Here is a 72089-nt window from a genome sequence, read left to right as displayed (position 1 = left end):
AAGGCAGAAGCTTTAACCCACTGAGCTACCCAGGTGCCCCTAGAGAAAACAGCTTTTTTTTTTTTTTTTTAAGATTTTATTTATTTATTTGAGAGAGAGACAGTGAGAGAGGACATGAGAGGTGAGAAGGTCAGAGGGAGAAGCAGACTCCCCATGGAGCTGGGAGCCTTTTTCTTTTTTTAAAGAGAGCAAATGAGCAAGCATGAGCAGGGGGGGTGTGAAAGGTAGAGGGAGAGGCGCAGAATCTCAAGTAGGCTCCATGCCCAGTGTGGAGCCTGATGTGGGATTCGATCTTATGACCCTGAGGTCATGATCTGAGCAGAAATCAAGAGTCAGACTCTTAACCAACTGAGTCACACAGACACCCCTCATGGTTTATTTCTGAATCTAAGTATGACCTGAGTGAAATTTCTCCAAATTAATAAGAAAATACAAAAACTACCATCACTCAAGAAAGTTTAAGTTGAGATTACTTCCAGTAAGAAACAAAATTGGGGGAAATTTTGATTATTATAATATAATGATTTTAATGAAATAAAAGCAAGAAAAAGTTTTGGAATAAATATCTAATTTTAAAATTACATATGTCATTATTGCTCATCCGGATGTCACCAGTCTGTCAACAGAATAACTAGACATGTGCAAAAAGAATTAAATTTAGTCCTCTTGGGTGTTTTTACCAATTGTAAGTCATATAAAAAAGAGTTGTACAGCTATGTTTCTATGTTATGCTTATGAAGGAATATTCTTCAGAGAAAGAATAATTTTACAGTGTTATCTTCATTTGTGCTTTTAAAAATATTTAGATATATGGTGTATAGGCCTCCTGGGTCTTGTGCCTTAGACCCCACAAATGTTAAGGTAAATGTTTGGGCAGGTAAAATGTGGCATGTAGTTAGACTTATATATCATGATATGGTTGATCTAAAAAAATAACACTGGGGGAGGGGCACCTGGGTGGCTCAGTGGGTTAAAACCTCTGCCTTTGGCTCAGGTCATGATCTCAGGGTCCTGGGATTGAGCCCCACGTTGGGTTCTCTGCTCAGTGGGGAGTCTGCTTCCTCCTCTCTCTCTCTGCCTGCCTCTCTGCTTACTTGTGATCTCTGTCAAATAAATAAATAACATTGCATCATTTTAATGGTTGCATAGTATTCCATTGCATGAATGGAAAATACCCTTATTCTAGCAGTCCCCTAAAACTAGACATTAAGATTATTTCCCCTTTCTTTTTTACTTGCTATCACACTTGAGACAGAGGCAAAACGCCCCTAATATCTGCATGTTAGTTTGGTACTATCATCTGGTGATGTTTTGGCATGGCTCGGCACTCACAGCTACACCTTGATGTTCTCCTGTTAACATAAAGAACACCGGGCACCTGGGTGGCTCAGTGGGTTAAGCTGCTGCCTTCGTCTCAGGTCATGATCTCAGGGTCCTGGGATGGAGGCTTGCATCAGGCTCTCTGCTCAGCAGGGAGCCTGCTTCCTCCTCTCTCTCTGCCTGCCTCTCTGCCTGCTTGTGATCTCTCTCTGTCAAATAAATAAATAAAATCTTAAAAAAAAAAACATAAAGAACACCAATATCAGACAAGGCTGCTCTGTGATTATGATGGACCCTGTTTGAACACAAGTAAAACACGTACAGTACATTGTCCAGAATCATGAAAATGACCAAACGTCTTCCTGCCCTGGAAAAATATGAGTTGCTTCTTTAGCATTCCAGCTTGAGCCTCATTTTAGCTTTATTCTTTTTCCTACATCAAAGTAAGGCTTAGGAGGATAACAAATCAGATAATTGTCTCTGTTTTCTGATATCTAATATTGTTCAGCACTGGGTATGCCCTTAATGATCTTCTGGCTGGAGAACATTGGTATAGTCATCCTAGGTTTCGAATTGTTGGCTATACTGTACCTGCTAAAAATATTCCCTGCTAAAGCAATAGGTATTCAAGTGGGATAACCCAAGAGAAATGTTAACCATCTATTTCTGTAAATTCTCTTTTACCCGTATTTCAATTCAAATTATCATTAAGCAATATGTTTGTAAAGTATTACCCTGGGTTTCCTCAGAAATACCTTTTCTCTCATTTAACATTTTATTTTGACTTTAAGAGTCACATTACGGGCGCCTGGGTGGCTCAGTGGGTTAAGCCGCTGCCTTCGGCTCAGGTCATGATCTCAGGGTCCTGGGATCGAGTCCCGCATCGGGCTCTCTGCTCAGTAGGGAGGCTGCTTCCCTCTCTCTCTCTCTACCTGCCACTCCATCTACTTGTGATCTCTCTCTGTCAAATGAATAAATAAAATCTTTAAAAAAAAAAAAAACAAAAAAACAAGAGTCACATTACAAAAAAAAAGAGTCACAAAAATCCATGGTCAAAGGTAGCACACCTTTATATTTTCTATAAAATTTTTGTAAAAATACATGTAATAGTTTCATAATAAAGTGCTAGGAAAAAAAGTTGATCTCTTTTTTTTGGTAGCTGTTCTCCAAAGAAAACTGTAATAAATCATGCTTCCTGATATTCAGACCCTTGTGTAGTAGGCCCTCCTACAAGGAATCTGGCTGGCCTGTGACTTGTTCTAAAAAAATAAAACAAGGCAAAAGTGACACTGTGTCAATTCTAGGCCTACTCTTTAAAAAGACTGGGAACTTCCACTTCTCATTTCTTGGAATGCTCAGTTTTGGGAACTCTGAGCTCATGTCAGAAGTCCACCTACCCTGCTAAAGAGGCAATATGAACAGACCTGTGGCCCAGAGGGAAGAGACTGAGGCCCAGAAACCAAATGGATAGAAAGGCCTTGCCCTTCCATCCCAGCTGAGCAATTCTCCCAGCTGTCCACCAGTGTGCCACAAGTGTGAGTGTCATCCAGGACCTCTCTAGGCCATTTGAGCTCCTAGCTATGGAACACCAAAACCATCCAGCTGATGAGCCCAGTTGGCCCATGGGATCATAAGTGGGCCATAACTAGCTGGTTGTCTTTTGTCTTCACTAAATTTTATTGTTTTTTTTTTTTTTTTAAATACAGTAATAGATAAACTCCCTTATGATCTGGTGAGAATGTTGCCATTTCTTCTTTTCCTTATCATGAGAACTGCATGACTTGTGATTTTCCTTTCTGCCTTCACTTCCAGGAAACTCAACCCTTTGGTACTCATTTTGAGTTTCTTACTTTTGTTAAATTTTGTTTTGTTTTTGTGTAATCATCCTCTCCTTAACCTCCATCATCTCAATTAGCCACTATCCCTCCCACTTCTGGGTTGACTGTTTCTCTCCTTTGGTTTTTTTTTTTTTCCCTAAGATTTTGTGTATTTATCTGACAGAGAGAGATCACAAGTAGGCAGAGAGGCAGGCAGAGAGAGAGAGGAGAAAGCAGACTCCCTGCCAAGCAGAGAGTCCCATGTGGTACTTGATCCCAGGACCCTAAGATCATGACCTGAGCCAAAGGCAGAGGCTCAACCCACTGAGCCACCCAGGCGCCCCGTTTCTCTCCTTTGTACTTTGTGGGTGATATGCATCCTTGCATTTAACTAAATATTGTTTCAAATCCTTTGTCAAAGAGGCAAGGAAAAAACTGGAGATAAATTTATATGGTGAGTATGGGGAGGTGAGAGCATTGTGGCTATGGGCATAAGCTTGGAGTTAAGATACAGGTGGCTTTCTTTTTTTTTTTTTTAAAGATTTTATTTATTTATTTGACAGATAGATCACAAGTAGGCAGAGAGGCAGGCAGAGAGAGGAAGGGAAGCAGGCTCCCTGCTGAGCAGAGAGCCTGATGCTGGGCTCGATCCCAGGACCCTGGGACCATGACCTGAGCCAAAAGCAGAGGCTTTAACCCACTGAGCCACCCAGGCGCCCCTAAGGGTGGCTTTCAATCTGGGCTTTTTATCTTACTAGCTGTCAGGTCGTGGGCATGTCATTTAACTTCTCTGAACCTCAATTTTCTCATCTGTTAAATAATAGTTTTAAAAAGTAAACTGAGGCAATGGATGTAAGGCACATCACAGTCAGTGCTTGATAAACAAGAAGTAGAGCAAATTCTTTAAGTAACCTAATTAGGACCTAAGAAGACATGACTTCCTAGAGCAACAGGCTAAATCTACTGATGTGATATTTGTAAGCATACATTAAGATGCTAATTTTGGAATTTCAACTATCCTTTTTATTATCTATGACCTAGGACAAGTTATTCAAACTTTTAAAGCCTTAGTTTCCTCATGGAATAAAATGCTAAAATAGCCCCTTCTTGTTCTCATTGTGAATGAGTCCCCCCAAAATGATTATAAACTATCCCGAATTCCAAAGTGATGGGTAATATCACCAGATCAGAAGTTGAAGAGGAGGTGGTTGAACATTGGTCTCCCAACTCTTAACTAACCACACCCCTATTCTGAGGGGAAGCCTGGAAATTAGAACAGCATACTTGGAGAGAACTATCGCTTTAGGTATCCTGGGAGGCCCTGACCCTGAAGTGGGGTCTCCTCATGCATTACATTTAGTGTCATGTGTCCTTATTCTCCTTTAATCTGGACAGTTCTTCAGTTATTTTTGTCCTTTATGACCTTGGCATTTTTAAGATTATAGGCCATTTATTTTGTAGATCAATCTCTCAATTTGAGTTTATTAGATGTTCCCTGTGATTGGATTGAAATTTTACATTTTTAGCAAGAATATTTCATAACTGACTCTGTGTTCTTCTTAACACTTTACATCAAGAAGCACATGGTGCTGGTTTGCTTCATTATTTATGTTAACTTTTTTCCCCTTCTTTTAAAATATGCTCCAGACCAAATGTGGGGCTTGAACTCACGACCCTGAGATCAAGAGTTGAATGCTCCACCGAGTAATTCAGCCAGTGGCCTCTCATGTTAACTTTGGTTGCTTCAATAATATGGTGTCTGCCACATTTCTCTACCATAAGGTTATAATTTTTCCATTTTAATGGATAACTATTTTGAAGGAAGATATATTGAGGCAGCATAAATTTCCTTTTTCTTCAAACTTCCACCAACTATGTTTAGTACCCATTGATGATTCTTGCTTGAATTAATTAGCTATGACAATTGTAGAATAAGAAGTTGGAAGTCAAGCTATTACATGGGACTGGACATTTTAATTATTGAACTAAGACTGTTTTAGAATCCTAGAAACAGACTTATTATTATTTGAGTGTCTAGAAAAGTTACTGGATTTGCCTTGGATTTCATCCCTTAAAGAACTGGTTTGAGTGGAAAGGAGAGAAAAGAAAGACATGTTTCTTTTCATTTATTATTAGTGAATCCCACCTGTTTGATGTATCAGCCATACTCATATCTCATAATAAGTTGTGAAGAAAGTAGGTGAGATAATGCAAGTCAAATGCTAAGCACCTCCTGGTATGCACACCCATTTGTATTTGGGACTTTTTATTATGACTCCCAGCAAGAAGTGGAGTCTATTTATTTACCTCTAATCTGAGCTGGCCTGTTTTTTATTTTGGCCAATGGAATCTGGCAGAACAACATTGTGGGAATTCTTAGCCTGGGTCTTAAGAGGCTACTCTCTTGTTGTCCTGACACTAGTGGTAAAGTAGTCTAGGGGACAAGAGACCATATAGAGAGACATGGAGCTGACAGCCAGGACAAACCCTAGACATGTGAGTAGGGCCATTTTAGACCACCCAGCAACAGTCAAGCTGCCGGATGATGCAAAGTGATTCCAGATAAGATCAGTAGAAGAGCCATACAATTGAGCTTAGCTCAAATTGTTGACCCTCAAAATTGCTGGACCTTGGAAAAGAGAAGGCACGGTGTGGGGAGTGTGGGTGCGGCAGGCCACAGATGGAATGCAGAGTGATTATGTTTGAGAGTATATCCTAAAGGATAGGATTTAGGCCAAGAGGTGTATGGCACAGGAAGTATGTATTTAAATATAAGAAGAAATTTAAGCAGAATTTCCCAGAGATCAACTTCCTTTGAAAGTTGTGAGTTTACTCTTACTGCAGGAATTAAATGAAAGAGCTGGGTGATCTTTAGGTATCAGGGATGCTGTAGAATTGATGGACTCAAGTCTTGTGTAATTCTCTTCCACCCTTACAGTTCTTGGATTCTGAGAAAACTTTGTGCATCGGTTTGGCCTGGCAGTTCTGAAAATACTTTTCCTTTAGTATTCACTATAGTAACAATTTTAACAGTTTTCTACAAGTTTACAGTAACAAAGATGATTCATTGCAAACATCTGTCAAAGCTATTCCTTTTTGTCCTTTCATTTTATAAAACTGCAGAGTTTAAGCTCCTATAGTCCTTTGTGTCCCTTAAAATCTTATAGATTCTAATAATTTCATAAATTCTAAGACACATTGTCCCCCCATGTTAACATCTGTGAAATCAGGGTGTATCTGCAATCACCATCAGTCAAGTGGCAGTTGTGACCTAGATGTAATTATCTGGGTAACTATAAATATGGCCATAGCTATCCAGCTGAGTTAAATGCATTATTGTACCACATATGTTGAATGTAATTGATGTTTAGAATGACTTAAAGAACAGACACGAGTAATTTGGTAGATAATCCCAGAGATCATTTGGCAGCGCTCTTCTTTTTTTTTTTTTTTTTAAGATTTTAATTTTTTAAAAGATTTATTTATTTATTTTGGGGGAGTGGTGTGGGAGGGGCAGAAGGAGAGGGAGACAGAGAATCTCAAGCACACTCCTAGTGGAGTCCAATATAGGGCTCCATCTCACGTCCCTGAGATCACTTCCTGAGCTGAAACAGAGAGTCAGATGCTTAACCAATAACACCACCCAGGTGTCCCAGAAGATTTTATTTTTTGGGGTAAATCTCTACACCCAATATTGGGCTTGACCTCATAGCCCTAAGATCAAGAGTAGCATGCTCTCCTATCTGAGCCAACCAGGCACCCCAGGAAACATTCTTTTAAGCAATGCTAATGGAGTGGAGAATGGAGATTGTGTAGAAAAAGTCTAACTTAGAGAAAAGCATTGTATCAGAATTTTATTAGAAGTGATTTTCTTTCATTATAATTCATAAAAAAATGACATATTTCACAACTGGTGGCATCAATTGCTACTGATAAAATACAATAGCTATTAGCTAACCAGTGTTAGTGCTTACTCTGTGTGGGCCAGGCATAGTAGGAAGGGTTTTACATGGATTATCTTAGTTTAGTCTTTAGTGGAACTCTACAACATAAGTATGTTTATTACCCACATTTTTACAGACAAGGAAATAGAGGCCCAGAAAAACTAATGTTCCCAGGGTTTTGCCCCTAGTAAGGGATGGAGGCAAGATTCAGATTTAGAGCAAGTGTTCTAGAGAAAGTGTTTTAAGCTCTGTATTGAACTGTTTCCATGAGCACTTTTGGGCCCATGGCATATGCTATTTTATTTCAAAAATCCTTTTTTTATATTTTTTGTCTCCCCACCTAGACCATAAGAATCATTAAGCCAAGAATTTTTTTTTTCCCTCAACACCCTGGCATTGTGCCCAGTTAAAGCTTATTTAATGTCCAGAGACAGAATAGAATTTTATATTCTGTGTTCTGACTTGGTCTTAGGTTATAGTCTTCCTTTGGGAGCTATGTTAGGGCTAATTTTGTTGCAAGAAACAGAAATTATGGTAGAATTTTTTCCTTTTTTGGTAGACCAGTATCCAAGGTCTTCCTGTATGGGGAATAGCTTATCAAGATGGAAGCTTTTGGGGAGACTGTGCTGTGATCCCCTCCTTGGTTGCTGCAGAAGGGAGTTCCTTTCACTCCCACACTTTGCAGCTGGAATACTGACACACCTTTATGTGTCATTCAATGACCCTTCATTATTTCCTACCTGGGGCTTTAAGTCTGGAGCAAATAGTGCATAGGTGAAGAGACTTTTAAGATTCATGCTATAGCAGTGTCACATAACAATGGTAGAAGTGTTTCAACTTTTCCTTGTTAAAAAACAGTCATTGCACTGCTGGACACTCCAGTGAAGCCTCAATTCCTATCCATCTTTTCACTTTGGTTCTAGAGTGTCTTATTGATTCATTGAGCCCTTGACATACTTCCTTTTTTTTCTTAAGATAATTAGAATCAAGGGTGCCTGGGTGGCTCAGTTGGTTAAGTGTCTGCCTTCAGCTCAGTTCATGATCCCAGAAAGTCTGCTGCCTCTTCTCCCTCTGCCTACAACTCCCCCTGCTTGTGTTCTCTCTCTCTGTCAAATAAATAAATAGAATCTTAAAAAAAAAAAAAAAAGAAGAAGAAGATAAGTAGAATCAGTTTCTGTTGCCTGCAATCAGGAAATACTACTGACCCTTCAGTCAAGATGACTTCAGACAAAGGCACATTTATTATTGTGATACAGAGGTATTTCATGGAACTCATTTCAGGTTGGCCTCCCTACATAAAGCAGCTACCATGCCCCTTGCCATTCTCCATCTTATCTTGATTTACTCTTCCTTCTAGCATTTATCATCTTCTTCTGACTTAGTATCCCTTTGTGTATTACTCTCACTGGACTGTCACTCCTGGAAAGCAGGGAGTGCTATTTCCCCAGGATGTGGCTCATTGCTGTGCTTAAATAAATGAATCCAAAGGTAGACACAGAATTGAGGTTCATAAGGGACTGGAATTGAAAACAGGAAACCCTTCAGGACTGGGACAAGGTTCTCTCCCAAGGATTAACCTTTAGGCCCATGTGTTTATCTCTACCTTTCTCTTATTTGCTTTTTTTTTTTTTTTTTTTAATAAATTTTATACCCAACGTTGGGCTTGAACTCATGACCCCAAGATCAAGAGTTTCATGTGGCATGCTCTACTGACTAAGCTAGCCAATCACCCCTCTTCCCATTTATTTTTTTGCTTCTCTTTAAGACTAATCTGAGGGAAGGGAGGAATAAAGAGAAACAAGATTCTTTAAACCAAAGGTTTCCAATCCTGGTGGCTCATTAGAATCATTGCAGGATCATTTTAAAAACAATGATTCCTGGGCCTCACTCAAGAGCTCCTGAATAAAAATTTCCATGAATGGGCTCTGGAATAGTTTTTTTTTTTTTAATACAATTTTTAAAAGCTTTTACTTATTCATGAGAGACAGAGGGAGAGAGGGAGAGAGAGAGAGAGAGAGCACTAGCAGGGGGAACTTCAGAGGGAGAAGGAGAAGCAGGATTCCTGCTGAGCAGGGTGCCTGTTGAAGGGCTTGATCCCAGGACCCTGAGATCATGACCTGAGCCAAAGGCAGACTGAGCCACACAGGCACCCCTGGAATAGTTTTAAAATCCATATTTAAGGAGCCAGTTACTAAATTATAGTTTGGTCTCTGAGAACCTCTGCCCTAAACAAATCAGTCTTTCCCCAAAATATTATATAGGGTTTATTTTAACAAGTGTTTATTGAGAACATCTAATATGAGCCAGGTACTGCTGTAGGTATTAGGAAACTATAGGAGAGAAAATTAAAGTCTCCAACATTATTATTATTACTTTTTAAGATTTTATTTATTTATTTGACAGAGAGAGACACAGCGAGAGAGGGAACACAAGCAGGAGGAGTGTGAGAAGGGGAAGGAGGCCTCCGCTGAGCAGGGAGCCCAATGCATGGCTCGATCCCAGAACCCTGGGATCATGACCTGAGAGCTGAAGGCAGATGCTTAAAGACTGAGACACTCAGGTGCCCCAAGTCTCCAACATTCTTATGGTTGATCCCATATATAAGAAAAGGGAGGGAAATGCTTTTAAATTTTATCCTATCACACAAGTATTCAGAAAGCAGACTACTATTATTATTGAAAGGCTAGAGTCTTGTGGGATGTCAAAAGATCTAATTTCTAATCTTGCCTCTGCCACCAACTGTCTGTTGGGCCAACTCCTTGGGCCAGTCATGCCTCTCCTCTGAGCCTTAACTTCCTCAATCAAAAAACTGAGATAATATCTCCTTTTTTTACTTCTCAAAGTGTTACAACAATTAGATGAGATAATGCAACAATGCTTTGAAACTTAGACAAATGTCAGCCACTATGTTTTCCCCCCACAGATGTTATTGTCTCTCTACGTTGTAAAGAACATTTTGATTATGAGTTCTCAACAGTCCTGGTAACAGAAGAATAGGGTTTCAAAGTTAACAATGTCTTTTCATGATTGAACTTTACTTATCTACCAGTTGGCCTAAGATAAGCACACCATAAACATTATTTTTTCTTGTATTTCTATACTACTTATCACTGGAATCATAAGATCGAGTAATATCTATATAACTCTTTAATTACTTTCCTTGTTGGGCTTGTCTTCCCAACCTCCTTGTAAAATCATTAATCGTGGGCCTGTTTCATGCTTGCCGCATGTTCCCCAAGGCACTAGGCACAAAGCTGGGTAGTTCGCGCTCCATAAATACTTGTTGATAGAGCGTTTGGATTGATAACTGTGAATATGTGTCCTGCTTGTTATCATCAGCCATAAGAGCAGGGGTGCAGGAAGTGAGGAAAGAGTATAGTTAATACCTGCCAGTTTTTCTCTTCATTCCCGCCCTCTCATTTTTTGTGGAATCTGAGAGCGATGGCTGACAGGAGGTGGGTGGGAATAGATGGATCCGACAGGGACTAAGAGTTTCAAGGCTGCATCTATCTGTTCTGCTAAAGGATTGATTTGAGCAGTGTGCAATGGGGAATGTATCGGAACGTGTGAATTTTATAGAACATGTTAAAGTGGAATGTATGACAGACAAAGCTCTTGGGATTGTACAAATTAAATACAATGAAACTGGATAATGCTTAGACCAAAATATTAACACAACTCTGCACTCTGTAACATCTTTTTTCTAAATTCACAATGTCATACATCCTGATTGACTAAATCTCTTAATCTACTTGAGAGGTAGAGGTACCTATACATTAAAATTTTAAAAAAACTTTTTAAATTTTAAGTTTTAATTTTAATTCCAGTAGGTAACACACAGTGTTAATATTCAACACCCTGTGTTCATCACAACAAGGGCACTCCTTAAATCCCCGTGACCTATTTCACCCATTCCCACCCTGACCTGATACCTATCTTATTTTATTTTATTTTATTTTATTTTATTTATTTGACAAACAGAGATCACAAGTAGGCAGAGAGGCAGGTAGAGAGAGAGAGGAAGGGAAGCAGGCTCCCCGCTGAGCAGAGAGCCTGACTACTTGAGGCTCGATCCCAGGACCCTGAGACCATGACCCGAGCCAAAGGCAGAGGCCTAACCCACTGAGCCACCCAGGCGCTCTACCTATCCATTTTTTAATGAATAGGTAAACTAAGACATAGCCAAAGAAAGTAATTTTTGGGATTTATCAAACACAGTTATTAAAAATTGAATCCTTTTTAGGTAATTTGGAATATTTGGAGGATTTAATTTCTAAACCTAGAGAATGTGGAAAAATGTATAATAAAGAGTTTTGAGTGCAATAAGCATTCATCATCTCATTTACATGGGTAATCATTCTGAATTTTTAAATAATAAAAAAGGGGCGCTTGGGTGGCTCAGTCGTTAAGCGTCTGCCTTCAGCTCGGGTCATGGTCCCAGCGTCCTGGGAACGAGCCCCACATCAGTCTGTTTGCTCCGAGGGAAGCCTGCTTCTCCCTTTTTTACTCCCCCTGCTTGTGTTCCCTCTCTCGCTGTGCCTGTCTCTCTGACAAATAAATAAATAAGATCTTAAAAAAAAAATAAACAAAATGTACATAATTCTGTGGCTAAGCAAATTAGCAAAAAAAGATATATATTTGCATCTTCTGTTTGGTTAAAATCTAACCCACTGAGTGTATGTGAGCATGATCTTGAGATGGCTAGGAAATACAGTGGTCATGATGATCTTGATAATTGCGTGTTCATTCTTTGCCTTTTTTTGCTACTTATATCTGAGAGTTTAAATGAATAAGATCTGCTTTCTATAATGTAGGCTACATTTCAGCTGGGTGAGGTATGATGAGCTCCGAGTATAAGGGGCAGAATAAGGGACATACCTATGTTGGCCCAAACTCTTTCTTATACTCTTTTTGTTTGTTCGTTTTATTAAGTTTTAATTCCAGTATAGTTAACATACAGTATTATGTTAGTTTCAGGTGCACATTAAGGTGATTCAACAATTCTATACATTACTCAGTGCTCATCATAAGTGTGCTATTTAATCCCCATCACCTATTTCACCCATCTCCCCACCCACCTCCCCTCTGGCAACCATCAGTTTGTTCTCTGTAGTTAAAAGTCTGTTTCTTGGTTTGTCTCTCTCTTTTTTTTCTTTTTTGTTTATTTTGTTTCTTAAATTTCACATATGAATGAAAACATATGGTATTTGTCCTTCTCTGAATGACTTATTTTGCTTAGCATTATACTCTCTGTCTCTATCCATGTGGTTGCAAATGGCAAGATTTCAATCTTTTTTATGGCTGAATAATATTCCAGGGTGTGTGTGTGTGTGTGTGTGTGTGTGTGTGTGTGTACCATATTTTCTTTAGCCAATTCACTATCAGTTAACACCTGGGCTGCTTCCATAATTTGGTTGTTGTAAATAATACAATAAACATGGGGAGGTGTGTATATCTTTTCAAATTAGTTTTTTTTTTTTTTAATTCTTTGGTAAATACCCAGTAGTGTGATTACTAGATCATGGGATAGTTCTATCTTTAACTTTCTAAGGAATCTCCATACTGTTTTTTAGAGTGGCTGTACCAGTTTGCATTCCGACCAAGAGTGCAAAAGGGTTCTTTTTTCTCCACATCCTCATGAGCACTTGTTTCTTGTGTTTTTGATTTTAGGCATCTGACAAGTGTAAGGGGTTATCTCATTTTTTTTTAAAAGATTTTATTTATTTATCAGAGAGAGAGGGAGGGAGAGAGCGAGCACAGGCAGACAGAATGGTAGGCAGAGGCAGAGGGAGAAGCAGGCTCCCTGCTGAGCAAGGAGCCCGATGTGGGACTCGATCCCAGGACGCTGGGATCATGACCTGAGCCGAAGGCAGCTGCTTAACCAACTGAGCCACCCAGGCGTCCCTCATTGAGGTTTTGATCTGCATTTCCCTGATGATGAGTGATGTTGAACATCTTTTCCTGTGTCTGTCAGCCATCTGTATGTCTTCTTTCTTATACTTTTTTTTTTTTTTTAAAGATTTTATTTATTTATTTGACATAGAGAGATCACAGTAGGCAGAGAGGCAGGCAGAGAGAGAGAGAGAGGAGGAAGCAGGCTCCCTGCTGAGCAGAGAGCCCGATGCGGGACTCGATCCCAGGACCCTGAGATCATGACCCGAGCCGAAGGCAGCGGCCCAACCCACTGAGCCACCCAGGCGCCCCATTCTTTCTTATACTTTTGATTAGGAGCTTTTTCTATAGTTAGCTGGCTCCTCTTACCTTCCCCAAACCCCAAAGAAGAAAGGCAGATCAGAAAGCTCTCTCTTCTGGCATGGAGACCCCCAGATAAAACCCTTTGGAACACTATGTGGAAAAATAGAACTGTCCATGAAGGGTCAGGCAAATCATAGAAACATCATTAGGTAGGAGGAACAAAGATTCCATTAACTTGAATGTGCCCCTCAAAGCCCAGTGGAAGGTGCTTCTAGTTTTTATTTTTTTTTTAAAGATTTTATTTATTTGAGAGAGAGACAGAGACAGAGTGAGAGAGCATGAGAGGGGAGGTCAGGGGGAGAAGCAGACTCCCCATGGAGCTGGGAGCCTGATGTGCGACTTGATCCCAGGACTCCGGGATCACAACCTGAGCTGAAGGCAGTCGCCCAACCAACCAAGCCCCCCAGGTTCCCCAGGTACTTCTAGTTTTAGGCCTTACCAACAGTGGTTTCTTTCAGGTAGGCTTTGTTCATTTCTTATCTTTCTCTCCTTTCTCCTATTGTCCCCATTTCAAACTCTCAGGCAAGAGAGACACCTATATATAGATTTCGTCCAGAGTTATTATGGCCTCAGCAAATCTGAGCAATATTTCAGGCCTGAGCAGTTATTGCTCTGTCTCATAAATAAGGTAGAAATAGGTCTTCCGATTCCAGTTCTTTCTCTCAGTTCAGCTTCTCACTATTCTCTTGTGCAACAACATGGTTAACCTCTGGAGAGGCTATTTTTCTGATTAGCATGATACATCTAGCCTTTTCTTTTAGGAATAGACTACCTTTTTCACTATTACACTGCGAACAAGGCACTTTCCCTATCTGAGACTTCAACTCTGAATAAATTTACTTGAGTAGCTGATTACAATCTTGTTTGTAGGTCTTACTTTGATAGGTGAATGTTAGGAGTTTGGCAATACATCTCACTCCGTCTAAGGAAATGGTTTCTAAGTGTAAAGTGCTATAAAGGATAATGATTATTATTATAATTTCTCAAACCTTCCAAATTAATTTTCTCTTTGTCCACCAAGATGTGGGATAGAATAGAGGTGATAAGAAATCTTGAAAATAGTACTGAATGATTCTTTTGGTCAAGGAAATCTCTATCAGAGTCAAACAGCATTTGTTAAATATAAGTGATGTTCAGAGATTTGTGTATGAGGTCAGCAAGAAGATTCATTCATTTACCATATATTTACTGAGTGCCTACTACCTGTGTCTGGTAACAGTGGACAATAATCTGTTTTTATTTATTATTATCATTCTAATCTAGGAGATTGATTTAACATACATAAATACTATGTAACAAGAAAGAGTCTCATAGACCAATAACCATCTCCTCACAAAATAAGTAAAAGTTCCTTAGTTTGGCATTTAAGGCCCTCTAAATTCTTGCTCTGTCCTATTGTTTTCTTTTCTTTCCCCATATATTTCCTGAGGAGTATTGTCCAGTAGAAATATAGTGCAAGCCACATACGTAATTTTCCTTTTTCTTATAGTCTTATTTGAAAAGTGAAAGATAACAAGTGAATTAGTTTGAATAATGTATTTTATTTAACTGCATCTATCCAAAATATTATCATGCTGACATATAACCAATATTTTAAAACTACTAGAGATATCTTACTTTTTTTGTACTAAATCTTCAGAATTTAGTGTGTATATTATACTTATAGCTCATTTAAATTCAGGCTAGCCACATTGCAAATTCTGAAAAGCCACATGTGTTTATGGGACAGCTGAGGTAATCTCTACCTAGTTTGTCCTGTTTAATGCCTATCATCTGTACTGTCTCTTTTCCTTTATGCCTGGCTACTGTGCAGACTTTTCCTATTTAGATAGCAGTGAAATGGAGAAAACTCTCCATATAGCAGATACATTCTGTTGTGGCTGCTTGTATATTTATCTTCTCCTCCTTATCCCCTACTATAAGGGACCATTGCATGATTTTACTTGCCTCCAGGTCTTTAATACTTTAACATGATCACAATGATAACAAACATTTCCTGAGGATTTGTCAGGTGCTAAGCACTGTGCAATCTGCATCACACACGTAAACTCATTTTCTCATTTTAATTCTCATAACATCCTTGTGAGGTACCTTTACTACTGCCATTTTGCACATGGGGGAACTGAACCAAGAAAGGTTATGGAACTTGCCCAGGATCAGATAGCCGTAGGGCCTAGAATTGAAAGAACGCAATCTGGCTCCAGATTTATGCTCTTTTATTTTTAAATTGGGAAACATAATACATATGTGGAAAATGCATAAAAATAAAAATGAGTATATAGTCTAACTAGTTATTGTAGAGCCCACAACAGTGTAACCACTACCTATATCAAGAAACAGAAGAATTGGGAGTGCCTGGGTGGCTCAGCTGGTTGTGTCCAACTCTTGATTTTGGCTCCGGTCATGGTCTCAGGGTTGTGAGATCAAGCCCTGTGTAGGGCTCTGCCCTAGGAGGGCATCCTGCTTAAGATTCTCTCTCTCCCTTGGCCCACTACCCTCCAGCTCTAAAATTATAAAAATAATAATAATAAAGAAAAGAAACAGAAGATTTGTAGAATTCTAACCCATTGCTTCTTCCCAGTTCAAACCGTCTCTGTGAAGTTCCTTCCATCTTAGAGGTATCCATTAACATATTTCCTTGTTCTTTTTACAGTTTTAACACCTAGTGTGCATTTTTTTTTTTAAGGCTTGTTTATTCATTTGAGAGAGAGAGAGTACAGACGTTGGGGAAGGGGCAGAGGGAGAGAAAAGGACTTCCTGCTGAATGTAGAGCCCAAAAGGAACCTGAGCTCATGAGTCCAGCCAAAACCAAGAGTCAGATGTTCAATTACTGAACCACTCAGGGGCCCCTTAAGTATGCATTCTTTAGTCATATTTTTGACTTTAGTCATATTTTTGAACTTCATAAAAATGTAATAATACAGTATATATTCTTTTATGAGTGGTTTCTTTTTCTTAGCAGTGTGTGTGTGTGTGTGTGTGTGTGTGTGTGTGTGTGTGTGTGTGTATTTATTTATTTATTTTTGAAAGATTTATTTTTAAATAATCTCTACATTCAATTTGGGGCTCAAACTTGCAACCCCAAGATCAAGAGTCACATGCTCTACCAATTGAGCCAGCCAGACATCCCCTAACATCATATATATATATATATATGATTTTATTTATTTATTTGACAGAGAGAGAATACAAGCAGGCAGAGCAGTAGGCAGGCAGAGGGAGAAGCAGGTTCCCCATGGAGTGGGGAGCCCAGTGCAGGGCTCCATCCCACAACTCTGTGATCATGACCTGAGCCAAAGGCAGCTGCTTAACTGACTGAGCCACCAAGCACCCTATATTTTTAAGATTCATATATATCAGGACACCTGGCTGGCTGAGTGGGTTAAAGCCTCTGCCTTTGGCTTAGGTCATGATCCCAGAGTACTGGGATTGAGCCCCGAATTGGCTCTCTGCTCAGCAGGGAGCCTGCTTTCTCCTCTCTCTCTCTCTGCCTGCCTCTCTGCCTACTTGTAATGGCTGTCAAATAAATAAATAAATAAATAAATAAATCTTTTAAAAAATTCATATATTTCATTGCATATAGTTTGATCATTTTTCTGTTGTATTATATTCTACTAATACAACTATGCCACAATATATTTATCTATTATGTTATTGATAGAGGACATTGGATCATTTATCATTTTTAGCTATAATAATAGTATGGCTATTAACATTCTTTGACATGCATTCCAGTGCCCAAGAGCATATTTCTTAAGAGTATATGCCTGGAAGTGACATGCTGGCTCACATATGGGCCTGTATTCAGCTTTAGTAGATATGATTTTTCCAAACTGGTCCATTAATTTACTCTCCCTACAGTGAAATGAAAATTTCCATTGCTGCACTCCTAGTCAACAGTTGTCATTTTCAATCTTTGTCATTTTGGCCATTCTGGTGAGTGGTGTAGTACTCTCTTAATGTGGTTTCAGTTTCCCTGTTTTCATAAAAAAGTTGACAAATTTTCACATCTTTACTGATTATTTGGATTTATTTAGTGATGTGCCTCTCCAAATCTTTTTGTTATGATTGTAGTTCTTTATATATTCTGGAAGGAAGACTTTTCTTGGTTATACATGCTATACATTTTTTTTTTCAGTTCTATAGAGCTATAATTGACATTTAGCTCTGTATAAGTTTAAGATGTAGGGCGCCTGGGTGGCTCAGTGGGTTAAGCCGCTGCCTTCGGCTCAGGTCATGATCTCAGGGTCCTGGGATCGAGTCCCGCATCGGGCTCTCTGCTCAGCAGGGAGCCTGCTTCCTCCTCTCTCTCTGCCTGCCTCTCTGCCTACTTGTGATCTCTCTCTGTCAAATAAATAAATAAAATCTTTAAAAAAAAATTAAAAAAAAAAGATGTATAGTAGAAGGCTGTAAGTTTATTAGACTCTGAGGCTTGCTTTTTAACACCTTAAAGGTGTCATGTGAGGAAACTGAATCTTAAGTATTACTGTAGTCAAATAGATCAATTTTTCTATTATAGTATTTTTTGAATTCGTTTAAAAAGTCTATACCCTGGGGCACCTGGGTGGCTCAGTGGGTTAAGGCTCTGTCTTCACCTTGGATCATGATCTCAGGGTCCTGGGTTCAAGCCCTGCTTCGGGCTCTCTGTTCAGCAGGGAGCCTGCTTCCCCATCTCTCTGCCTGCTGCTCTGCCTACTTGTAATCTCCTTCTCTCTGTCAAATAAATAAATTAAATCTTAAAAAAAAGTCTGTCCCTTACTCTTTTCCTTTTTTTTTTTTTTAAGATTTTATTTATTTATTTGACAGACAGAGATCACAAGTAGGCAGAGAGGCAGGCAGAGAGAGAGAGAGAGAGAGGAGGAAGCAGGCTCCCTGCTGAGCAGAGAGCCTGATGCGGGGCTTGATCCCAGGACCCTGGGATCATGACCTGAGCTGAAGGCAGAGGCTTTAACCCACTGAGCCACCCAGGCACCCCTCTTTTCCTTTTTTTAAAGTGAATTCTACCCCCAACATGGAGCTCAAACTCACAATCCTAAGATCAAGAGTCTCATGCTCTGCTGACTGAACCAGCTAGGCATTCCAAGTCTGTCCCTTACTCTCAAGGTAATGGATATATGCTTTTATTTTATTTTCTAAAAGCTTTATTGTTTTGCCATTCAAAATTATGTCTGTTATCCACCTGGGCTTGATTTTTGTGTGTGACGTGAAGGGCCCATTTTCATTTTTTTTCCCCCTTCTAAATGAGAATCTATTTGTCTTAACACCAATTATCGAAAACTTTTTTTTCGAAAACCATTTTTTAGGTATTGCTATGCATCACCACCATGACAATACCAACTCCCATGTATGGATGAAAGTTTCTGGGCTCTATATTCTGTTCCATTGGTGTATTTGTGTATAAGGCAGTAATACACTGCCTTAATTACTATGGCTTTATAATAAAACTTGCTATCTGGTAGCGCAAGTCTTCTTCTTCCTCCTCTTCTGTTCACTTTCTTCCTCATGAAGCTTGTCTTTGCTCTTCCATAAAATGTCTAACTGGCTTAAGTTTCACACACACACACACACACACACACACACGCACACACACCTATTGAGATTTTTTTTCTGGAATTGCATTGTATCTACAAATAAATCTGGGGAGACTTAGCATCATTCAGTATTGAAACTTCTATGAACATATTATCTTTTTTTAATTTTTAAAAAATATTTATTTGACACAGAGAGAGAGAGAGAGAGAGCACAAGTAGAGGGAACAGCAGACAGAGGGAGAGAGAGAATCTTCTCCCTGAGCAGGAAGCCCAATGCAGGGCTCAATTCCAGGACCATGGGATAATGACCTGATCTGAAGGCAACACTTAACTGACTGAGCCACCTAGGTGCCCCAAACATATCTCTGTTTAAGTCTTCAGGGCTTTTGTTTTTGGTTTTTTCTTTTTAAATTAAGTTCCATGACCAACATGGGGCTTGAACTCATGACTCTGAGATTAGTTGCATGCTCTAGCAACTAAGCCAGACAGGCACTTCTTCTTCAATGCATTTTGGGGGGGTAGGTGTAAGGGGGAGAGAGAATCTCAAGCAGACTCCATGCCCCATGGGGCTCAATCCCATGACCCAGAGATCACCACCGGAGCAGAAATCAAGAGTTGGATACTCAACTGAGGGAGACTCCAGTTACCCCCTTCAATGTTTTTTAAAAAATGTTTTCTTCATGTAGGCTTGCCCTTCTTTGATTTATTCCTAGGTTGTTATTTAATTTGAAGCTATTGTAAGTGGTATCTTAAAATATTAGTTATCTTTTCCTTTTTGGTGTATAGAAATATGTTTTTTTTTAATGCAACTTTTAAATTAATCCGTTTAACTCCTATTAATTGTAACAATTTACCTGTAGATTCTTTTGGATTTGCCACATAATAACATCCTCTGTGAAAAATAACAATTGGATTCTCCTTATTTTCGTAATTCCTTTTATTTTTCTTGCCTTATGCCAAGGACTAAGGGCATTCAGGGGCAATAACGTACATTCTTGTCTGCAGCACACTTTTAATCACTATTACGTCCTTTTGCCTCCAGGTCACAGTCTTGAAATTGTTAGTCGCCTGCTGGAGGGTCAGGAGTAAGACGCCTACGCTCTCCTTTCAGCTACTGCAGGGAGTTAAAAGACAGAGAGTCTACCTCCAGTAAACTAATTTTCCAATCCTGGAGATGCCGGCAGCTTCTTCTGGTTGCTACGCAACGGCGTCGCCCTGCCCCTGGAGTAGGATCAGCGGGGCCAGAAGCACGTGCCGCCTCTTCCGCATTCCCGGACTACATCCCCCATAATGCCGCGGACTGCGATCGGCTGGTCTCCGAAGTGGGGGAAGGGCTGGGACCGGCCGGGAGGCGGAGCGGAAGCGGACTGCGAGGGACGAGAAGAGTAGAATCCCCACGAGCTGGGAACCACCTCGTCGGTGATTCTCAATCTTGGCCTTTCTCCATCCCCACCTGGAGGCTGCTTCGCAAGCGCAGGACGCAACTGACGCCTGCTAATCGACTTTCGCTGCGCCGCCCCAGCTCGGGAGCCCGTTGGCGGCGGCGACGGTGACAAGAAGCCCACAGGCAAGGTAATGGGGAGGGGGCGAGAAGAAAGCGGGGGGTGGAGGCGCCTCCGCCCGCCCGCCCCGCTCCTCTCCGGTATTCCCCTCAGGCCCGGCGGCCGCCCTTCCTCCACCGTTTCCCGCTCGTGCCCCTCGCCCCACCCGGGCCGCTGCCCCCAGGTGTCCGCGGAAAACCGGCTCGGGAGCTGCCGGTAGCCCGCGGCCGAGGAGGCTCTTTGTCCCTGCCCCTCTGGGTCTGACAGCCGTGGCCCCGTGGGCCCCGGGCGGAGAACCGAGCGAGGTTTGGCTGCTTGATCCGAGCGGGGCGGGCTCGGTCCCGTGGCCACTGGCGCGGGGGAGCGACCGACCTGGTGCAGGGATGGAGGAGCGCCCGCGCGGCAGCCGCACTCACTTCTTTTTCTGCTTTTGACAGCTCAGCTCTGCTCTACTTTGAGGGAGAAAGTCAAATGCCTCTTTTTTACCCCCTGTTCAAACTCAGCTCCTGGGTGATTGGTAAGGATGAACTTAAACTGCTCTGTCGACTGTGACTTACACTCTCGAAAGCGGTACTAAGAGTGGCTCAGGCAGCCTGGGTTCCCATCCTGATCGAGGCACTGCTTGGCTTTATGACCTTGGTTAATTAAAGGTTCTAAGCCTGAGTTTTCTCATCAAATGGAGATAACAGCACGCATCTTTAAGTTGTTAGAATAAAAAAAATAATGTGCTTACAACGTCATTAATTCCTTTGATGAAAAAATCCTTTGAATATACTTTTATTAGTTATACTGAAGTGGCCTCTGGATTTACGAGTTTTGTGCTTTTCTTTGTTTAATGATTAGTAAAGTGTTCTTTACTTAATACCTCGTTCACCTTAAACCTAAGGAAGGAATTCCTTTAAAGTATGCTGTCTTCTTAATTTACATTGTTTGAAGATGGCTGAGAATGTTCTTAGGAAATTGATGACTCTGCTTTTCTGTGGATCAGCTCTGGAGATACAAGGACTTATTCACCGCCCCCCCCCCGCCCCCCCAGCTGTGTCCTTTGGGAGACTCTTTAGAGGAGCTTAAGTGTTTGTTTTGATAGAGTAAGCACCTAGGTGTTCCGCAGTCCTGACGTGGGGCTTCGCCATCTTTACCTTCTGTCAACTTTTTCCACCACTCTCTACACTTTCTTACTGGTTAGTAATTTTATTCATTTGGGATTTCTGTTTGCCAGTGGTAGTTTTGATCCAGAACAAGTTGAATGAATGCAATACAATTTATAAGGAGTGATTTGAAACATTTCACATTAGTTCCTCTATAGTTTTGGTTCTTGCACTGTTCTCTCCTGATATTTACTGACAATGGTGATGAGTTTTTCTTTAAGGAAATCCTTATGGTCTTTTGTTGATTTTTTTTTTTCATTGAAAATGCCTGTTCTGTACTACTTTGGGTTCAAACACTGTTGTGTAATATGTGAAGTAATACGTTCTGAGTAACGCTGGTTTTGAATGTACTGGGAGAAAAACCAGTAGGGCCTGATGAATTTTCTATGTTATGTCTTCAGTGACTGATGCATTAAAAAAAATTTAGGGGGGCGCTTGGGTGGCTCAGTGGGTTAAAGCCTCTGCCTTCAGCTCAGGTCATGATCTCAGGGTCCTGGGATCAAGCCCCACATCATGCTTTCTGCTCAGCAGGGAGCCTGCTTCCCCCTCTCTGCCTGCTTCTCTGCTACTTGTGATTTCTGTCAAATAAATAAATAAAATCTTAAAAAAAAAATTAGGAGGAATAGGAGAAAATCTGGCGAATGTATTTCATAAGGATACTAGCAAGGAAGTAAATAAGGGGAAAACTTATTTAAGCTGTAGGAGATGACCTATGCATATAAAGAATTTTAAAAATATGATTCTCATAAAAATATGTGACAAAAATACTCATTTTGAAAAAAAAAAATGTTTCTATATTGGTGTTTGTGCAGTACAGACGGAGAGTAATGGACTACGGAAATAGAAGACCTTGGTTTTTGTCCTAGCTCTGTCACTATCTATATAACCTTATGTTCCTTTGTGGTCCTCATTTTCCTCTTGCCTAACATAGTGAATTGGTCTGATTCCAAGGACTCTTCTAGCTCAGACTTTCAATGATAAAGGGTTTTAGATGTCCTTTTTTTAACATGTAACAATTGATACAAGCCCTTTTAGTAATTTATTTGTGTCTTGGGTTTTTTTTTTTTTTTTATTCCCCACCTCGAGGAAGGGGATGTACTTGTAGGAACTAGAAAGCTGCCACAAACAAGCATTCCTCTTTCGTGAACTGCACGTGTTTTTTTCTACATTTTTGACATGCTTATTTCTCTTTTTCTCTACTGCGGATCTCTTTTATTTTACTTATAGCCTGTGTTTACCTATTGTGCCTATTTCTTTGTAAATCTACTTTGTCAATCCCCTAATCCAAACTTCATTGTTTCTTTTTGTGAATTCTTTCCCTTTTTGTTCCTTTTCCCAACAACCTGGTGTTCTTAGGTCCTCTTTTTTTCCCAAGGCCTCAGGCAAAGGTGCCCAGTGCTAGTCTAGTTAGTTGTGAAGGGGGTTGTGGGCTCATTTGTCACAAAACATGTTTGGATGAGGCTTTGGGTAGGTGACTAAAATATGTGGTACAACATAATTTATTTTATTTTGCTTATTTTAAAAAATATTTATTTATTTATTTGACAGAGCGCAAACGCATGAATGAGCATGGGTGGGGGAGAGGGAGAAGCGGGTTCCCTGCTTAACAGGCAGCCCAACAATGGGCTCGATCCCAGGATCCTCGGATCTTGACTGAGTCAAGGCAGACGCTTAACTGACTGAGCCACCCAGGCGCCCCAGCCTAATATATTTTAGATTAAACTGTTACTGTGGCATAATGGTTGAGTAGTTTCCCTTTGTCCTAACATTTCTATTCTTAACCTTGAATTACTTTACCCATTTTTTTTTTAATCTTTTACTCTTCAGAGCTATTATCTTCTCTCTTTTCTCCCAAATATGCCATCTAAAAATGATCCGCTATCTTGAGACATGTGTCTGTATCTTAGCTGGAATTTTAGTGTAGCTTCTCTCAAAGCAGTTCACATTTAAAATTTTAGACCTAATTAGGAGTAGAAGGCTGTGTTTTCTGTTAATTTTTTTCCTACGTATTAGCCTTGGGCAATATTGCGTAGAAAAAGTATTCTAAGAATGGGCCTTTCCCCCTGAAATTACATTCCGAGGTCAAGTCTGTGGAGGACTTATTTCTGAGCCTTTTTTGAAGAGAACTGTCTGAACCTCTGTGCTCTGGTGAACATACTGTGTCTTTTTGTGAAGTATTTCTGCTTTTCTAATTGTAAATTCCTTGGGAGACTAATAGGCACTGATTCTTGTAGCACCTTTGGCTTAGTGAGAGCTTCTCTCCTTGCTAGTTGCTGCCATTGTTATTATAGTTAATTTAACTATAGTTCTAAAGCACAAAAAGCAGAGCACTGAATAAATGCAAAAATGGGATTTGAAGAGGAGATTTTTTTTTTGGTAGGATTACCATCTATTAATGTTTTTAATATTGTTATTGCAGTGTTTCCATAAACAATAAAAGCAAGTATTTCAAGACAGGCAGTGTGTGAAATAGTGTTTTTAAAATTTTGACTGCAACCCATAGTAAGAGAATTTTTTATGTCAAGACTTCATAGATACACACGTATGTGTGTGCATGTGTGTGTCTGTGTGAGAAAAAAATGTAGGTATCTCACTGAAAGAAAACTGACATAAAGCAAGATCTGTAGTGGTACCGTCTACTTTGATAGTTTCTATTTTATCTTGTATTTTTTTTTTTTAAGATTTTATTTATTCCTTTGACAGAGACAGATCAGAAGTAGGCAGAGAGGAAGGCAGAGAGAGGAGGAAGCAGGCTCCCTGCCGAGCAGAGAGCCCGATGCGGGACTCGATCCCAGGACCCTGAGATCATGACCTGAGCCGAAGGCAGAGGCTTTAACACACTGAGCCACCCAGGCACCCTATCTTGTATTTTTAAAAAGTGCCATTTGCAAACTGTTAAGTTGATTTTTGTTCCCCGCTTTTGAAAAACAGGGGAGTCCTGTGCTGAGAATTTGGATGCCTAATTTTCTCCCATTTGTTTGCTGATGGATAGTCATTAATCCTCTTTGTGCTTCACTTTCCTTTTCTTTATTTTTTTTTATTTTTTTTTTTTAAGATTTATTTATTTATTTGACAGACGGAGATCACAAGTAGGCAGAGAGGCAGAGAGAGAGAGAGGAGGAAGCAGGCTCCCTGCTGAGCAGAGAGCCCGATGCGGGGCTCGATCCCAGGACCCTGGGATCATGACCTGAGCCGAAAGCAGAGGCTTTAACCCACTGAGCCACCCAGGCGCCCCGCTTTCCTTTTCTTTAAAATGAGGGTGATGGGGTGTCTGGGTAGATCAGTTGTTAAATGTCTGCCTTCACCTTGGGTCATGATCCCAGCGTTCGGGGTTTGAGCCCCACATCAGGCTCCCTGCCAAGCGAGGAGCCTGCTTCTCCTTCTCCCTCTGCCTGCTGTTCCCCCTGGTTGTGCTCACTCTCTCTTAGTCAAATAAATAAATAAAGATCTTGGGGCACCTGGGTGGCTCAGTGGGTTAGGCCGCTGCCTTCGGCTCGGGTCATGATTTCAGGGTTCTGGGATCGAGTCCTGTCGCCCTCGGCCCGCAAGGACGACAATGAGCCTGGTATGGTGTTAATGCTTCATTTTCCTTTATTTAATCAACTTCCTTAGCTTATATACAGCAGGGTGACCAATAAGGGGTCAAGCAATGGGGAGAGCCAATGAGAGTCCTGTTACTATGCTGATTAAATTTGATACAGCCAATAACTATGTCCTCCTTTAGGCGGGCTTCACCAGAAAGTTCATTGTATACTTGAAGCGTACTTTGCTAGCAGTGAGCCAAGCACCTTCTTGTAATGGCGGGGACTTCCCCGGCTGGAGGCAGTCCCCGACAGAGTTCCGCATCAGGTTCTCTGCTCGGCAGGGAGCCTGCTTCCTCCTCTTTCTCTCTCTTACTGCCTCTATGCCTACTTGTGATCTCTCTCTGTCAAATAAATGGATAGAATCTTAAAAAAAAAAAAAGAATCTGGTTTAATAAATATCTTAAAAAAGAAAAAAAAAATGAGGGTGATCCTCTCTCTTGACTGTAGTAATAATGTTAACTAATATATTTGTCTTTAGGTCCCTGGCTAGGGAGAAACCACTGAAAAATTGCTTAAATATCTAGTTGTTTGCATGTTTGGTATTTGGGAAGAGGCATAAAAAAACTTTGAACAGATCTTTGGAGGTTATTGGAATGGGGACTTTAAGGCCTTTAATAAATGTGAAAACTAAGAAAAAAGTTTCCCCCCTTTTTTCTGTTTATACCTTTTTGTCCTTTAACAAGGAATCTTTTAGAGTTTGAAAATTTCTATTTAAAATGCTTAGTAACCAGCATCTGCATGGCTCAGTCCATTAAGCATCTGCCTCTTGATATCAGCTCAGGTATTTTTAAAAAAATTAACAGATAATATATTATTTGTTTCAGAGGTAGAGGTCTGTGATTCATCAGTTTTACACAATACACAGCCCTCACCACAACACGTAACCTCCCCAGTGTCCATCACGTAGCCACCCCATCTTCCCACGACCTTCCACTCCAGCAGCCCTCTGTTTCCCGAAATTAAGAAGTTATGGTTTTTCTCCCTCTCTGATTTCGTCTTGTTTCATTTCTTCCTCTCTTCCCCTCTGATCCTCTGCCTTGTTTCTCAGGTACTCATATCAGTGCGATCATATGATAATTGTCTTTCTCTGACTTATTTCGCTTAGCATAATACCCTCTAGTTCCATCCATATTATTGCAGTTAGCAAGATTTCATTTTTGATGGCTGCATAATATTCTATTGTATTTATATACCACATCTTTTTTTTTTTTAAGATTTTATTTATTTATTTGACAGGGAGTCATATAGCAAGAGAAGGAACACAAGCAGGGGGAATGGGAGAGGGAGAAACAGGCTTCCTGTTGAGCAGAGAGCCCAATGCGGGGCTTAACCCTAGGACCCATCATGACCTGAGCCCAAGGTAGACGCTTAATGACTGAACCACCCAGGCACCCTATACCACATTGTCTTTATCCATTCACCTGTCCATGGACATCTAGGCTCTCTCCACAGTTTGGCTTTTGGGGACATTGCTGCTATAAACACTGGGGTGCATGTGCCCCTTTGGATCACTATATTTGTATCTTTGGGGTAAATACCCAGTAGTGCAATTACTGGATTGTAGGGTATCAGCTCAGGTCTTGATCCCAGGGTTATGTGTTCAAGTCCAGTTTTGGGCTTCACTGTGGAACCTACTTAAAAAAAAAAAATTGCTTTATAGCAATTTTAAGTTAACATGTTGGCAAAATGTTACCTAGATTTTATTCCATACCCCATCTTTAACTACACTGCCCCCCTCATGTTAGAAAATGCTAATAGGAATGTATTTACTTATTTGTCTGTGCAAAGTCACTATACCAGATTATTACTCTTCCTGTATGTTACCGAAAAGTAGAACTACCATTTTTCTAGAAAAGGGAAAACAAAAATTTCTATGCTTGTGGGTTTCCTTCTGTTTACTTTGAATGATTTCTCCAAACCAGGCCATTCCATGCTGGGGATTGGGATTCCTCCCATTCTCATTTGTTTGTACTGAGGAGACGAGGAATAAAGAATTTACTGCCTGCTCCCAAGATTCTGGTCAGAAAAGAATTCTAAAGGTTTTGGTTGGAAGGAAATTGGAACCAGACTTTACTTCCTCTTGTTTTTCAGATCAGACCTTCCTAGAGGGCCTTCCTTGATCTGATACTTCACGTAGAGTCCTCAGATATCCTTACATCACCCTGTTTGTTTATTTTCTCTGTAGTAGTTTATGACAAGCTGATATTAACTTGTTTCTGCGCTTGCTTGTTTATTGTCTCCAACTAATACATAATCTCCACAAGAAGAATCCTGTCTTGTTTCACCTTTCACATCTCCAGTTCTGGTGCATAGTAGGTACTGCAATAAATATTGTGAATGAGTAAGTGAGCAAATGAATGAATAAACCAAGATCTTTCATGCTTTAAATGAAACTTCATATAATAGATTGTTGAGCCTAGGTCTTTATGTAGTCCTCCCCCACCCCCAAATTCTTTTTTTCTAGAAATACATTTTCTTATCAGTGTCTGCTGGACATTGTGAAGGTGTCTCCATCCAGAAGATCTTGTATTTATCTGTGCTTTACTTCACATTTTTTTCTGTTGTTTTTTACTTATGTAAAAAAAAGCTAAGCTCAAGATTTCTTAAATCCTTCTTGTAGTAACTTTGTAATAGTTTGATTCATGGGAATAAAGTGTATTGAAACTTTAAAGTGCTGACTTGATAATTTAATGAATAGTCTAAGCATGTATTTTTGGAATTTTAGGATCATTGCTCTAAACTGCCATTACTGTTCTCTATGTTCTTTTTTTGTTTTTTTTAAAGATTTTATTTATTTATTGGACAGACAGATCACAAGTAGGCAGAGAGGCCGGCAGAGAGAGAGGAGGAAGCAGGCTCCCCGCTGAGCAGAGAGCCCAATGTGGGGCTCCTTCCCAGGGTCCTGGGATCATGACCTGAGTCGAAGGCAGAGGCCTTAACCCACTGAGCCACCCAGGCGCCCCTTGTTTTTTTTTTAAGATTTTATTTATTTATTTGAGAGAGAGAGAGCGCGAGAGCGTGCGCTTGAGAGAGCTTGAGGACACAAACTGGGGGGAGGGGCGGAGGGAGAGAGAGGGGAAAGCGGACTCCCTGCTGAACAGGGTGAGGGAGGTGGGGGTGGAGATGGCTGGATCCCAGGACGCCAGGATCATGACCTGAGCTGCAGGCAGATGACCTGAGTTGCAGGCAGACACGGAATTGACTGAACTACCCAGGTGCCCTCGGGTTATGTTCTTTTAAAGCAAAAGAGAATAAGCTTCATTTAATGTTGCAGTTCATTTAGTATTTTACAAACATAGCCTTTCTAGTGGAGGTAAAGAAAGTAGTATGGTATAGAGAAAAACCTAAATAGAGAGTCAGGACCTGTCTTCTAGATCAATATAGTTTTTGCCATTAACTGTCTCATTTTAGGCAAGATACCCTGGGTTTTATTTCATATGAAATGTCAGGGGATTGTAGTAGATTTCTTCTCAGATTCATCTAGCCACAAAATGGATAATTGAAGGTACTTTAATTTTATCTTGAAACTTCCATCTCCTCTGCCCTTTTGTCCCCCTACCCCCCCAACACTGTAGGGAAGTCATTGCTGCTTGGGAGAAGATGGGGTTAGACTCAAGGATGTGCTTAAAGTAAACCATAGGTATCTACCGATTGTCAGTGGGGTTTAATGGGAGTTGTGGGCGCGGTGTAGGGTCAGTTACTCTTGCCCTTAGGCACATGGGATTGTGGGGACAAGGTTCATAACTGGATGAGAAGATGTGATGTGTGAAATCAGTTGATATAAAGTAATGTGTTGTGAGAGAAGATCAACATGGTCTGGGGTAAGGTGATGAGGTTTTGAAATCCTTCTGGCTAAGTTAGTGTTTAAACAGATACTCTCATCAACAGTGCCATTGTATCATCTTTTAGGACTGGGTAATTCTTCAGTAATTAGTAATCAGTAACCAGTACCAATGAAGTATTTCATGCTATCCACAAATTCTGAGTAGAAATTTGTTCAAGCCTGTGGCCTCTCCGGTAGCTTTTAACTAACTGAATGAGAGGATGTAAGGAAACATGCTTCATAAATAAAAATGGATGTAAATGTAAGGTGCTATTATTATTATTGTATGAGACAGTGAGAAGACTGGCTTGATTGGGGGAGATATTTTTGTCACTAATGGGAAATAGATTTGCCTTTGGGGACTGGATTATGGAGGACCATGAGAGCTAATCACAGGAATTTTATTTGGGTCTAGTAAAACAAAAACTCCTGAATTAACTCAGGTTACTCAGATTATCAAGAATTACTGGCATTGCTACATTAGTGCCTGACAGTAATAATAAAAGTTAGTGTATATTGAGTAGTATGAGGTGTCATTTATCTTTACCAGTATAAATGAGGACATCAGGGTCTAGAGAGATAAGGTAACTTGCTCAAGGTTATAAAGATAGAATATGTAATTTCATATGGAATATGTGGGGCCAGAGATGGGGCAGAAGTGGGAGTGCTACTTTTTGAAGAGGCAACATTTGAGATAAATAATACTAAAAAATGAAAAGGAGCAAGCAGTGGGGAGAACATTGCAGAGGGGGTGAATAGCAGTTGTATATAGAGCCTGAGGTCAGAAAGCATTTGGTTGATCTTGCCTGGAGGGACTGTAGCACAGTGAGTAAATAGAAGTGTTGTGAGATTAGGACTAAATAGAGAAGGGGAGAAGTCAGATTTTGTAGGGCCTTGTGGCTTGAGGTAAAGAGTTTTAATTTTATTTTAAGTACAGTGGGAAACTGTTGAAGGGTTTTTGAGCAGGGGAGTGATGTACAACAACTTTGTGTGTGGTTAAAAAATACATAAAATGTACCATTTGAACCATATTTAAGTGTACAGTTCAGTGACATTAAAAATGTTCACATTGTTGTGCAGCCATCACCATTATACATCTTCAGAACTTTTTCATTGTCCTGGAGTAAAACTCTGTACCCTAAACTTTAAACCATAACTCTCCATTCTTCTCTCCTCAGCCCCAGCCCCAGCCCCAGCCCCTGGTAACTACCATTCTACTTTCTGTCTCAATGTATCTGACTGGTCTAAGTACCTATATTAAGTGGAATCCTACAATATTTGTCTTTTCGTGTCTGGTTTATTAACTTAATATGATATATGTACCTTTTTAAAGTAGGCTCCATGCCCAACAGAGGTCTTGAACGCATGACCCTGAGATTAAGGGTCATGCTTCACTGACTGACCCAGCCAGGCGCCTCTTAGTATGATATCTTTAAGGTTCAGTAGCTTGTAGCTTGTATCAGAATTTTATTCCCATTTAAACCTGAATAATATTCCATGGTATGTATGTACTACATTTTGTTTTTCTGTTCATTTTTTTGGACATGGGTTATTTCTACTTTTTGTCTATTGTTGAATTATGCTGCAATGAACATTGGTGCACAAGTATCTCTGAGTCCCTGCTTTCAGTTCTTTAGTGATTATACCCAGAAGTGGAATTACTGGATCATACGGTAATTATGTGTTTAATTTTTTGAAGAACTGATGTACTGTTGGTTTCCACAGTGGTTGCACCATTTTTCATTCCTATCAGCAGTACACAAGAGTTTCAATGCCTCCACATCTACCAACACTTGTTTTTTTGTTAAGTTTAGTTTTTTTTTTTGATAAATGTTATAGGGGAAGAATCATCTTTTTTATTCTCCCTATCTTCTCAGGTTCAGTACCTGGGGCTCTGCAAATTAAATTGACAAAAGCCAGATTAACAGGAGAAAAAGGGTTATTTCATATGCAAATGAGGGGCTTTACAGAAATGAATAAATATCAAAGAAGCAAGTAGGCCTGAGAGCTTGTATATCATTTAGACACAGAGCTATAAATGTGAAGATCTGACAAGACAAAGGAAAAGGAGTTTTAGTTTCTAGAAGCAGTTGGTTGTGAGAAGGTAATATATGGGAGAAACTAATGGAAGATAAGGGTTGTTCAAGTTGTATTTGTACAGATTTGTCTCAACATCAACTCCCTGTCTCCCATGATGAGAATGTTGTCGCCTTTCTGATGGGAAATTCTTGTCTGCCTTTTAGGTAGAAAGGGGGAGAGCAAGGCAGGAAACACTTCCTGCATCTGCTGTTTCTTAGTCATCTTCAGTTCCAACTAATCCTTATACAGCAGTGGCTTGCTTGTACTTTGGGGTGGTATACTCTGATGCCCTTCCTATCATGCTAATAATGTGTATGAAGTGGTATCTCATTGTGGTTTAATTTGCATTTCCCTAATGATTAGTGATTTGAGCATCTTTTCTTTTCTTGTGTGTATTGTTCATTTATGTATCTCCTTTGAGAACCATTGGAATTTTTACTATTCAAATTGTGACTTGTTTTTAGAAGAACATTTTGGCTGCTTTGAGGACAGTGGCTTGAAGTGGGGTTGCAGAGGAAATCTGGGAAACCACTTGAGAAACAGCTGCAGGAATCCAGTTGGAGATGATGATACTTGGACCACACTCCTTTGCCTTTTCAGATCTAGTGCTCTACAGACAACTTCATTTTATTTTATTATTTATTTATTTAGATAATTTGTGACAACTTCGTTTTAAATGTGCCTCCTCTCCTTCACTTCTGCTTTTGAGCATATACACTCTAATTCCATTTGTATTCTCTGCAGGTACCCAGGAACTTTTCCCTGGGAATCCCAAAGATATTTATAAGTCTATCTTAGGTCAAAATAATGATGAAGGTGATGATGATTTTGTTTTTGTCTCTTTATTTTTAAGAGCTTTTATTTATTAGAAAGCAAGTGAGAGAGGAAGCATGAGCTGGGTGAGAGGGTATTGGGGAAGGGAGAAGCACACTTCCCGCTGAGCAGGGAGCCTGATGTCGGGCTCAATCCCAGGGCCCTGGGATCATGACCTGAGCGGAAGGCAGGCACTTAACTGACTGAGCCACCCAGGCACCCCTTGTTTTTGCTTTTTAAAAACTACTTGGGTCAAATATGAAGTTTGACTTTTTAGTCATTAGTAGACAATTGGTATGGTGGCCTAGAAGTTGGGATGAAAAAGTGTTCAGATTGTACACTCTTTTGGTCAAAAAAGGACTCTAATAAATACTGTGCTCCATTGTAGCCATAAATGCTTAGTGACAATGTAGGCCTTTTAGGTGTAATTGTCATTTCCCTCATGACCTAGGTGGCCTTCAGGAGATGGACCAGTACTTGAAACCTAAAGAAAAAAAAATGGGGACGTTCAGAGTGCAAGTTCCTATGTCACTTGCTGCTTTGAACATTACACAGGAAGGCGACATTATCGAACCCTCCCTTTTTTTCTTCTTCTTTCCTAAAGATTGAGTCTAAGAATAATTACTTCTCAGAAGTACTAAAATAGGGGCATCTGGGTGGCTCTGGGATGAGCCTCTGCCTTTGGCTCAGCTCATGATCTCAGGGTCCTGGGATCGAGCCCTGCATCAGGCTCTCTGCTCAGCGGGGAGCCTGCTTCCTCCTCTCGCTCTCTGCCTGCCTCTCTGCCTACTTGTGATCTCTCTCTGTCAAATAAATAAATAAAATCTTTAAAAAAGTACTAAAATAAATTACCTTTAGTTGCTAAACAATTAAAATCTTCTTGTCTGCTTTTTTCTTTCTATATGGCATCACAAAAAATCTTTCAGGGAACAGAACAGTATATTCATATTGATCACAGGGACTAAAATGGTACCGGTAGAAATTGTTTTCTCTTCATTCTGCCTCCCTCTCTGACTTGTAAATATAGGGCTTAGCTTACCTTGGCAGGAGTGACTTAGGTTACAGCAAAGATACCTGTTTTTTCCTCCCCATTGCTGCTTTATGAAGAGATTTGAGATTTGGAGAGTGGTTCCCATTCTTTGCTTCACATTGAAATAACCTAGGGTTCTTCTTTTTTTTTTTTTTTAAGATACTTATTTACTTGAGAAAGAGAAAGAGAGCACGAGAGAGCATAAGAGAGCTGCAGGGGGAGAGGGAGAAGCAAGCTTCCCGCTGAGCAGAGAGCCCAATGCAGGGTAATCTCAGGACACTGAGATTATGACCTGAGCTGAAGGCAGACAGAGATTATGACCTGAGCCACCCAGGTGTCCCTAAACCTAGGACTCTTAAAAACCAAACAAACCATACCCAACCCAACCAAACCAAAACGGATGCCTGGCTCCTTCCGCCTAGACATTCTAATTTAATTGGTTTGGGGTATGACCTGGCATGGGGATATTTAGAAAACTCTCGAGGTAATTTTAATGTGAAGCATTCTGAGAAGAGACCAAAGGCATAGTTGTATCCTTTTGGGAATCTTAGTCACCTCTACTGGGCTTGATTGGAATTACATGTGGAAATGAACCCTGTAGAATAGTTTTCAGGCCTTCTTGGGTTGCATCAGAGAACCCTCATGGGCCTTTGAACTGTTCAGCCCTGTGTCAGATATTAGCTGGCTCTAGGCCATCTTTTTAACTTGAAGAAGGCTCTAGGGTGTCTTTTCTTTTTAGTAGCTCTTACACTCACTTTATTTCTTGGTGTCCTTTTATAGTTCCCTAGTGAAGAGTGGAATAATGGTTCCCAGCTTCTCACTTCTTTGCTATTCTCAAAGACACCCTTTTCTTTTCCTTTCCTTTCCTTTTCTTTTTTCTTTTCTTTTCTTCTTTTAAGATTTTATTTATTTATTTGACAGACAGAGATCACAAGTAGGCAGAGAGAGAGAGAGGAGGAAACAGGCTCTCTGCAGAGAAGAGAACCTGATGTAGGGCTCAATCCCAGGACCCTGGGATCATGATCTGAGCTGAAGGCAGAGGCTTTAACCCACAGAACCACCCAGGTGCCCCTCAAAGACACCCTTTTCATGTTAAATGTTTAACTTCTTTGGGTTCCTGGGAGGTTCACTTGGTTAAACTGTTGGACTCTTGATTTCAGCTCTGGTCACAATCTTAGGGTCTTGAGATCAGCCCCAGGTCAAGCTCCATGTTCAGTGGGGAGACTGCTTGAGGATTCTTTCCTCTGCCCCTCCCCCATCGCTGTGTGTGTGTGTGTGTGTGTGTGTGTGTGTGTGTGTGTGTGTGTACATAAATAAATCTTAAAAAACATAAATAATAAATCTTTAAAAACACAAATAAATCTTAAAAATTTTTTTAACTTCTTATCACTATAGAAAAATGTGTAACAAACACAAGCAAGTTCTAAAACATGAGTGTTTTATTATAGTAGTCACTATAATGCTTCCTGACTTCTCTCTGAGGTAGGCTGCTTTAATTTGGTTGAGGGCAGTAGTGAGCGAGACACATTCCATGAAGAGTCAAGACTACAAAGAGTTTTCTTTTTTTAAAGATTTTATTTATTTATTTATTTAACAGAGAGAGAGAGAGAGAGAGAGAGAGAGAGAGAGACAGTGTACAAGTAGTCTGAACTGCAGTCAGAGGGAGAGAGAGAAGGGTCTTGCTGAGCAGGGAGCCCGATGCGGGGCTTAATCCCAGGACCCTGGGGTCATGAACTGAGCTGAAGGCAGATGCTTAACTGACTGAGCCACCCAGGCACCCCCCTGCTTTTTTTGTTTTTTTTAGATTTTATTTGAGAGAGAGAGAACGCGCGTGCGCACGCCAGCATGAGAGCACATAAACAGGGGGAGTGGCAGAGGGAGAGGGAAAAAAGGCTCAAAGCTGATCGGGGAGCCCAGTGTGGGCTTGATCCCAGGACCCTGGGATCATGACCTGAGTGGAAGGCAGACACTTAACCGACTAAGCCACCCAGCACCCCTCTGAAGACCTTTCTTTCCTGTAGGCCTGTTTTCTGAATTTAATAGTCAAGTAGTATACAGTCAGTATAGAGCAATAAGGGGCTCTTTATTTATCTTTGGGCCCCTCCACACTGAGAAACACTAGTTTAAAGTAGGCTTTCTTGTATCTTGGGATTTATTACTTTGGGGGCATATCCTCCTTAGCCAAGTTTCTGCCCTACTATCAGTGTGTTTTCTCTTAGTGTATAATGTTGGTACTGCTACTCACTCTTTAAGCAAAGTTCATGGTTAAGCTTGTATCTAGTTGGAGGGACTTTACCTGTTAGAGATTAGACTCCTGTGTTTGACTCTCAACCCTCCCTCCCTCCCTGGGTCTCCTGTTCTCTGTCTAATGCCATTACAGTCTTGGGATTTGTCACTTTGGTGGAGTTCTGTAAAACCTATCAGTTCTAGTAGGACTGGGTTTAAGAACCTTTTTTTAAATGAAAGGACAGACCCTGAATGGAGATACAGATTCTGAACTTGTGGGTTTGTAGCTCTTGCTGAAGTTCAGGCAAGTGAGGTCTGTGGCCTAGGTGAAAAAATCTTAGGGAAGTTAACCACCTCTCTAAGCTTTAATATTATCATTTTAATGTGAGAATAACAACAACATCTTTCTTTTGAGGTTATTGCAAAAAATGAATGAAATAGCCATTGTGAAGTATTTTCTTCATACCATAAGAACTCAGTAGTTGTTCATGGCTGCAGTTGCTGCTGTTAACTGTCATTGCTGTAGAAGAGGGGCATGGGTTCAGAGCCTGAGCTTTGAATCCTTTCTCTACTGCTATCTATTTGTATAACCTTGGACAAATTATTTAACTTCTCTCTGCCTCAGTTTTTTCCACCTGTGAAGTGAGAACATTATTAATGTGGGAGTTGTGAAGATGTAGTGAATTAATTCATGTAAGGAGTTTACAGCACAATCTGGTACGAAGTGATTGTCATAAGGCTGTTATTTCATGGAAGTGCTGTCTTTGCCTCTGGTTTTGGGCTTTGGATATGTATAGTGATCTAAAACCTTCCAGGCCATCATTTTAACCTTTGTTTTCCAAAACACCTAGGAAGTCTGTGTTCTTAATTCTCCAGTGATGTCACCTTTCTGGTTTTGTTGTCATGCCCACTTTAGAAGCCTGTTGTGACTGCTTCAGGACAGATACACGGTTGATCCTTATACTGGGTGCTGGGTCAGGTCATGGAGCACACTGGTCAGACTTGAAAAGACAGAAGCCAGTAAAGAAAGATCACTAAAGAAAAAGTATGTTTAATATATGTGTGTAAAGAAATTCTTTTAAAATTTTCTTGGGCTTCAGAACTTCCACTTACTGAACTCAAATGTAAGATCTATAGAAAAAATATTAGGTTACATTTACTTGTCTTTGTTAAGTAAAGTTTAGTAATCCAGTATTGATTTTAATAGTAGAGTTTTCATAATATCTGAATATTCTTTGTATGGTAACTAAATAAGCAGAAGTAGAAGAAAACTTGAAAAGGAGTTAATTCTTAATTTTTAATGCAGTTATTACTTTGCTATAATAATGAAAATGGCCACTTAGTGGGGTAGTCATGCTTGTAGTTAGGTTTGGCATGATGGGTACATTGCAGCTAGAGTAGGTGGGTGTTCTTCAAACCTCAGAGGCCCAGAATTTATTAGTGGTGTATCAGGAACTGGGGGGCTGGGTAGGAAGATGAAAGAGTGGGAGTTTTCTGAACTGGACAGGTGAATTGCCAGGGTAGATGATCCCCTGCTTACACACATCTCAACACACACACGTCTAGAGGAGTTTTGAGTACAAAATTTTGTATTTTGATTTTTTATGTAGGATAATAAAAGATACTCTTTATTTTTTATTAAATAAAGATATCTTTAATCTTAAGTATCTTTATTTTAAATAAAGATACTCTTTATTTTTATTATTAAAAAAAAGAATGTGCTAGAAAGCAAACTTTTAGGGTATAACTATAGTTCCCATACTGCCTAGCATATATGCTGGCTCAGTAAACATCTGTTGAAAGTGTTTAAATGCTCTTCAGAGTTAACCTTTACTGTATTCATTTCTAGTCTTATCCTCAAACTTGATTTTATTTGGCTATGTGATTATACCCTATTAAGCAGATTAAAATCAGTATGTTTTATTTGCCCATACTGCTGGAAGTTAAAAAGTTCTTAAGGATTATTTTCATTAAACTGTGAAATACACTTTTTGACTCTAGATATATTTCCATGTGAAGAATTTTATTCCACCATAAATGAAAAGTTTTCTTTGCTGGACACTTTGGTGATTCATATACATTATTGCTCTCTAGGTCTTTCTAGATTCCATGATTTTCATCACCTTTATCTTTTTTTTTTTTTTTAATTGAGGTAAAACCTTTTTTTCCTTACACAGTTTTCCCTTAAATAATAAAAGTACATTCCTGTACCATTTTAAAATTTAGAATTGCAGATTTGGAAATACAAGAAAATTTCCTAAACTCTTTTAGCACTTCTCATTATGTCTGGCATAAATTTAGAAGTATAAGCTTAAGAGATTGTAACTTCTTTTTCATCTTAGGTTGTCTTGTTGCCGTTAGAATATTTTCTAGTGACATTTTCAAATATTGTCACACCTATTGAATTGTGGGATTTTTGTTTTCCAGTCTGTTTTACCTTTCCTCATTTTCCCCCAAGATTTGTTTTTTAAATTTTTTATTTGACTGGGAGAGAGTGAGAGAACACAAGCTGGGGAAGCAGTAGAGGGAGAGGGAGAAACACACTTCCTATGGAAAAGGGAGCCAATGTGGGAGTTGATCCCAGGACCCCAGGATCATGAAATGAGCCATAGGCAGATGCTTCACTGACTGAGCCACCTAGGCATCCCACCTTTCCTCAATTTCTCACTTTCACATTGGCATCTGCCTTTAAAAATATTTTTTTTTAAAGGAAGAGGAGGAGGAATAGGTTTTAGACATTTAGTTTGGAAACCTATATTTGAATAGTCTCCTATGAATCTCATTATATGTCCATAGTTTTAGTTTATTGAACAGAATGCTAATGTCTGTAAGAGTTTGAGTGACAAGAAGTCATTCAAAGAATTTTGTGACCATGGTGGCATTTCAATTTATTGACATTTATGTCTGGTTTAAAATTTTGAAGAGCAATATAAATGAAACTGAAAGTTGTCAAAGAAGATGATACAGTGTCAAATCACAACGATTTATAGAATCTCTTCTTAAGTTTGTCATTATCTAGTCTGTTACTGGTATAGGTTAAGACTAATCCCCTTTTCTCTTCTCAATTTTACAGAATTAATTGAGAGTTGGAGGCAACCTTGCTGAAGATGAAGAATATACAATATTAGAGGAGGAGATTTTTTTTTCTTTTTTCTTTCAGAAGTCTTGGTTGTTTGGCAGCTTACAGCTGATCACCACTCTTCAGTTGAGTGTGTTTGCTTTTATCAGAAATGGTTTTTACAATCTCAAGGAAAACCATGTCCCAGAAATTGAGTTTACTGTTGCTTGTATTTGGACTCATTTGGGGATTGATGTTACTGCACTATACTTTTCAACAACCAAGACATCAAAGCAGTGTCAAGTTACGTGAACAAATACTAGACTTAAGCAAAAGATATGTTAAAGCTCTAGCAGAGGAAAATAAGAACTCGGATGTTGAGAATGGCGCTTCTATGGCAGGATATGGTAAGATAACCGTAGATTCTTCCTGGTTTTCTCCCCTTCAACCTATCCCCATTTCAACGTAGTTATGGAAGGAAATCCAACTCATTACTTCATGCATAGGTCTTTCCAAAGCAAATTTTTCTTGACTTTTTATTATGAAAAATTTTAAATGTACTGAAAAATAGAAACAATATGATAAATACCTATATATCTGTTGCCTAGATTTAACAGTTATTAACATGTTAAAAATTCTGTTTTGTCTAATTTTTGAAGACCAGTTAAATTGTAGAAATTTTGACATTTCACTGCTAGATACTTCCACATGTGTATCTAAACAGATGACCTTTTTATACACAATTATAGGAGCATTATAATATTTACATTTATCCGATTATGCCAATATAGACTTAATTATATAACATCTGTCAATTCCTAAGAATCAACATTTGCCTGTTGTTTATTTATTGCCATTCTCCCTTTCACATCATGGGTTCCTGCTGTGGGTTTTTGTTTTGTTTTGTTTTTTAGATTTTATTTATTTGAGAGAGAGAGAGTGCATGAGCAGGGGAGGGGTAAAGGGAGAGGGAGAAGCAGACTCCCCACTGAGCAGGGACCCTGATACCGGGTTTGAGCCCAGCCTGGACCCTGAGCCGATGGCAGATGCTTGCTTAACCAACCCTTCCTGCTGTGTTTTAAGTTCTATATGTATGCCATGTTCTCTCTTGTCTTCAGGATTTAGAAAAAAAAAAAAAAAGAAAGGAGAGATAGAACACTTTGTGTATGAGTGTGTGGGCATTTTCTCTATTTCAGGTTTTTTTTTTTTTTTTTTTTTTTAGTTATACATGTATGTATTTAAAGAATCAAAATGTGTTATGAGTCTCGTAATAAAAAAGGGCAGTTCTTCCCAGCCTCAACAGTCCCTAAATTTCCCATTTCTTAGAGCCAGCCATAGAAAATTATTTAATCTGATTTACTTGGTGATTACCTCCATGTCTCTAAATAGCATGTTCTGTGAGTTTCTTCTTGATTTTTCAATAATAAGAGTTATCTGTTAACTTCCCACTGTGCAGAGTGAGGGTTCAGCTTTCTTTTTTACCCAAAATTGCATCCCACCCACCCCAGACTGCTTTCACACACACATGTCCTTCTAGTCCTGCCATTTTCCTGATATAATTTTGTTAGGACAATATTCAGTGTTTGCATTGTTAGGACTGTGTCAGTGGTATTCATTACTGAGCCTTTTAGTACATTATTACTTTTCCTTTTCATGTACAACTTTATTTTCCCCTCTAGAATTAGTAAGTACTGATTTTTGTTTCTCTGCCTAGTTTTCTACCCTAACTCCCCACAGTTAAGTTTAAGTCTCCTCCCAGTATATTTAGACACATTAGCTATTTTATCATGTTCTTTATCTTGAAATCTTTCCTAGAGCCTTCTGATCTGCTCTGGATTTGGACTATTTCTTCTCTAGGCTTGTGGTGATGAATTATTTGGGATCTTACTCCACAATCATCCTGGAACTCCCTCTACCTCTCTCTCATTATGGATCTCCTATTCCTTAGACTCCTGTGGCTTCTTCTTTATTGGTGACTCCCACATTTTAGGGGAACAGATCTTGTTGTTTCCTCAGAAAAGTATAAGGGAGGTCAAAGTATTGATTCCTTGCATGTCTGGAAAAATCTTTTTATCCCTACCCTCATGCTTAATTGAAAATTTGACTGAGTATAGAATCCTAGTTTGGAAATAGTTTTCCCTTGGATTTTTAAAGGCTTTTTTCTCCCCCCCCCTCCCCACTCCTTGGCTTCCAGTGTTCTTTTTGAGAATCTAATGCTGTTCTGATTCTTCATTCTTTTTATGTGATGTATTTTTTTGAAGTTTGTGAGAACTTCGTCCCATAGTACTGTTCTGAAGTTTTTCAAAATGATGTCCCTGGGTATGGATTTCTTTCATATATGTGCTAGGACCTCAGTGGGCACTTTCTTTATTTTCCCCCCAATTTAAAAAGTTTATTTCTTTACTAGTACCTATGATCTCTAAGAGATGTAACATTCATGACTCAAGATAATGATCATGCTCTGATGTGCCTTCCTTAATGCCCATCTCCTTGTTACCGATCCCCTCACCTTTCTCCCCCACAGCAACCCTCAGTTTGTTTCCTTTGATTAAGATTCTCTTACGGTTTGTCTCCCTCTCTGATTTTTGTCTTGTTTTATTTTTCCCTCCCTTCCCCTATGATCCTTTGTTTTGTTTCTTAAATTTCACATATGAGTGAGATCATATGAGAATTATCTTTCTCTGACTTATTTCACTTAGCATAATACCCTCTAGTTCCATCCATGTTATTGCAAATGGCAAAATTTCATTTTTTTGATGGCTCACTAATATCCCAATGTGTGTGTGATCGATCTTCTTTATTCATTCATCTGTCAGTGGACATCTGGGCTCTTTCCATAGTTTGGCTATTGTGAACATTGCTGCTATAAACATTGGGGTGCATGTGCCCCTTCAAATCACTACATTTGTATCTTTGGGCTAAATCCCTAGTACTGTAATTGCTGGATTGTAGGGTGGCTCTGTTTTCAGCTTTTTGAAGAACCTCCATACTGTTTTCCAAAGTGGCTGCACCAGCTTGCATTCCCACTAATAGTGTAGGAGGGTTCCCCTTTCTGCATCCTCACCAACATCTGTCATGTCCTGATTTGTTAACTTTACCCATTCTGACTGGTGTGAGGTGGTATCTCCTTGCAGTTTCGATTTGTATTTCCCTGATGCTGAGTAATGTTGAGCATTTTCTCATCTGTCTGTTGGCCATTTGTATATCTTTGGAGAAATGTCTGTTCATGTCTTCAGCCCATTTCTTGATTTGTTTGTTCTTTGGGTATTGAGTTGGTAAGTTCTTTGTAGATTTTTGGCTACTAGTCTTTTTCTGATAGGATATTTGCAAATATCTTCTCTCATTCTGTCAGTTTTTTTGTTTTTGTTTTTTTAAGATTTTATTAATATATTTGACAGACAGAGATCACAAGTAGGCAGAGAGACAGGCAAAGAGAGGGGCGGGGGAAAGCACAGAGCCCGATGCAGGACTTGATCCCATGACCCTGAGATCATGACCTGAGCCGAAGGCAGAGGCCCAACCCACTAGCCACCCAGGTGCCCCAGTTGTCTTGGTTTTATCAACTGTTTCCTTTGCTGTGAAAAAGCTTTTTATCTTGATAATAATTTTTATCTTGATAATGAACCCTAATAGTTCATTTTTGCCTTTGTTTTCCTTGCCTTTGAACCCATGTCTATTAAGAAGTTGCTGCAGCTGAGGTCATAGAGCTTGCTGGCTGTGTTCTCCTCTAGGATTCTGATGGATTCCTGTGTCACATTTAGGTCTTTCATCCATTTTGAGTCTTTATTTGTGTGTGGTGTAAGGAAATGGTCCAGTTGCATTCTTCTGCAAGTGGCTGTCCAATTTTTCAACACCATTTGTTGAAGAGACTTTTTTCCATTGGATATTCTTTCCTGCTTTGTCAAAGGTTCGTTGACTATAGAGTTGAGAGTCCATTTTGGGGTTCTCTATTTGTTTCCTTGGTCTATGTATCTGTTTCTGTGCCAGTGCCATACTGTCTTGATGATTAAAGCTTTTTTTTTTTTTTTAAAGATTTTATTTTATTGAGGGAGGGAGGGAGAGAGAGAGAGAGTGCACAAGTTTGGGGGAGGGGCAGAGGGAGAGGGAAAGGGAGAAACTCCCTGCTGACTTGGGAGCCCCATGCAGGGTTCAATTCCAGGACTTGGAGTGAGTGCCTGTGTGGCTCAGTCAGTTAAGCATCTGCCTTTGGCTCAGGTCATGATCCCAGAGTCCTACAGCTTGAAGTCCATGTTTGTGAACCAGCTTTGGTTTTCTTTTTCAACATTCCTTTGGCTATTCAGGGTCTTTTCTGGTTCCATAATTTTAGGATTATTTGTTCCAGCTCTGTGAAAAAAGTTGATGGTATTGATAGGGATTGCATTGAATGTAGAAATTGTTCTAGGTAGCATAGACATTTAACAATATTTGTTCTTTCAGTCTATTAGAATGGAGTGTTTTCCTGTTTCTTTGTGTCTTCCTCAGTTTCTTGAGTGGTCTATAGTTTTCTGAGTACAGATCCTTTGCCTCTTATTCCTAGGTATCTTAGAGTTTTGGGAGCAGTTGTAAATGGAATCGACTCCTTAATTTCTCTTTCTTGTGTCTCATTGTTAGTGTGTAGAAATACGACTGATTTCTGTGCATTGATTTTATTTTATTTAATTATTTTTTAAAAAGATTTTACTTATTTGTTTGACAGACAGAGATCACAATTAGGCAGAGAGGCAGGCAGAGAGAAAGGGGGAAGCAAGCTCCCTGCTGAGCAGAGAGCCCAATGTGGGGCTCAGTCACAGGACCCTGAGATCATGACCTGAGCCGAAGGCAGAGGCTTTAACCCATGGAGCCACGCAGGCACCCCTGTGCATTGATTTTATATCCTGCCACTTTACTTAATTTCTGTCTGAGTTTTAGCAATTTTGGTTGGAGTCTTTTGGGTTTTCCACATAGAGTATCATGTCATCTGCGAAGAGTGAGAATTTGACTTCTTTGGTGCCGATTCAGATACCTTTTATTTCTTTTTGTTGTCTGATTGCTGGGGCTAGGACTTCTAGTTGTATGTTGAATAGCAGTGGTGATAGTGGACAGCCCTGCCGTGTTCCTGACCTTAGGGGAAAAGCCTTGAGTTTTCCCCACTGAAAATGATATTTGCTGTGGACTTTTCATATATGGTTTTTATGATTTTGAGGTATATTCTCTCTATCCCTACACTGTGAAGAATTTTAATCAAGAAAGGTTGCTGTACTTTGTCAGATACTTTTTGGATTTATTTAAAGGATCATGTGGTTTTTGTCCTTTCTTTTATTAATATATTGTATCACATTGATTCATTCGTGGATATTGAACTACTCTGGCAGCCCAGGAATAAATCCCACTCACTCATGGTGAATAATCCTTTTAATGTACTGTTGGATCCTTACTGGCTAGTATCTTGGTGAGAATTTTTGTATTCATGTTCATCAGGGATATTGGTCTGTAATTCTTCTTCTGGGTGGGGTCTTGGACTGGTTTTAGGATCAAGATAATGCTGGCCTCATAGAAAGAGTTTGGAAGTCTTCCTTCCATTTCTGTTTTTTGAAACTGCTTCAGAAGAATAGGTATTCATTCTTTAAATGTTTGGTAGAATTCCCCTGGGAAGCCATTCGGCCCTGGACTCTTGTTTGTCAAATATTTTTGACTACTGCTTCAATTTCCTTGCTGTTTATGGGTCTGTTTAGATTTTCTCTTTCTTCCTGTTTCAGTTTTGGTAGTTTATGTGTCTCTAGGAATGCATCCATTTCTTCCAGATTGCCTAATTTGTTGTCATATAGTTGCTCATAATATGTTCTTATAATTATTTGTATTTATTTGGTGTTGGTTGTGATCTCTCCTCTTTCATTCATGATTTTATTTATTTGGGTCCTTTCTCTTTTCTTTATCGATCTTATTAATTCTTTCAAAAAATTAGCTCATAATTTTGTTGATTTGTTCTACTGTTCTTTTGGTTTCTGCTTCATTGATTTCTGCTCTAATCTTTATGAATTCTCTTCTCCTGCTGGGTTTGGGCTTTATTTGCTATTCTTTCAACAGCTCCTTTAGGTGTAAGGTTAGGTTGTATTTCTTATTTCTTGAGAAAAGCTTGTATTGCTATATACTTCTCTCTTAGGACTGCCTTTGCTATATCCTAAATATGCAGGGAAAGATCCCAATCTTTTGGTATCAGTTCAGACCTGATATGTGACCCAGGATGTGATCTTTTCTGGAGACTGTTCCATATGAACTTGAGAAGAATGTGTATTCTGTTGCTTTAGGATGGAATGCTTTGTATATATCTGTGAAGTCCATCTGGCCCCGTGTGTCATTCAAAGCCCTTGTTTTCTTGTTGATCTTCTATAGATAATCTGTCCATGGCAGTGAGTGGGGTGTTAACGTCCCCTACTATTATTTTATTATTATCAATGTGTTTATTGAATTTTAGTAATTAATTTATATAATTGGCTTCTCCCATGTTAGCGGCATAAATTATTACAATTGTTAAAACTTCTTGTTGGGTAGATCCTTTAATTATGCTATAGTATCCTTCCTCATCTTTTATTACAGTCTTTGGTTTACAGTCTAATTTGTCTGTAAGTTTTGCCACCTGAAGTTTCTTTTGATGTCCATTAACATGATAAATGGTTTTCCACCTGCTCACTTTCAATCTGGAGGTGTCTTTGGGTCTAAAATGAGTCTTTTGCAGAGAGCATATTGATGAGTCTTGCTTTTTTGTCCAATCTGATACCGTGTCTTTTTTTTTTTTTAAGATTTTATTTATTTGATAGAGATCACAAGTAGGCAGAGAGGCAGGCAGAGAGAGAGAGGGAAGCAGGCTCCCCGCTGAGCAGAGAGCCCGATGTGGGGCTCGATCTCAGGACCCTGAGATCATGACCTGAGCCGAAGGCAGCAGCTTAACTCACTGAGCCACCCAGGCGCCCCAGGATACCGTGTCTTTTGATTGGGGTATTTAACCCATTTATAGTCAGAATAACTATTGAAAGGTATGAATTTAGTGCCATTGCATTACCTGTAAAGTGGTTGTTACTTTATATTGCCTCTGTTTTTCCCAGTTTATGTTATTTTTGGGCACTCTCTTTGCTTAAAGGATCCCCTTTAATATTTCTTGAATGGCTGGTTTAGTGATCACAAAATTCTTTTAGTGTCTGTTTGTCTTGGAAGTTTTTTTATGTCTCCTTCTATTTTGAATGACAGCCTTTCTGGATAAAGTATTTTTGGCTGCATATTTCTCTCATTTAGTACCTTGAATGTATTATGCCAGTCCTTTCTGGCCTGCCAGGTCTCTGTGGATAGGTCTGATACCAATGCAATGTTTCTGGCCTGGTAGGTTAAGGACCTCTTGTCCCACAGTGCTTTTAGGATTTTGTCTTTGTCTCTGAGATTTGCAAGCTTCACTATTATATGTTGAGGTGTTGACCTATTTTTATCGATTTTGAGGGGAGGTTCTCTGTGCCTTCTGGACTTGAATACCTGATTCATTCCCCAGATAAAGGAAGTTCTGTGCTATAATTTGCTCTACTATACCTTCTGCCCCTTCCTCTTCTTTTGGGATCCCAAGTATTCTAATACTGTTTCGCTTTATGGTACTGCTTAGCTCTCGAATTCTCCCATCATGATCCAGTAGTTGTTCATCTCTCTTTTTCTTAGTGTCTTTATTCTCCATAATTTTGTCTTCTATATCACTAATTCTCTTTTGTCTCATTTATTTTAGCAGTTAGAGCCTCTGTTTTTGATTGCATCTCATTAATAGGCTTTTTGATTTCAACTTATTGGATTTTATTTCTCCAGAAGGGGACTTTCTAGTGTCATCTATGCTTTTTTTTTTTTTTAAAAGCCCAGCTAGTATCTTTATAATCATTCTTCTGAACTCTAGTTCTGACATCTTACTTATATCCATACTGATTAGGTTCCTGGCAATCAGTACTGCCTCTTGTTCTCTTTTTTTGAGGTGAGTTTTTCCATCTTGTCATTCTGCCCAAAGAAGAATAGATGAATGAGAGATGAGAGAATAAAATACTAATGGCAACAATGACCCCAGGGAAATAGACACTAAACAAATCAGTAGAGACCTTGCAGAAAGTGGTCACTTTTCTGTTTGTAGAACTGCAACAATTCTATTCTTAGATTGCCAGTTGAATTCACAGGTGTTTAGAATTATTTGATAGCTATCTATCTGAGGTCTTTTTTTTTTTTTTAGATTTTATTTATTTATTTGACAGACAGCACAAGTAAGCAGAGAGGTGGGTAGGGGGAAGTAGGCTCCTTGCTGAAGCAGAGGGTTTAACCCATTGAGCCACCCAGATGCCCCTCTAGGTGATGTCTTAAGACCAGACAAAACTAAGGTGTCTTACTCCTCCACCATCTTTGGCTCTCCTCATCAAGACATGATTTTTTTTTTTTAAAGATTTTTTATTTATTTGTCAGAGAGAGAGAGAGGGAGAGAGAGCAAACACAGGCAGAGGCAGAGGGAGAAGCAGACTCCCTGCCAAGCAAGGAGCCCGATGTGGGACTCGATCCCAGGATGCTGGGATCATGACCTGAGCCGAAGGCAGCTGCTTAACCAACTGAGCCACCCAGGCGTCCCAAGACATGATTTTAAAATGGAGCTCAATCTAGTGAAAATTGAATCCTAAAGTACTTTTATCAAAAGCCTGATACACGGCTACGTAAGAATCACAACTCTAGCACTTGTTTCAAATAATTCTTTAAAATAACTGGTTCTTTCTTCATTAATCTGTTTATTTCCATGATGTGCTTATTCTTTCCAAAACTGGAATTCATTAGTTCGTGTAAGAATAATTAATGTGTTGTCGTCGTCGTGTCTTCTCCTTCTTTTTTTTTTTTCTTTGAAGATTTTATTTATTTGACAGAGGGAGAGAGAGCATAAGCAGGGGGAGGAGGGCAGGCAGAGGGAGAGGGAGAAGCAGTATCCTCACTGAGTAGGGAGCTGGATATGAGGTTCTATCCCACTCAGGTCAGGATTATGGCCTGAGCTGAAGGCAGATGGCTTAACTGACTGAGCCACTCGGGCACTCCTAATGTGTTATCTTCTTAAGTTTCAATTTTGATAATTTAGTGGCTGATTTTCATAGAACTATACCCAACCCAGCTTTCTAGATCACTTAAAAGATTCCGAAGTTTGGCATCAAAATTTTTTCTCCATTCCCGATCCTTTAACAAGGTTGGTGCAAATACCTGCCTTACCACCTCCTTGATAAAGGGAATTTGTAGAAGATTCTAACATAGATAAAACAAGAATGTTGTTATGTAGATCCTGTTTGGTAATTATTTTGGGTTGCAGCTTGAAAAACAGCAGCACTTTATCTTTTGTGTCAGCAAAATCAGTCCCGCTGGAAAAGGAGATTCCAGTGTTGTATTGCTCACCTAGGGAGTATTTGATTCCTGTCATCCAAAAAGTTGTTGATTTTAGTAGAGCTATATATCAGTGGCTGGTCCCAGGTTTCAGACACCAGTCCCCAGTTATTCTGGGTAGTAGTGAAGATGAAAAACCTTGGGAACGTCCCCGGTTCAGCTTGCCATGATTTTGGAGATGGGGAGAGGCTAGCTTCCGTGGGCACTTTAACCCACTGAGCCACCCAGGCGCCCTCCGTGGGCACTTTAAATCCTAAAACTTATGCCCTTTGATTTGGGGACATATCCTAAATTAATTAACTTTTTTTCTCACTGTTGTTTTCATCCTTTCTTTCTGAAATTCTGTTTTTCAGCATTTGGACCCTGTGAACTGTTTCCTCAAATTTCCCTTTATTGACTATCCTAGTTTTCATCTCTGTCTTTTTGCCTTGTTTTTTGAGGTATTTACTCAACTTATTCTCAACTTATGGAGTTTGTAATTTTCTCTAATATGTTTAATTTCTAAGAGTTTTCTTTATTTCTCAAAGGTTATTAGTGATAGGTTTTCTGAAGTGTTTCTGTGTTTCATCCAGATATATCTGGTAATTCTTAGCCTTTTGAAACTTTTTATTTTTATTTATTTCTTTAAAAAATTTTATTTACTTATTTATTTTACAGAGTGCAAATGAGCGTGGGCACACATCCTTGCAGAGAGTGGGGGAGAAGGGAAAAGGGGGTGGGAGAGGGACAAGCAGACTCTGCTGAGCACAGAGCTCTTCATGGTGCTCAATCCCACAACCCTGAGATTACGACGTGAGCTGAAATTAAGAGTTGGATGCTTAACTGAGCCATCCAGGTGCCCCAAGATTTTGTGCTTTTTAAGTAATCTCTACACCTAACTCAGGGTTTGAACTCACAATCCTGAGATCAAGAGTCCCACATTCAGGGTGCCTGCGTTGCTCAGCGCTCAGTTAAATGTCTCCCTTTGGCTCTTAAGATCCCAGGTTCTTGGGATAGAGCCCTGCATCAGGGTCCCTGCATCAGTCCCTGCTCACTGCTTTTTGCTCTTCTTCTCCCTCTACCCCCTCCCCCTCTTTGTGTTCTCTCTTTCTTTTTCTCTCTGTCTCAAATAAATAAAATCTTAAAAAAAAAAAAAAAAAAAAGAGTCCCATACTCTACTGACTGAGCCAGCCAGGTGCCCCGAGACTTCTTTAAAGACTGAGACACTAAAAGTTTGATAGGAGGTGTTGAGTTGTTGGGTGGTTTTCACTCTATGATCTGGCTGGGACATTTCCTTGATAGTATCCTTAATATTTGTAATGACTTCTGATACCAACTGCATGGAGTTAGGCCAGATTTCCAGGGTAAGGGTATAATCTTCCACATACACATTAGCCACAAATTTGGGTGTCCCAAGACGACTCTCAGATCTGACCAGTTGACTACAAATTTGAGTGTTCACACTACACCCTTAGGTTCGATAATGAGTTGGATTACTTCAGAAAACTCCCAGAAAGCACTATACTTACTATTATAGTTTTATTATAGCACAAAGAAAACCAGAACCAGCCAAAGGGAGACACATAGGGCAAGTTCTGAGAGCATTCCAAATGCAAAGTTTCTGTTGTTTTCTCCTATGGAATCAGTCTGCATTAATCCAATGTGTGACCATATTAAGACCATATTCTTCTTTTTTTTCTTTTTTTTTTTAAGATTTTATTTATTTGACAGAGAGAGATCACAAGCAGGCAGAGGCAGGCAGAGAGAGGAGGAAGCAGGCTCCCTGCTGAGCAGAGAGCCCAATGTGGGGCTCGATCCCAGGACTCTGGGATCATGACCTGAGCCAAAGGCAGAGGCCTTAACCCACTGAGCCACGCAGGTGCCCCTAAGACCATATTCTTAACTGGGGAAGCTCACCTGGACTTCGTATTCAGAAATTTTATTGGCGTTTTATTGTGTGAGGTTTTTTTTTTTTTTTTTTAAGGATTTTATTTAGGGGCACATGAATGACTCAGTTGGTTAAGCGTCTGCCTTCAGCTCAGGTCATGATCTCAGCCAGGATCCTGGGATTGAGTCCCTCATTGGGCTTCCTGCTCAGCCAGGAGTCTGCTTCTCCTTCTCCCTCTGCCCCTTCCCCTCACTCATGCTCTGTCTCTCTCTTTCAAATAAATTAAAAAAAAAAATAAAGATTTTATTTATTTGAGAGAGAGCGAGAGCATGCAGAACGAGGGAGAGAGCACGAGCAGCAGGAGGGGCAGAGGGAGAAGAAGTCTCCCTGTTGAGCAGGGAGCCCAGGATGCCAGGATCATGATCTGAGCCAAAGGAAGATGCTTAGCCCACTGAGCCAGGCACCCCTGTGTAGGTGTTATTGATAAGATTATTGGCCACGTGGTTGAATTTTATTTCCAGCCCTTCTGCCTCATCTGACATTACTGAAAAGTCCTGACTCTCTAATCGCAGAGTTTGGTCTTTTCTGGCATTCCCAGCCCCGATTCTGAGTCATCTCATTAGCACAAACTATCTAAAGGCCCAGTCTCAGTCACCTTGTTAATATAAACTATTAGGTGGGACCCCACGGGCCCACCATGAACAAGACACTCTTACTAGGAAATTCTAAACATTTAGAGGCCACCTTCCAGGAAGTAGGGACAAAGTCCTGCCAACCTCTCTTGTATAAAATATCAGTGTCTGTTTCTTTGTGGTATCACAAATATCAGTGTATTTAGTTAGGCCTTTCCTCTTGAGCTGGTCAGATTCCCTAAAGGACTTCTAGTCTCTTGCTGGAGAGTATAAGCCTCCAGGTGTTCTAAGATCTGAATGAGAGGAAAAGGCAGGGGGAGGAGGGGTAGTTTCAGCCTCACTGAGTGAGTGAAATGTAAATGTAAATTTTCATTTACTCCCTGATTTTTCAGTGTGGTACCCAAGCCTTCAACTGTTTTATTGGCTTCAGAAAATGCATCTCATCTTTTCTGCAGTGGATGAGGGGCTAATGCCCAGTGTGGGAGTGTTCTAGATAATTTAGGAATCAAAAGTCATTATACATAAATTTTCACCCAATTCTTCCTTTTTATTCCTTCCTTTACCCCCATTTTCTTTCTTTCTTTCTTTTTTTTTTTTTTTTTTTGAGTTTTTTTTATTTGACAGAGATCACAAGTAGGCAGACCAACAGGCAGAGAGAGCGAGGAGGAAGCAGGCTCATCCCTGAGCAGAGAGCCCGAGGTGGGGTTTGATCCCAGGACCCTGGGATTATGACCTAAGCCGAAGGCAGAGGCTTAAACCCACTGAGCCACCCAGGTGCCCCTCATTTCTTTTTTAAAGTAGGCTCCTTGCTCAGTGTGGAGTCCAGTGAGGGGCTTGAACTCATGACCCTGAGATTGAGACCTTAGGTGAGTTCAAGAGTCTGTTGCTTAACCAACTGTGCCACCCAGGTGCTCTAACCCCTATTTTCCTTGGTACCCAGGGTAATAATCCCCGGGTCTCTTAAGAACCCCACAGTTTTGTGGAGGTAATCAAATTGCTTCTTGGTTTTTCTTCTCTTTTAAGATCCAACATTTTCAGTTCTGGTAAGTCAGCTAACACTCATCCCTCTGCTTTCCAGCTTGTGGAGTTGTGTTGCTATTGTCTAATCTTCTGTTATCTTTGGCCTCGTGGTATTATGCTTAAAAATAAGAAAGAAAGAAAAAGAGAGCAAAAAGCACCCTTACTGTTCTGTGGAGTATCTATGTAGCCAAGATTCAGGAGTGTGAGAGGATCTGGCTCTGGGGGGCTGAAACAGACCAGGCTCTGCTACTCACCCTGACAAAATACAGAGGCAGAGACATGAGCGGTGGTGAAAAAAGAAGGGAATTTATTTCAGTGAGGCCACCACTGGGAGACAGTGAAGTAGTGTCCCTAAGGCTGTCTCCAAAGTACCGAAAATGCTTCAAGGTTTATAAAAAGAAAATGTGGGACAAAGTTTGGTGGGTACATGCAGGTAGACAGTGAAGGTTCAGTTGGTCATGGTCTTGGGGTCAGTCATGTAGGGTCTTGCTGGCTCAGGGCAATCCTTATACTTGAGGGGGTAGTTTGGGTTCCCATCATGGGATGCTTTGTACACAAGATCTTTTGCCTGAGTTAAGAGATAAGCTGGAAAGAACTTAATCAATTAGAAAGTACAGACTGAGGTCAAAATGGAGATGGTTGAAGTCCTCTTTTATCCAGAGTCAGCACAGGTTAAATGTCTTTTTTTCAGTTTACCATCTTTATCTGGGAGTGTCCTGGACACTTTCTATTTTTCTCCTCCCCTTTATGACAGTTCTTAAGAACTGATGGGGGTTAGCCTGCATTTGCTCTTGAGGATCAAATTTAGATGACTTAGAGATGAAGGAGCTGGTATACACTGAGATGAGGTACTTGTGGCAGATAGAGATGCAGAAATTACCTTGTTTTGCATTCTGCTTTGTCTGAGGATACCAATAGAAACAATGAAGAAGCAAATCTTTTAGAACAAGAGAAATATTTGAAAATAAATTCTTTCGGGCGCCTGGGTGGCTCAGTGGGTTAAGCCGCTGCCTTCGGCTCAGGTCATGATCTCGGGGTCCTGGGATCGAGTCCCGCATCAGGCTCTCTACTCAGCAGGAGCCTGCTTCCTCCTCTCTCTCTCTGCCTGCCTCTCTTCCTACTCGTGATCTCTCTCTGTCAAATAAATAAATAAAATCTTTAAAAAAAAAAAAAAAAAAGAAAATAAATTCTTTCTATTTGAGCAAAATAACTGTGGTATTTTAAAGGCTAGCAGCCATCTGTGCTGTGCTACCCAGCTGTGCATAACAACTTGGTTTTGAAAGTAACCATCAGAGGTATTTACATATGGTATTTGATAAACTTTTAAAATTTAATATATGGTGGAAATATTTCTGTGTCAGTGAATATATACCTACATCATTTAATGGCCACATGGTATTTAACCAATTCCCTGAAATATTGCTTTACATATTTCTGATTATAAATATATGTTTATTATAAACATTCTAATACTGCAGAAATATACAACATAGATAAGCAAAAGTAGGGCAGAGAGAATGTCAGTTAATTTGGCCCATGTTGAGGTAGTTGTACGTTTCCTTTAAGGGCTAAATAGTAAATATTTTAAGATTTGTGGGTCATATGGCTTCCATTGCAATACATGAGCATAAGTGTGTTCCAGTACAACTTTTATTTACCAAGATAGTCAGCCAACCAGCTGTAGTTTGCCTATACTTGATCTAGCACATTGTTTGATTTTGAACAAAAATGCAGTGTACTCTGGACACTAGTTTGCTGCTTATCTGTTTTTACTTAATCACTGAGTATCTTTCCATGTTATTACATATATGACTATTATCCTTTATAATGACTTAATATTGTTTCATTTTATAAATATTCCTTAAACTGTCCTCTCACTGCTGCCCACTTATTTTGTAATGATGGATAATTTGTTGCTAACTTCTTTTGTGCTTGATTCAGTGCTACAGTTGTATGTATGTTTGTATGGTCTGAAACATATGTGTGAGTATAAATGTGTGGTTATTTCATGTTTGTGTGAATGTTTCTGGAGAATAGATTTCCTAGAAGTGGAATTTTTTGGTCAAGGATATGCATATTAAATTTAATAGACATTTGTGAGATTGTCTTTCAGAATGGCCCCACCAGTATGCATTTCTGCTACCACTCTCCCACCAGTGTGAAAGTGCCAGTTTCTCCACACTATACCAATTTTATTTAATTCTTTTTTTTTTTTTTTAAGATTTTATTTATTTATTTGACAGAAATCACAAGTAGATGGAGAGGCAGGCAGAGAGAGAGAGGGAAGCAGGCTCCCTGCTGAGCAGAGAGCCCGATGTGGGACTCGATCCCAGGACCCCGAGATCATGACCCGAGCCGAAGGCAGCGGCTTAACCCACTGAGCCACCCAGGCGCCCCAATTTTATTTAATTCTTAAATGACCTCTAATTGTTGGCTTTTGCATTTCTATATAGGAGAAGTTAAAAGATTATGTTTGTTGGCTATTTGTGTTTTTTTGTTTGTGTGAATGAATTGTTTATATCCTTTGCCAATTTTTCCGCTGGGAAATTTCTTAATTGACTGATTCTTTATAAAGACATTAATGCTGTTATTATGTGTTGCAAAGTTTTTTCCTTTGGTTTTAGTTGAATAATAACTTGGTATATTGTTTTAAAAATTCATGTAGTAGAATATGTCTGTGATTTTTATGGTTTAGTTTTATGCTTAAAATTTTTTCTCCAGGGGTGTCTGGGTAGCTCAGTGGGTTAAAGCCTCTGCCTTCGGCTCAGGTCATGATCTCAGGGTCCTGGGATCTAGCCCTGCATCAGGCTCTCTGCTCAGTGGGGAGCCTGCTTCCTTCTCTATCTCTCTCTCTGCCTGCCTCTCTGCCTACTTATGATCTCTGTCTGTTAAATGAATGAATAAATAAGTAAATAAATTTCTGGTAATTGTTTAAAAAAAAATTTTTTTTTTCTTCCAAAGCTTACACTGTAATATGGTTGGGAATTTTTGTTTTTGTTCTTACATTTATGTCTGTAATGTAGTTTAGATTTCTGGTGCAAGCAGTAAGAGATGCAGCTTCTTTTTTTTTCCAAATTAGGTAGCTGGTTGGCCTAGATTGATTATTTGAATTCTGGTCTTTTGCTCCATTAATTTGACATGGCAATGTAAGTTACAGTAAAATGGGAATTTTACAAGTTCTGGAGTATTTGAACCTTTAGCCATCTATAGAAACCATTTTGCTTCTCATTGATATATAAAAAAAAAAGCTAGTCAATCAGAAATGTTTATTGAAAGGTCTTATTTTCCTAGTTGGGAAAATAAGCATAAGCCAATTTTTAAAAAGATTTTATTTATTTGAGAGAGTGTGTGTGATGAGCATGAGTTGGGGGAGGGACAGAGGGAGAAGGATAGGGAGATACAGACTCCCCACCTAGCAGGGAGCCTGACTTGGGGCCTGATCCCAGGACCCCAGGATCGTGACCTGAGCCGAAGGCAGATCCTTAACCGACTGAGCCACTCAGGCGCCCCAAACAAATTTTTTTTAAGTGCTAGTCTACAGTGGATTGTTACTATTGCAAAGGTCATAGATCAATTCAGCTTTATAGATCACTGTAAATTGTGAGCAGTAACTGCTTTCTCTGTAACATAAACTCATTTCTAACTGCTTTGTGTCTTTTTCTCAATGTTTTTAGTCTTCTCTGATGTCATTTTGTTTTTTCCCATGTAACATCTCTTGGATTCTGGGTTTTGTCTTGAATAGTGAATTGGGGATCCTTGCTCTGAGCTTTACAGCGACTGTTAATAGGACACTTTGCAGTTGATGCATGGTTTCCTATACTGTTCCTGAATCTGTACGAATACTAATGTTTTATCAGTACAGGCTTTCTCCCTCTAAAGACTGACCATGCTTTGTTTAAAGAGTTTTAGTTTTATTGTCTACCAGTGTAGCTAAACATTAAAAAAAAAAAAAACGGACTTGAAAAATATTTTGGGAGAATTAGAGAACAATTTAATGTGATATTTAAATACTTTTCTGCAAATAAGTTAACAAATAGTTGTTCTTCTACATGAGTCTATAAAAAATTCCCTTTAGAAATGGAGGTTAAAATTTCTTAATTAATTTTTTAAATATGTAAGTTATTATGTAAGTAATGAATGGAAACAGTGCTATAAACATTTTCAGAAAACAAGTTGCTACAGAATCTTTTTTTAAAGATTTTATTTTTGAGAGAGAGAGAGAGAGAGAGAGAACAAGCATACAAATGGGGGAAGGGGTAGAGGGAGGGGCAGAAATAGACTCTCTGCTGAGTGTGGAGCCTGTTGCGGGGCTGGATCCCAGGACTCAGAGATCATGACCTGAGCTGAGGATAAATGCTTAAATGACTGAGCCACCAGGTGCCCCTAGAGAATATCTTTTAAGGTTGAAGAAAATCAATTTTAAAAGTTTCCCTAAACTGGGGACTTTGGGAAGATGGGGATTCCTCCTTTCCCTGTTCCTGTGCTATCCATTTTTCCTTATTCCCATTTTAAGTACAACTAAAAACTCTGGATATTTTATATAAAACAAACAGATCTAGAAGAGAAAAAGTCAGAGTGGCTAGGGACCTCAGGACACAGTAGTTTGATCCCAGTGTTTTTGTTTCTGTTTTTTTTTTTTTTTTTTTTAAGATTTTACTTTTTTATTAGAGAGAACAGAGCAAGAGAGATCACAAGAGTGGGGGTGGAGGGAAGTAGGCTCCCGCCATGAGCAGAGAGCCCAGTTGGCGCTTGATCCCAGGATGCCAGGATTATGACCTGAGCCAAAGGCAGATGCTTAACCAACTGAGCCACTGATGCACACCCGTTTTGTTTTGTTGTAACCTCATATATTCCGGACTTAGAGCTGAAGAAGCCAGTAACCTCCCCAACAGAAACCTGTTCTTGTAGCTAAGAAAGGGAGAGCTTGGCAAGACAGAAAACTTTTAGACAATAACAATTCTCCAGCCAGACATCACAGAAAAATACTGTGCCTGTACCACCACCTGCATGAGCAAAGGCCAGATGGGGAGCCTATGTTTCCACCCTGGTGATGCTATAATGAGGCATCCAACATCCCCTCCCTCATGGTACCAGTGGAGACCACGTGGGGAGCCATGACTTCCATGCTCACCTGACAGTAATGAGGTCCCCATCCCACACCCTCTGGGGTGATGTCAGAGAGTCTTAATGGAGAGTCAGGACTTAAACTATTGCCCAGTAGTCTGGAGGCCATCCCCACCATAGTATTGGTGAAGAGTTCTTGGGGACCTGGAACTCCTACTTTCATTCAGTGATAAGGAGCTCACCACTCTCAGGTGACAGTGGAGGCTAAATGGGGAACTTAGACTTCTCCTTCCACTTGCCAATAGTAAGGGAGCACCTCTCTGCCCTTCCACAGTGATATCAGAGAAAACCATGTAACACAGGAGGTTTAAATAAGGTAGAGGATCTCGTACACTAAAATGTAAATGTCCAGTTTTTAAATATAAATCACTTGTCATACCAAGTCATACCAAGAATTGGGAAAATTTAAAATTAAAAAATTTTAAAAAAAGAATTGGGAAAATCTTTAGATGAGAGAAGATAATCATTCGCAGGTGTTAGAATTATCTGAAAAAGATATTGAAAAAGCAGTCATTAAAAATGCTTCAGTGAGGGTGCCTGGGTGGCTCATTTGGTTAAGCAGCTGCCTTCAGCTCAGGTCATGATCCTGGTGTCCCAGGATCGAGTTCCATGTCGGGCTCTCTGCTCAGTGGGGATTCTGCTTCTCCCTCTGACCTCTCCCCTTTTGTGCTCTCTCATTCTCTCTCTCTCAAATAAATCTTAAGAAAAAAATGCTTCAGTGAGAAATTAATGAACACAGAACAAATGAAAAGATAGCCTCAACAAAGGAATAGAAAGTCTCAGCTGATAAATAGAACATATAAAGAAAAACCAAATGGAAGTTTTTGAATTGAAAAGTACAGTAATTGAAATAAAAAGCTTAGCAGATGGACTTAACAGAATGGAAATGAAAGAATCAGTGAACTGGAATATAGAACAATATAATTACCCAATCTGAACAAGAGAAAAAATAGACTTGGAAAAAAAACCCCAGAGATTTAAAAACCTATGAGACTGTAACAAAAGATGTAACATTTGTGTCATTGGAGTTTTGGAAGGAGTGGAGAATAAGGGCAGAGCCGGAAAAGTACTAAAAAAATAATGGTTGCAATCTTCCTAAATTTGGTGAGACATAGGTGATTGAACCCTAAGTAGGGTAAGCCCCCTCTAATCCATGTCAAGATATATCATAATTAAACTTCTGAAAACTTAAAGAGCAACTAGAAAAAAAATCTTAAATGCAACTAGAGGAAAAAAAATGACACCTTATTTATAGTGGAAAAATAATTCAAATAACAGTCCATTTCTCATCAGAAACCACTGAGGCCTAAAGGAAGTGACAAAATATTCTTCAGGTGCTGAAAGGAAAGACCTATCAGTACAGAATTCTAGGGGCACCTGGTTGGCTCAGTCAGAAGAGCATGTGACTCTTGATCTTGTGGTGTTGAGTTCGAGCCCCATGTTGGGTGTAGAGATTACTTAAATAAATATATTTTTTAAAATAACAGATTTCAGTAGCCAGTGAAAATATCCATCAGGAAGGAAGGGGATACCAAGGACCTTCTCAGATGAAGGAAAAAAGTAGCAGCCCTAATCTAAGAGATAGCAAAAGTAAGTACTATAAACAGAAAAAAATGAAAGGAGGAAACTTGAAACTATCAGGAAGGAAGACAGAACCCAGCAAATAAAAATAAGGGTAATTCAATAGATTTCTTCTTCTTGAGTTTTCTAAACTATGATGGTTGAAGCAAAAAATTATAACATGGATGTGATTCTAAATGTATGTATAGGAAATATTTAAGGCATTATATATGGAGTAGGGTAAAAGGATGATGTATTAGGATTTTCTAGAGCAGAGAGAGATTGTTGGACTTTAAGAAATTGGCTTATACTATTGTGAGGGCCAGAAAGTAAAAATCTGCAGGATAGGCTGATAGACTGAAAATTCTGGCAAGAGTTGATGTTACAGTCCTGAGTTTGAAGGCAGTCAGTCTTGAAGTAAAATTCCTTCTATTCCAGGAACCTCAGTCTTTTTTTCTTAAGGTCGTCAGCTGATTAAATGAGGTCCACTCACCTTATATTGAGTAATCTGCTTTACTTGAAACCTACTGGTTTAAATGCTAATCACATGTTAAAATGCCTCACAACAACATGTAGATTGGTGTATTTTCTAGGCACTGTAGCCTAGACATAAAATGACATAAATGCCTCACAACAACATGTAGATTGGTGTATTTTCTAGGCACTGTTGCCCAGACATAAAATTGACATAAAATGAACCATCAACGGTAAAGAGAGGTGAAGCTTATTTATTTCACTCAAGTAAAATGACTGTGATAAATTAGGTATATGATGTAATATCTAGAGCAACCACTAAAACTTTACAAAAAGATATATTCAGAAACACTACAAAAGAAAATAGGGATGTTAAAAACAGAAAAAAAAAACCCACCCCAAATTAAGTGGCAGACTTAAGTCCTAATATGTAACAATTACATTAAATATAAATGTTCCTTTTTTTTTTTTTTTTAAAGATTTTAATTTATTTGAGAGTGAGTGAGACCAAGAGAGATCATAGAGGAAGAGGAAAAGTAGTCTCCACTGAGCAGGGAGCCCAATGTGGGGCTAGATCCCAGGACCTGAGCTGAAGGTCAACTGAGCCACCTATGTGCCCCTAAATATAAATGTTCTAGATATACCAGCTAAAAGACGTTGGCAGACTGGATTAGGAAGTGTGACCCAAGTATGTGCTCTCTGCAAGAAACTCATTTCAAATTTATTAATATTGGCTGACTGAAAGTAAGAGGATGAAAAAAGATATATCATACAAACATTAATCAAAGGAAAGCAGGAGGGGTTCCATTAATATCAGATATAGCAGACTCAGGGCAAAGAAAACTAGCAAAGTCAGAGAAGGACTTTGTATAATCATAAAAGTGTCAAACCACCCAGAAGAAATAATTATAAATTTGTGTCTACAAAGTGGTAGAATTAAAAGGAGAAATAGGTAAATCCATAATTATAATTGAGACCTTAAACACACCCCTATTGGGAACTGATAGAACTACTTAGAAAATCTGCAAAGATATAGAAGATCTAAAGAATATAATCTAACCAGTGGGATCTTATTTATGCATGTAGATGCTCCATCAACAGCAGCAGAATATACCTTTTTTTTGAGTCCTTCAAATAGTTACCAAAATAGATCATATGGTCCATGGAACAAACCTCAATCCATTTAAAGTAATTAAAATCATACAGAGTGTGTTCTCTGACCACAATAAACTCGGACTAGAAATCAATAATGAAAAATGTCTAGTTGGAAACGAAACAATACATTTCTAAATAATCTATGGATCAAAGAAGAAGTCTGAAGGGAAATTTAAAATACAATATAAAAATTACGGGAGCGGGGAGCTTGGGTGGTTCAGTGGGTTAAAGCCTCTACCTTCGGCTCAGGTCATGATCCCAGGGTCCTGGGATCAAGTCCTGCATTGGGCTCTTTGCTCAGCGGGGAGCCTGCTTCTTCCTCTCTCCGCCTGCCTCTCTGCCTCCTTGTGATCTCTGTCTGTCAAATAAATAAATAAAATCTTTAAAAAAAATTTTGGGAGCTCTGTAACTATTAGGGACATTTAATTTATAGTTTAAGAACTCCCCCAAAGAAATCTCTATGCCCAGATGGTTTCACTGGATAATTCTGTCAGAAGTTTAAATGGGAATATCAATTCCACACAGTCTTTTCCAGAAAATAGGAGAGAACATTTCTCAGTTCATTTTATGAAGATAGTATAATCTTTTCCCCCAAATCAGATAAAGATAGTTTAAGAAATGAAAACTAGGGACACCTGGGTTGCTCAGTGTGTTAAGCCCCTGCCTTCGGCTCAGGTCATGATCCCAGTGTCCTGGGATCGAGCCCTGTATCTGGCTCTCTGCTCAGCAGGAAGCCTGCTTCCCCCTCTCTTTCTGCCTGCTGTTCTGCCTACTTGTGATCTCTCTCTCTTTCTCTGTCAAATAAATAAAATCTTAAAAAAAAAAAAAGAAATGAAAACTATAGACCAATATCTCTCAGGAATAAAGATATGAAAGTTCTTAAAATATTAGCAAACAGAACTCTGCCACATATAAGAGGAATTTTTTAAGATTTTATTTACTTATTCGAGACAGGGAGAGGGACAGACTCGGGTAGAGCACAGACCCGTATGAAGAGCTTCATCCCAGGACACTGAGATCATGAACTGAGCTGAAATTAAGAGTGGGTTGGTTAACTAAGCCACCCAGGGACCCAGAAGTTAACATCAAGAGTAAGTGGTTTAGGGGCGCCTGGGTGGCTCAGTGGGTTAAGGCCTCTGCCTTCGGCTCAGGTCATGATCCCAGGATCCTGGGATCGAGCCCCGCATCGGGCTCTCTGGTCAGCAGGGAGTCTGCTTCCTCCTCTCTCTCTCTGCCTGCCTCTCTGCCTACTTGTGATCTCTGTCTGTCAAATAAATAAATAAAATCTTTAAAAAAAAAAAAAGAGTAAGTAAAGTTTATATTCCAGGGATGCAGCCTGGTTCAGTTTTTAAAATCAATCAATGTAGTTTATCATATTAACAGGCTAATGAGAAAGAAGTAGGTATTACTATGAAAGGGTAATAGGGATTTTTGTGGGATGGAAATATTCTGCATTTTGACCATATTGATGTCAGTATTCTGGTTGTAATGTTGTATATAGTTTTATAAGATGTTACTATTAGGGGAAACTCGGTAAAGTTACAGGAATTTCTGTATTTATTGCTTCCTACAACTATATGTAACTGTACAATTATCTCAAAGTAAAAGAGTTATTTACCATTAAAAAGCAAGCCAAACCTATGAAATGAGTAGTTTTTATATTCTAAATATGTTAAAGCAAAGTTAATTTCAGAATACCTGTTAGAAGTGATTTTGATGTGGCTGTTTAAAATTTAGCTTATTCATTTTTTTTTTTTTGAAGATTTTATTTATTTAAGAGTGAGAGAAAGTGAGAGAGAGCATGAGAGGGGGCTAGGGTCAGAGGGAGAAACAACTCCCCACTGAGCAGGGAGAACATTGGGGGACTCAATCCCAGGTTCCCCCGGGATCATGACCTGAGCTGAAGGCAGTCACTTAACTAACTGAGCCACCTAGGCATCCTAAAATGTAGCTTATTTATGGTATATATCATTTAATTAATAAGTTCATTTTTCAGCTTTTCTTTTCTCATTTAAGAAAAATTAGGCTTATTTTATGTCTCTAGGCATTTAATTTTTATTTAAGATTTAACAGCAACATAGCCAAATCTGTTCATGAGGTCTAAACAGTGTGTCTTATATTTTGAAGTAAAGAAGTAATAAAATTTTCATTGAATGACACGATTTATTCAGCACTCAGTGGGAGAAGGTGGCCATATTAGAAATGTAAAAGATTTGGGGCGCCTGGGTGGCTCAGTGGGTTAAGCCGCTGCCTTCGGCTCAGGTCATGATCTCAGAGTCCTGGGATCGAGCCCCGCATTGGACTCTCTGCTCAGCAGGGAGCCTGCTTCCTTCTCTCTCTCTGCCTCCCTCTCTGCCTACTTGTGATCTCTCTCTGTCAAATAAATAAATAAAATCTTAAAAAAAATAGAAATGTAAAAGATTAAACAATTAATGTACATTTAATTATAGAGTTTATGAAGTTTTTGAAACCACTTTTACTTAACAGTGCTGTCTTTGTTCAATTTAAATTAGTTCATATTTCTTAGAAAGTATTCTTTTTTTATTGTTAGTAGCTTCATCAAAGTAATTCACTTTGATAATTCAGAAGGGACTTCTAAGCTTTCTTCCTTGTACCATTAAGCTGATGTTGTCAATGGTAAAAGATCAGTTTAAATTTGAAAAACATTAATAAGGCAAAGCTCTTGCTTTATATATTAAATACTTTCATTTTCAGTAGTCATTTTGCATTTTACTACATTTTGTTCCTTTTTTTGTGTACACACTTGGTTATCTTATTTTATATCTGCCTGTCTTCTATGTAACAGATTTGAGGCAGCTCATAAGCATACTAACAGTAAAACCTATTGAGATGCAAGTAATAGATAAAGCAGAGAGACCCTAAGTATGGGGTTTGTGAAGGCATGTATATTTGCAGTTTGTGTGCTGGTCTAGTGCCTGGTTGCCTTCAGATTAGTTACTTACCCTTTCTGTCTTCTGTTTTGTATCTCAGGGAAGGTTGATTTGAGTAGGTAGTGTTTCCCAAGTTCCCAAATTAGTGAGCTTCTGTCTGGGTTTGGCCAGTGGGGCATTGACAGTTCGGAAAGTAGGAGGAAGGGAAAGGCCTAGGGTATTTTTCTCCCCCTGTCTCTGCCTCCCTTTCTGCCTCCCTCTCTTTCATAGTTCCTGCTTCTCCTAGACTGCCTGCCTTGGCTTTATTTTCCACTGGTGGCCTTGGACTTGGGCTCTGGTTACATCACTGCTTTCTCCCTATGTTCCATAGGCCTTGGCATGATAGTGGCTTCCTGCTGTGCCTCATAGTCCCTGATTATGTTTAGTGTAGTTAAAATCTTTTTATATGCAATATTTTTAGTATATTTAATAGCATTATATCCTCCTTTTGGTTTTTGTGTACGGTGACATAATTGGGCTAGGTATAAATTTTGATGGTATCTGTGTCTTTGTCATAGCTTATTTTTTCTTTCTTTCCTTTTTCTCTAATCTATTTTGATCTATTTGATTAATCTATTTGATTTCTTCTTCCAGAATAGGGAAGCTTAAAGCAGAAGTAGAACCTTAAAGGGCTTTTTTTCCCCAGGGCATCTGGATGACTCAGTTGGTTAAACATCTGACTTCCAGGTTATGATCTTGGGGTCCTGGGATCGAGTCTCATATTGGGGGTGGTCCATGCTCAGTGGGGAGTCTGCATCTCCATTGCCCCGTGCCCCTCCTCTGCCTGTGCTCTGTCTAATAAATAAAGAAATGCTTTTTTTTTTTTAAAAGGGCTTTATTTCCTAAATCTGATCCTTTACATCAATCTCAACAGTGATATCACCTAACAAACACATGAATCAGCCATTCAGGAAATGTTTATTTCAAGAATTTGTTGAGTGTCCACTGGGTGATATGTATCAAAATGGTGAGCTGAGAGTAAAAGGATGGATGTGATACCTCCTTCAGGTAGCTTTTAGGGGTTCTCAAAAGGGGCAGGAAAGGAATTACAATTGCCAACACCTTCAATGATAAGGCTTTATGGAAAAGTACTGTGGACTCCCATATAATATAAACATGTAATTCCCATAAATATGTAATCCTATCAGATGGCAACATAAAATTATATTGTGAATTTAGAGAAAGGGAATTTTGGTACATTAAAATAATTGCAAGTTCAGGAAACAGTAGTTTTATTTTTGTTTGTCAACTAACTGATTTTATATTATGGAGCAAAATGGTTAAAATCTGAGCTTTTTGTAATGTTTTATTAAAACAGTTGATTTTAGGGATGCCTGGCTCAGCTGGTTAAGCCTCTAACTCTTGATTTCAGCTGAGGTTATGATCTCAGGGTTATGAGATTGAGCCCTAGATAGGGCTCTGAGCTGGACATGGTGGCTGCTTGAGAGTCTCTCTTTCCCTTTGACCTTCCCTCTCATGCATGTGTGCCTGTGTTCTCTCTTTTTCTCAAAAAATCAAACCAAACCAAACCAAAACAAAAAAAAACACAAAAAAACAAACCAAAAACCCAACCCCAGTTGATTTTAGAATATCTGGAAGGGTATATTTAACAATTTAGGACATTTTTAAAGTAAAATTACCATATAGATGTTTCACATTAGTTCTGCCTTTTCCTTTAATTGTTATTAAACTGTAATTCCAATCAATGATTAGGCTGTACCTTTGTAATTCAGATCATACCTCAGCTTGGTGTCAAACATCCTAGGGCTTTAGCTTCATTTCATATTAACATGCTGATAGACAACTCCCACCTCCACACCAGTCTGTTCTACCTAGACCTTTCTGGCCTATGTTGCTACCTCTTCAGATATACAGGAAGTAACCCACAGGGAAAACAGATCCTTCAGTATTGTTGCTGAAGGATTTTTAAAAAATATTTAATTCTCCTATTTATCTAATACTATTGTAACTCTTGATTGGAAGGTCTTAATAAAGAAATGTTTCCTCTTCCTGGTCTTTTATTTTGAAAAACTTCAATCTACAGAAAATTAGGGAAAATTGTATAATAAACATCCAATATCTTTCATCTGTACACACCATTTGCTAAAAACTAATCTGCATTTGTTTTTATTTTTCCTCCTCTCTACAAATGTATATGCTCTTTGGGGTACAGTTTGACATTTCATCCCTGAGTACTTCTTGTCACAGGATTTTTCTTATACTTTTTTTTCCTTAACCATTTCCACCAAATTAGAATATGTAAGTTCTTTTGATGAATGATGCCAGAAGATACACTTCTTGGGAAGTCTCATTCTTCCATGCCTAGACTTCCTCCAAATAAAGTTTTCCCCTCACTTTATCTTACATTGATTTTTTTGTTTTATTTTTCATAACTATTTTCTAATTTTTTTTTATTTTAAAGATTTTATTTATTTATTTGTCAGAGAGAGAGCGAGCAAGAGTGAGCACAGGCAGACAGAGTGGCAGGCAGAGTCAGAGGGAGAAGCAGGCTCCCTGTGGAGCAAGGAGCCCGATGTGGGACTCGATCCCAGGACGCTGGGATCATGACCTGAGCTGAAGGCAGCTGCTTAACCAACTGAGCCACCCAGGCATCCCTCTAATTTTTTTTTTTTTTTAAAGATTTTATTTATTTATTTGACAGAGCGAGATCAGAAGTAGGCAGAGAGGCAGGCAGAGAGAAGGAGGAAGCAGGCTCCCTGCTGAGCAGAGAGCCTGATGTGGGACTCGATCCCAGGGCCCTGAGATCATGACCTGAGCCGAAGGCAGCAGCTTAACCCACTGAGCCACCCAGGCGCCCCACCCTCTAATTTTTTTAATAAGCATTTTCTAATACCCTCTACCACCACCCACCACTACTACACTCACTACTCCTTTCTGATATTTTTTCACTTTGTAAACATTGTGATATATATATATAACACAAAATTTGCCATTTTAACCATTTTTAAAGTATATAGTTCAGTGGCATAAATTATAGTCATTGTGTTGTACAACCATTACAAATAACTTTCTGAAACTTGCATCACTCTAAACAAGAAACTAACCATTAAGCAAGAACTTGCCATTTCCCCATTTCCCTGGCCTTTGGTAACCTGTAATCTACTTTCTGTCTTTATGAATTTGTCTATTCTAGGTAGTTCACATAAGTGGAACCATATATTTATCCCTTTTTCATCTGGCTTATTTCACTTTGTATAATGTCTTTAAATCCATCCATGTTGTAGCATGTCTCAGAACACCATCTGTTTTGGAGCACCTGGGTGGCTCAGTCAGTTAAGTGTCTAACTCGATTCTAGCTTAGGTCATGATCGTAGGGTTGTGAAATGGAGCCCTGCATGGGGCTCTGAGCTGGGAACCTGCTTAAGATTCTCTTCCTCTTCCTCTGCCCCTCTCCCATCTAAAAAGAAAGAACATCTTCCCTTTTTATGGCTAAATAATATTCCATTACATGTATATACCACATTTTGTCAATCTCTTCATCTATTGGTGAACACTTGGGTTGTTTCCACCTTTGGGCTATTGTGAATATTGGTGTACAAGTATCTCTGAGTCTCTTTTCAATTTGGGGGAATGTAAACAAACCTAGGAGTACAATTCCAGGGTCATGTAGTAATTTTATGTTCAGCTTTTTGAGGAACTGCCAAACTGTTCTCTGTGGTGTCTGTACCATTATATATTCACATCAGCAGGGTATGAGAGTTCCAGTTTCTCCGTATCTTACCAGTGCTTATGTTCTTCTAAAAATTTTTTTTGTTGAAGTATAATTAACATATACAGTGTTATTTTATTAGTTTCCAGGTGTACAATATAATGATTCAACAATTCTGTATGTTACTTAGTGCTCATCAAGATAAGTGTACTCTTAATTCTCTTTTATCTATTTTACCCATCTCCCCTACACACCACCCCTCTGGCAACCACCAGTGCTCCGTATTTGCAAATCTATTTTTTTGTCTCTTTTTTCCTTTGTTCATTTGTTTTGTCTCTTAAATTCCACATGTGAAGGAAATCATACAATATTTGTGTGGTATTTTTCTTTTTCTGTCTGACTTACTTCACTTAGCATTATATTCTGTATCTCCATCCATGTCATTGCAGATCATGAGATTTTATTCTTCTTATGGCTGAGTAATATTCCATTGTATATATAATACATTTTCCTTATCCATTCGTCTGTGAATGGACACTTAGGTTGCTTCCATATCTGGGCTATTGTAAATAATGCTGCAGTAAACATAAGGGTGCTTATATCTTTTCAAAGTAATGTTTTTGTTTTCTTTGATACATACCCAGTAGTAGACTTACTGAATGATATGGTAGTTCTATTTTCAATGTTTTGAAGAAACTCCATGCTATTTTCCACAGTGGCTGCACCAATTTGAATTCCCACTAATAGTGTATGAAGGTTTCTTTTTCTCCACATCCTCACTAACACTTTTTTTTTTTTTTAAGATTTTAGTTATTTGAGAGAGAATGAGCAAGAGAAAGCATGATAGGGGGAAGATAAGGGGGAGAAGCAGACTCTCTGCTGAGCAGGGAACCCGACATGGGACCTGATTCCAGGACTCTGGGATCATGACTTGAGCCGAAAACAGTTACTTAACCAACTGAGTCACCCAGGCGCCCAATATCTCATTGTGGGTTTTTTTAAATTAAAATTTAAATTTTTTAAAGATTTTATTTATTTGAAGGAAAGAGAGAGCATGAGCAGTGGAGAGAGGGAGAAGCAGGCTCCCTGCCAAGTGGGGATCCTGATGTAGGACTCCTTTCCTGGACCCCAGGATCATGACCTGAGCTGAAGGCAGATGTTTAACCGACTAAGCCACCCAGGCACCCCTCTCATTGTGGTTTTGATTTACATTTCGTTTCCCTGATGATAAGTTATGTTGAGCATTTTTTCATGTATCTGTATGTCTTCTTTGGAAAAATGTCTATAATGGTCTTCTGCCCATTTTAATCATTTTGTTTTTTTGGTGTTAAGTTGTATAAATTCTTTATATATTTTGGATATTCACCCCTTATTGGATATATAATTTGCACATATCTTCTCCCATTCAGTAGGTTGCCTTTTTTGTTTTGTTGAAGAATTCCTTACCTGTGCAAAAAGCTTTTTATTTTGGTGTAGTCCCAATACGTTAATTTGCTTTTGTTTCCCTTGCTAGAGAAGACCTATCTAGAAAAATGTTTCTATGGCCAATGCCAAGAAAGTACTGTTTATGTTTTCTTTTTTTTTTTTTTTTTTAAAGATTTTTATTTATTTATTTGACAGAGAAATCACAAGTAGGCAGAGAGGCAGGCAGAGAGAGAGAGAGGAGGAAGCAGGCTCCCTGCTGAGCAGAGAGCCCGATGCGGGACTCGATCCCAGGACCCCGAGATCATGACCTGAGCCGAAGGCAGCGGCTTAACCACTGAGCCACCCAGGCGCCCCCTGTTTATGTTTTCTTGTAGGAGTTTAGGTCTTACATTTAGGTTTTTAATCCATGTTGAGTTTATTTTTATGTATGATGTTAGATATGGTCCAATTTCATTCTTGCGCATGAAGCTGTCCAGTTTTCCCAGCACCATTTGTTGAAGACACTGTCTTTTTCCTATTGTGTGTTCTTGCCTCCTTTGTCATGGATTAATTGACCATATAAGCACAGATTTATTTTTGGAGTCTCTCTCTCTGTTCCATTGAGCTATGTTTCTATTTTTGCTCCAGTACCGTGCTGTTTTTCCCTTTCTTTGATTATAGCCATCCTAGTAGGTTGAAGTGGTATCTCATTGTGATGTTGGGCATCTTTTCTTGTGCTTATTATCCATTTGCATATCTTATTTGGGGAAATGTCTATTCAAGTCCTTTGCTCATTTAAAAAATTGGGTTCTTCATCCTTTTGTTGTTTAAGGGTTCTTTAGATATTTTTGAGATTAAGCCCTTGTCAGATACACGATTTGCAAATATGCAAATATTGCAAAAATGTCTTCCATTCTGCTTGTTATTTTCACTGTCTAGTTAATGTTCTTTGATGTCCAAAAGTTTTAAATTTTGATGAAGTCCAATTTGTTTTTTTTTTATTTTGCTTGTGCTTTTTCTGATCTCTCTGTAACAGAACCATCAACAAACTTATCAATTGTTGTTAGATGTTTGTTAGGGCTTGACTTGCTTTTATTGTTGAGGATCAGCAAAAAATAACAATATTAGTTGCCACTTACTGAGTACCTCATATGTACTAGGTGCCTTTGGGAAGTTGAAAAAATAATTCTAAAGAAGAGTCATAATTTCATTCTTTCCAGGTAAATCTTATCAAAACTCCTTAACCTCTCAAGGAGATACAAACTTTGCTGTCATCCTGGAAGAAATTTACGTCAGTACCACTGCTAGTATCTGTGGCATCTGCCCTGAATCCTGGGCTCCCCCACTCATACACCCACTTCAGCTTCTGGAGGATCCAGGTTTCTTGTTTCTGCATTTCTTTGAATTTCTTGCTGAGCTCATCTGGTTTTTACCTTCCCTGCCTCGTCTACAGTCATCTTTACAAACTGCTTAAGAAACTCACAGTACATGGGGTTCCTTCCAGAGGGAATACAATTTTGAATCAGACTTTAAATGTATTTGATTGCACTAGAAAAGTGAGTTACACCTTATAACTCTTTATAACTCAACTCCTCTTTTAGGAAGCTCTGTATGTGATGCCATTGATTAAAATTGGGGCGCCTGGGTGGCTCAGTGGGTTAAAGCCTCTGCCTTTGGCTCAGGTCATGATCCCAGGATCCTGTGATCAAGCCCCGCATCGGGCTCCCTGCTCGGTGGGGGGCCTGCTTCCTCCTCTCTGCCTGCCTCTCTGCCTACTTGTGATCTCTGTCAAATAAATAAGTAAAATCTTTAATTAAAAAAATGTTAGGTTTTTCCTATGTGTAGTATGAGTGCTTTGTCTCTAGTATATTTTCTGTCTGATGACTCAGTAATATTTCACTTTCCGTCCCCTGTTTGGACTAGAAAAATACAAATATGAAGTGCTCTATCAGTGTTTAAATAGTTTATTCTGATTTCTTCCCCTAGCGGATCTGAAAAGAACAATCGCTGTCCTTTTAGATGACATTTTACAACGCTTGGGAAAGCTGGAGAACAAGGTTGACTATATAGTTGTGAACGGCTCGGCAACCAACACTACCAATGGCACTAGTGGAAACCTGGTGCCAGTCACCACAAATAAAAGGATAAACGCATCTGGCAGCATTAGATAGCAGTCGAAGGTCACGTGTGCTGCTACATCCACCATGGAGTATATCCTATGGCAGAAAGCTTTTCAGTTGCTGGCTAGGATAGAATAACACTGTACAATAAAAGCCCCACGCGTTTCTGAGGAATGTGCTGGATCCACAGAACTCTAATTCTGTACATAAATTTTAAAAGTTATTAGTTTGCTTTCAGGCAAGTCTCCTCGATGCTGTACTATATCCGTAAAGGGAATTTGGTAACATGGTTGATGTAGTAAGCAGGTAGGTGATCTTTGTATAAATCTTTTGTGATTGAGATCAAGGGGAACCAAAAACACTGAAAGGCATGGGTTCATTTCTAGAAAATATTTATTTAAATATATCACATGTTTTTTAGGCAAGTGGAGAATGTTGTTATTGAATCATTTTGTCATTTGTTCTCAGTAGGTTTAACTGTTAGACTAATACTATTAGAAAATGTGCTTACTTCAGTACTATATTTTGTTACTCAGATTATGAGCAGAGAAAGGAAGTATAATGTTGAAAATAAGATTTTGAAGTTATGACCCAAAGAATGTCTTCATTTGCACTATCCTTCAGAATAACTGGAGGTTAATTATTGTATATTTTGAAAAATTACATTTGTGAGGGTATAATCTTGAAATGGTTAGTAGCCACTGTCTATAACCTCGTCTAAACATTGAGACAATTAAGTAACAAAAAAATACTAATCTCTAATCTCATACATTACATTTTCTTACATATATCCTGAAGAGTAGAAGATATTTTTATGATGAGATTAAAAATAAGTATTCATGATCTTTCACATACATGAATATTAATTAAAAAGTTTAATCCTTTGAGTGTCTGTGTTATGTGGAAAGTACATTATTTCCTTGTTTGGGTAAATTTTGCTTTTGTTATGTTGGCAGTGGAAGGGGAGACTGGGATATTTGTGAGACTGGGATGCTTAAGGTCTTTAGCTGGGTGTATATAATAAAGGTATTTGTGCTGCATTAAATTGCTTGGAAAATGTTGACATTATATAAGAGTATCTGGCTTTATGAAATCATGGATTGTGTAACAGATACATTAGGTATTCATTTTATATAATGACCACTTAAAAACAGTTAAGAGCATTTAAAATATAATTTAAGTTATGAAGATTGACTCTTCAGGAAAACAGCTATTGTATATAGCACAAGAGATCCTAATCTTGGATAATTCTAGGATAGAGCAAAGTACACCTTTATTTAAATTTCCTTTGTAGTAAATTTAATTGCCATATGGTGCCCTATATTTCATAGTATTTATTCTCTATAATAACTGCTTAAGTGCAGCTAGCTTCTAGATTTAGGCTATATTGAATTTAGTTTTGGATATTGTTCGTTATAATATGCTACCACACATAGTAGCAATAATTATAATGCTTTATTAAAATAAGTATGAGAAAATACTGTTTCATGAAAGGTAACTTTCTAAATTCTTTTCTGTATACTTTATGTGAAGAAATTAATTCCATACCATTGCTGGGTGAAGTTTGGAGTAATTGTTCAGTCTTACTAGATGTGGACATTTTTGTTTTTTGTTTTTGTTTTCAGGGATGAAATAAAATATATTATTTGTACTTAACAAAGTGTTACAAGATTTTTTCTTTAATGGTTGTTGTAGATTTAATATGTGGTAAATGATTGAAAGGAATCTTAGATAAACTGGGGTTTTTCTCCTATCAACTGCAGATACCTTTTTTGAAAGAACACAATGAAGGTGTCCCTGGTGGCTCAGTCAGTTAGGTGGTCAATTCTTGGTCTTGGCTTGGGTCCTGGGATCCTCAGGGTGGTGAGATTGGGCCCTACATCTGGATCCACACTCAGTGTGGAGTCTGCTTGAGATTCTCTCTCCTGCCCACTCATGCTCTCTTTCTCTCTTAAATAAATAAATCTGTAAAAAGTAAAAACTCAATAGTAAACTTCAACTTGAGGGTACAAACCTAGGAACCAGCTCTGATCATAATCCCCAGACTTGGTTCCATCAGTTCCTGAGCTCAAACTCTCTTATCATGAACAAGGCAATTTTCCATTTTTTAAAAAGATTTATTTATTTGAGGAGGGAGAGGGAGAGAGCAAACCCTCAAGCAGACTCCCCACTGAGCATGGAGGCTGCCTGGGGCTTGATCTCAGGACAATAGTCAGACACTTAACCCACTGAGCCACCCAGGTGACCCTGCTGTTGAGTTTTTAAAAGTCATACCATAGTATTTATATTTTCAATTAATCAGAACATCAGCATAGATAGGCCATCACTAAACATACTAAAAACCTTCAGATTCATTTCAGAGTTCCTTTGGGTTATTTCAGAATATCTTTAAGGAGTATACTGGCAAAAAAAAAAAAGTCATTTAAACATTATTTCACATAGTTAATGATACCTTGGGTCTCATTTGTCTTCAAGAAATACTTACGACCTTGACTGTGGAGTTAGGTAGACTATAGAGGCTAGGTGTAACTTTTTTTTTTTTTTTTTTAAGATTTATTTATTTTA

The 72089-nt window shown here is 39.1% G+C and overlaps 1 protein-coding gene across 7 annotated transcripts; it reads left to right on the top strand.

The window, feature by feature from the left end:
- The first annotated feature begins 20324 nt into the window (after positions 1 to 20324).
- CCDC126 (coiled-coil domain containing 126) lies at positions 20325 to 71323 on the top strand. 7 transcript variants are annotated; one of them, XM_032305870.1, is made up of 5 exons: positions 20346 to 20439; positions 31787 to 31858; positions 36028 to 36156; positions 38185 to 38576; positions 69391 to 71323. In XM_032305870.1, the coding sequence occupies exons 4-5, from the start codon at positions 38342 to 38344 to the stop codon at positions 69573 to 69575; spliced, it is 420 nt and encodes a 139-aa protein (XP_032161761.1). In that variant the 5' UTR covers positions 20346 to 20439; positions 31787 to 31858; positions 36028 to 36156; positions 38185 to 38341; the 3' UTR covers positions 69576 to 71323. The 7 variants fall into 7 exon arrangements, with proteins under 7 accessions (XP_032161760.1, XP_032161761.1, XP_032161764.1 ...); XM_032305873.1 differs by lacking the exon at positions 36028 to 36156; XM_032305871.1 differs by lacking the exon at positions 31787 to 31858 and having other exon boundaries at positions 20351 to 20439.
- The last annotated feature ends 766 nt before the right edge of the window (positions 71324 to 72089 follow it).

Source organism: Mustela erminea, chromosome 11 (genome assembly GCF_009829155.1).
Source record: "Mustela erminea isolate mMusErm1 chromosome 11, mMusErm1.Pri, whole genome shotgun sequence".
Taxonomy (NCBI): domain Eukaryota; kingdom Metazoa; phylum Chordata; class Mammalia; order Carnivora; family Mustelidae; genus Mustela; species Mustela erminea.
This window is presented reverse-complemented; position numbering and strand designations above follow the sequence as displayed.

What these genes read in the sequence shown, in the direction of transcription:
- CCDC126 (XM_032305869.1), top strand. Translation starts at nt 38,342, where the DNA reads ATGGTTTTTACAATCTCAAGGAAAACCATGTCCCAGAAATTGAGTTTA. An exon ending in CGCTTCTATGGCAGGATATG is followed by an intron (nt 38,577 to 69,390) that starts GTAAGATAACCG and finishes TTCTTCCCCTAG; the next exon opens with CGGATCTGAAAAGAACAATC.